General features: G+C 37.3%; 4 protein-coding genes and 1 long non-coding RNA gene across 8 annotated transcripts; 3 read left to right on the top strand and 2 right to left on the bottom strand.

Annotated features, from left to right (window-relative positions):
- Positions 1 to 5949: 5949 nt before the first annotated feature.
- LOC114747452 (calcium uniporter protein 4, mitochondrial-like) lies at positions 5950 to 7960 on the bottom strand. The gene is made up of 2 exons (XM_028935787.1): positions 7320 to 7960; positions 5950 to 6699 (listed from the first exon to the last, which is right to left on the bottom strand). The coding sequence occupies exons 1-2, from the start codon at positions 7920 to 7922 to the stop codon at positions 6217 to 6219; spliced, it is 1086 nt and encodes a 361-aa protein (XP_028791620.1). The 5' UTR covers positions 7923 to 7960; the 3' UTR covers positions 5950 to 6216.
- A 9746-nt stretch (positions 7961 to 17706) lies between these two features.
- Positions 17707 to 20903, bottom strand: LOC114747453 (uncharacterized). Of its 2 annotated transcripts, none has more exons than XM_028935789.1 (6): positions 20501 to 20903; positions 19178 to 19304; positions 18582 to 18721; positions 18404 to 18463; positions 18223 to 18291; positions 17707 to 18144 (listed from the first exon to the last, which is right to left on the bottom strand). In XM_028935789.1, the coding sequence occupies exons 1-6, from the start codon at positions 20699 to 20701 to the stop codon at positions 18073 to 18075; spliced, it is 669 nt and encodes a 222-aa protein (XP_028791622.1). In that variant the 5' UTR covers positions 20702 to 20903; the 3' UTR covers positions 17707 to 18072. The 2 variants fall into 2 exon arrangements, with proteins under 2 accessions (XP_028791622.1, XP_028791621.1); XM_028935788.1 differs by having other exon boundaries at positions 18404 to 18466; positions 20501 to 20901.
- A 10224-nt stretch (positions 20904 to 31127) lies between these two features.
- LOC114747454 (anthocyanidin 3-O-glucosyltransferase 5-like) lies at positions 31128 to 32884 on the top strand. The gene has a single exon (XM_028935790.1). It carries the CDS (start codon positions 31268 to 31270, stop codon positions 32708 to 32710), a length of 1443 nt encoding a protein of 480 aa, XP_028791623.1. The 5' UTR covers positions 31128 to 31267; the 3' UTR covers positions 32711 to 32884.
- Positions 32885 to 33641: 757 nt separating this feature from the next.
- LOC114747456 (uncharacterized) lies at positions 33642 to 50742 on the top strand. The gene is made up of 3 exons (XR_003740384.1): positions 33642 to 33652; positions 40029 to 40038; positions 50341 to 50742. It is a non-coding gene; the product is annotated as an uncharacterized LOC114747456 (long non-coding RNA).
- On the top strand, positions 43183 to 49173 carry LOC114747455 (lysophospholipid acyltransferase LPEAT1-like). Of its 3 annotated transcripts, XM_028935792.1 has the most exons (9): positions 43243 to 43849; positions 44471 to 44587; positions 44712 to 44749; positions 44947 to 45011; positions 45863 to 45931; positions 46981 to 47114; positions 47502 to 47642; positions 48288 to 48351; positions 48746 to 49173. In XM_028935792.1, the coding sequence occupies exons 1-9, from the start codon at positions 43331 to 43333 to the stop codon at positions 48751 to 48753; spliced, it is 1155 nt and encodes a 384-aa protein (XP_028791625.1). In that variant the 5' UTR covers positions 43243 to 43330; the 3' UTR covers positions 48754 to 49173. The 3 variants fall into 3 exon arrangements, with proteins under 3 accessions (XP_028791624.1, XP_028791627.1, XP_028791625.1); XM_028935791.1 differs by lacking the exon at positions 48746 to 49173 and having other exon boundaries at positions 43183 to 43849; positions 48288 to 48407; XM_028935794.1 differs by lacking the exon at positions 48746 to 49173 and having other exon boundaries at positions 43183 to 43849; positions 47502 to 47637; positions 48288 to 48353.
- Positions 50743 to 50881: the final 139 nt, after the last annotated feature.

The following is a 50881-nucleotide window of genomic DNA, read 5'->3' as shown; positions in this document are numbered from 1 at the left end:
ATTTTCCTATTGTCCAAATTAAATGCAAGATCTGGTCAGAAAAAAAAAATTAAATGCAAGACATACGTAAATGGAAAAATTGTGTGTCCATGAGAAGTATTTTTTTTAAATTCCTTTTTTAAAAACAAAAAAAAAGAGGAAAAAAGAGAAAGAACACACGAAGGAGAAGGAGTGTTTTATGGATCCCGTCTTTATAATAACAAGGTGGCCCCCCACCTTGATGAATGCAATATAATATCATATACTTCCTGATCCATTCAACTGTCCTACTCTCCCCCACACCTTTCGCTCTAATCCGTATGCATATTTTATTTTTGTTCCTTCCTTACTAATCAAATCCCGGTCAAGTTCCTGTTCTCTTCCTATGCACCCTTACATCTTCAATTCCTTGGGTGTATTTTCAACAAACACCTTGCATGAATTGTTCTTTTTTCCCCCTCTCTCTCTCTTTTTTAATAATCATTTTATTCCTCTATATTCTGAACTGTGGCTTTTCTTCTATTTATTATTCTTTTGAAGTTCATCAATAAATTCAACAACACACGCACGGGGAATGGGGAAACGTGAGCTGGGGGTTTTTGGTTCCTTGTTTTGGTGGCATCCCATACTGTAAGAAGAAGACCCCGTGGCGAAGTACTAGAAGCTGGCGGGAAGATTTCATTCTCACTTTTGTTACTAAAGGGGGAAAAAACGATAAACAGGGAAACTATTTCCTTTTGGGCAAAATAAGAAAGAGAGAAGCTTAGAAATGAAACAAAATGGATGCGAGGGAGAGGACAGAAACAATTCTTGATGGAGCCGGTCGGGTTAAGGCAAGGAAATGAGAGAACTCATTGACAAGCAAAAGAACCCCAAAAAATGGGCATATCTCTCGGTTTAAGAATGGTGGGGTTTAGGTTTGGTATTTATTAGCCCACAATGCAAGCTACTTTGTTAATTTACGAGCCTTCTTTGACCTTTCCATCCCATTCAAGCTGATCACATACAATTAATGCATATTATTATACATGTTATTATTATATAGAATAAACTGATCAGGCCTCATCACACAGCTAATCCGTATATGTTTTCCCAATGAAGCGTAATAAGGATACAGCTCATTCATTTCATCGGTATGTTCACCAAACGGCCCCTTATATTAATCAGTAATCACAATGGAAACGGTCCTCGCATTTGCGCTCAGGCCCCACGCATGCACACCCATATATTGTAGTACACTTGGACTGGTTTTGTGATTACCGTTGCGTCTTTTCCGCCAATTTAATACTAGTAACTCATAGTACTACTTACCAGTTATATATAGTAGTCCTGTATAAATACGGTTTATTTTTTAGACTCGTTCATGGCTAATTTGTTTCCAGAATGAGTGAGCAAGCCCCCTTTATCATTATATTATATTTTGAATTTGAGCTAAAGTTTCCTGGTAAGCCAGAAATGGAAGAGGGAGAGAGAGGAGATGCAGACACAGCCCAAATCCTAATCCTAAGTTACTTAATAAATGAATAATTGAACGTGTGCTATACCAAATCGTAAACATATACTCTTCCTTCAAACTAATTAATCCTTGATCCCGAATGCACACACGGTGTCATTAGTTTAATGGTTTTTCTTGGGTTGCTTCGAAACAATCATGGATTGGGCAGTTGATCAAATCCTTAAGCCACGTACAGTTCCCTCACGAGCAACTTGATTCCCAACAACAGCAAAACTACTCCTCCAAGAGAAGTTTAGGTGGAAGAATGATACCCAATTTCGCAACAACGAAGATTTTCGTTTTCTCCCAGGGAAAAAAAGAAAGAAAATTAAAAAAATATATATCTTGGATGCTGGGTCCCCCCTCTTATTTGAGAGAGATAGCCAAGTATAAACAGATGGACAAAGTTAGGTGACGAAATCCAAGTATTGCTATCGGATATATTTGTCTTGGTGCCTCAATTATTATATGGAAGGTTGAGACCAAAAATAATGGGGAAAAAACAGGGGGGGGGGGGTTCACCGCATGTCGATCCAGCAATGATTAAAGTGACATGGACATTATTAGATATTCAGAGTCCATTTAATTTAAGTTTTGGTTTTAAATTAGCTTCCCACCATATTAATTATTACCCTTAATTATTTGACCCCCATTTCTCACCCTCTTAACCATTTTAGGTTGCCTAACACTGGTTCCCAGCGTCCAGGTGCAAATCAACCTAACTTCATATGGCCTCTAGTTCCTCCTACCTCTGAGTTGGTGTGTATAAGGTGACTTGCCATACTCGTCACATACGTCCACAGTGCGAAACAGCGACTTTTTCAACAACTCTTAAAAATAATAAGCTTTGGATCGATATTTTTACATCAATATTGCCAATGATCACCGTAAAATATAAAAATATGGATTCAGTTCAACTCATGTTTTGGACTACATATACATGCAGCAAAGGCCGTCTAATTAACCATATAACCAGACCTGTGCATGTTTTCCCCCGTTTTTACTGAGCTATCGTATAAAATGATTAATAACAGTGAGGCGCTGGGGCAAACAAATATTATAATAGGACTGGAAACAGTGTACTCCGAACCGAATTCGCAAAAGGAAAAAGCGAAGACGTTGATAATGCTATGGTATATTATATACACACATGCCAAGCTGGGAGAGATTTGAAAGAAAGGAAAAGGCCATAATTGAATAAAGTTGATGACATGTAGGTTCCAGGGGCAGAGCCTAACGAGGTTGGTTCATAATCATCACCAATATTTAACATACATATATATATATTGGCCAAAACGTGTGTGTGTGTGTGTGTAGTGTGGGTGTGTGTCTTATAAATAGAAAGGGTCACACTACTTATCACAGCTTACCCTAAAGTTCACATTAATACATAGGCCCACTCCTCGGGTGGAGGTGCTTTTGTTTTCTAATGCAAAGGGAAGTAGTGGGAATTAGCAAAGGCCCTCCTTTGAGAGTTTTCTAGGGATTCACGAATCACTCCATCACGTGACGTTGATTTCGATAGTTGTTAAATGGCACTGCTTTTAACTCAGAAGTGAAATTAGGATGCTACGGTGAGGAAGCTCCCACGTTCTCACTGTCTAACCAATTGGAGCAATGGATGAGATGAGACGCTAACATTTGACGGGTATATGTGTGTGTTTGTATGCATTGCAATTACAGTTTGTCTGACCTCTTTGGCTTTCAATTTGTGGTCCAAAATGGAGCCCAAAAACGCTAAACGTCGGACCTACCAAACTGGAACTTTCGAAATCACAGCAATAGCGGCTACTCTCTGGAGCATGACATGCTTCAAATAAGGACTGAGTTCATTAATGTTATACTGTGGGACATATGCTGCGGATTGAGGCATCATCCGAGTGCGAGTCAAGAACGCAGTGGAAGGAGGCTTCAATTGGGTTGGTGCTATGTGTAAGGAAAAAAGGAGGGCAACTGTACAAGCATATGCGTGTCTTCATATAGAAAGCCTAATAATATTAACATTGGAAGTAACGGGGTTGGGTGCTCGGGCTGGTCACCTCTGGGCGTCTTTCTGTACGGGGAATATTTTTCTATACAGAAAGGGTATGCATGCCTGCAGTGAGAACGTAAGCTACATTTGTGCTGGTTTTGGAGTGGTACTAGAAACTACAAAGTTAGATCAGGAGGAGATTAACGTTCTGTTTAGTTCCGTTTAGTATGAGAGAAATAAAGAGAGCAAAAGAGGAGGAGAAATTTTAATGAGATCAATTTAAAAAATTAACGTGCAATTAAAAGCTTTTAATTGAATTTTATTATTCTTTTATCTTCTATTTTCTATCTTCTCTTTATTAAAATTTTGAAACTTCACTTTTGTATTTTTCAAATTGAGCTCATTAAGATATTTCTTCCTCTCCCCTCCCCTCCATTTTCTTCCTACTAAACATAGGGTAGAGGTGACATTGCGGGTCCGTTGACGCGATCACCAGAGTCAGGTGGATTTAATTACGGTGCCTCGTGTAAAATGCGTGATCTTGTCTCCTCACCAGATTTATCTTGTTATGGATAATGGTTCTGTTCACCGTTTAACAGTTGCTGCTTCGTGGTGTATCATTCCTCGCAAATTAAATATTCATACTCAACCAACCTAATTTAACAGTTACTGCATTGGTCGCTGGAAAAAAAAAAAGGTTACCGCATTGGCAACCTGCATGTCGTGGGAAAGGCTAATCATGCATGCAGTTATGCATCAAAATGGACACTTGCAAACGGACTTTTTAAATGGGCTGTCAGAGTTGGATAGAGGTTGTGGGTGGCCATAAACCATTTTTTGGATAAAAATGCCCATAAACTACGGAGTATGGGCCGAGCCCATATATATGAGAACCTAGACCCAAAAAACTCGGGAAAAGAGAATATCAATTATACAATGAAAAATATAATCATATTTATAAAGTATTTTCAACATGTTTTATACAGACTAAAAAAAATCTTAAATTACATTAATTCTTCATTAAAATATAACAAATTTTTAACTTTATCTCTATTTAATATATACTTATTTTAAAAACAATAACCATCTACATTATAATAAATGAAGTACAATATGATACATTCATGATAAAAATTTATTGAAGTAACTTATAAATAAGGCCAAAAATTTTTTAAAAAGCAAATCGTTTATAGTTGAATATATTAAAAGACCGTTTGAAATGGGTTATAAATAACTTTTCTTTTTTTCTTTTTGATGAGAGGTTATAAATAAATTTTTATATAAAAATAAGTTTATAAGTGATTCTAAATAAGGCCTAATATTTGACAAAAAGGTAAAAAGGCCTGTTAGAATGATCTGCATAAATTTTTACCGCTCCGTCAACTTAAACTTGCATTTTGCTCAACCTCTCTGTGATCGATGATGGGTCGGTAGGCCGGAGTTCCAAAACCATAACCCTTTTGATTGTTGCGATTTTTTCGGGGAAGATTTCGTCCCATCGGTGAAAAGGTGGATGTTACAGCGTCATCCGTCTTTTGTTCGACCTCTTGATGAAATAGATTCGAAGGTCCGCTAACCCAATACGACCACCCTTCAAGAACCACGGCCACCAGATTAACTTGACGATCCTACTTTTCTCAGATGCCGTTTGGCGGGAGCATTGGATTTGATTTCAAATGCTTCTCAATTAATGATAAACGATGAATGTTTAGTCAGTACTCGTCCGGACTTGGCTCCCAATTCTGGCTGCTCTGTTTCATCTGACCCTGTGCCCTGCTTTTGCAAATGAATCGCGTCGTTAAGTTTTTAGAAATCCAATCTTTATCCTCTTTCTTCTCCTATAAATAAAGTTTTCTCTCCGTCATTCATCTCAGCCGTTGTAAGGAACGGAGGTAGTACTAAGTTAAACAATCATTCCCCTGCATAAAGTGCATCGTTTAATTTGATATGGAATGATAATTGTTGGCAATGCACCTCTAGATTCTCAGGCTACTATAAACTAACTTTGATAGTTGAAAAAATCTGATCTATTAGATATTTAATCCGACATGTAACAGAAAAATACTTGTATTACAGCCCGGAAGAGAGCTCTGTTATACTCCTCCGGTCCTTAATATAGGACCCAATTCTTATGTTGGTTTTGGTCCTAAATATAAGACCCCTTTCTCATATTTATCAATTTTTTCTAAAATACCCTTATGGATACTCCCTCAACCATAATCAAGTAAAGAGGAAGAAGGGGTATTAAGAAAGATGATTATGGTGTTTTAGGAAAATGTGACACTTTTCCTATAATTAACTAACTTACCTAACTTCCTTAATTTAATCAAATTAGTTAAATAGGTCTTATATTAAGGATCGGAGGAGTATAAAACAAAGGCTGTAATTTGCTTTGAAAAGTTTTCACTGAAATCCCAGGAATTGGCCCCTTTTAAGGGGTATTCCCAGCTGTCAAGGCCTACTATCTGGATCTGGTCCAAGATATTTGGGGGGGGGGGGGGAGTCCAACTATTGGTATGTGGTCCATGTACTGAGGAGTCCATACATCAGGGGATATTCGGTCTCACTCACACCACCTCTCAACCTAGTATTTCCTGTATATACGGAGGTCTTCCACTAAATAACCGGAAAGAAGAACCTTCAGGTAGATGTGAAAAACTTTGATAACTGTTGATCAAAGGCCAGCTCGGTCAAGCACTTGAAAAATTAAACTCAAGTTGTCCAATTAGTCCATTCTGGACGAACATATGAAAGATGTGGCTATGACTCTTCAATGATGCGCGGAGCAAAGAATGTTGCCTCGGGAGGAGGAACAGAATGGAGCTTCTGAAGTAGCGTCATGATTGGGATAGAAGGCCCTGCAGAGCTCATTGTATCTGTGGGCGTCGAATTGGTAAGTCTTCATTAGGCGTTGTTGCTTGGTGGTGAATCGTCGGAAGAAGTAGCCCTGGAAGGAGGGCTCAGTGGAGGTTTTGAGAAAGAAGAGGTAAGCGAGAGCGAAATGGAAGGAGGTGACGAAGAAGCAAATGGGCTCCATGACGTCCCAGCTAAGTTCCCAGAAAGTAAGCCTCATGAAGGCCAGGGTTTGCAGCACCAGCAAGACCAGTCCGCAGTAAAGCTCGCCTCGAACCAAAGCGTTTGCCTTCTCATCTATCATCGCCTTCTGCTTTTCCATCTCCTCCAGTTCCATCCTCCTCGGGTCCTTTGGATGCCCTATTGTTTTCCAGATCAAGCTCTCCATGGTCTTCGCCACCTGTAACCCGCCAAAACCATAATTCAATCAGCTCAAATGAGTCGACATTCTATAAATATTTTTATCAACTCCAAACATGTAGTTTAAGGATGCACCGAATCAGACAGAAAAGGCAAGAAAAATACTACTATATAGGAAGGACGTTCCCTCACGCAAGGAAAGGGAACTTTTGTAACTTGAGAGGCTACCAATCCCTCAAAAACAGGGGAATCAGGCTCCTTCAATCCCGGCCATCAAAAGAATAAATTACTGGGGTTTGGAAATGAGCTCGCGTCGGTCTAATGCTGACGTGAATAATGGCGAACGGATTACCACGTTTTGGCTATGAGGCACGGCCTCAGGTGCTCTCCCTCACCTCCCCTCCAATGGATGCACGTCCACGCGTGTTCAGGAGATATTGTCTGGACGTCGCTGCTCGCTTCTAGTTCTATCTCGCGGCCAGTTTTGTTTGTTTATTTATTTATTAAGAACGTCATTACTTAATCTTATCGAGCAAAGTAATTCCTGAAGTGTGATTGTGTGAAGACCATAAACCAAAAAAAAAAAAAAAACTGAAATATTAATCCGAAATTAGGAACAAGCGGGATCATGTTCATGGCAGAGGGAGCTTAATTACCTACCTGTTCAGGTCGCAGGAAGACCACGTTTCCCCAAACGATGACGTTCCCGGACTCATCCAACATCTTGGCCACCTTGGCGCCCTCTTTAACGTTCTCGCAAGCATCAACGCATAGCTCCATATACTCAGAGTGAGAAATCGAGGTCCTTGGGATCTCCCTCAACTTCGCTTTCAGCTTCTCCACCCGCGATAGCTTAAGAATCTTCCTCGCATCATTGACAGTCATTCCGAATGGCGAATCACCCTTGGCTTTCTCCCTCGCCGGCGGACCGAGACCATCGAGGCGGAGGCGATCTCCCTCGATGCCGATGGCTTTGAGCCTCTCCCTGAGTTTCTCTCCAACGGGAAGTGAGAGACACTCCGGCAGGTCGGAGGGGCCAGAGTAATATACGGCTCTGCGGTTGTGAAGGCGGCCATAGAAGGCTCTGCGAGGGGAATGAGGCGAGGCGAGGTGCTCTCGAAGGAGCTTTGTTCTGAACGCATTGGGGGGGAGGATGGCATGGCGCGGAGAGGGGGGGATAGGAGTGCGTTCTGAAGCTGCCGACTGTGCGATGGTTTTACAACAGTGGAAGAGGCGGTTGGAAAAGGATTTGCGAAACGCCATTGATGAGTGAGAGAGAAAGATGGAAGAGGGAGAAATGGGACCGATTTTTAGTGAGGACTGAGGTAAGGAATGGCCCGAGGTATGGGAAGAAAAGAAGGGAGTATATATAGGTCCAAGGGAAGAGGAAGAGAGAGAAGAAATCTTTTTCATAAAAGCAGGCGTGCTGCAATCGAGTGCAGAGTTCAGAATCTGAGAAATGTTCGTTATGTTGTCAAGTATGGATCTTTTCTTTGCTTTTTTTCCCGAATAAATGAGGAAGGTGCATTGATCTCAGAATGACGGGCACGCATTTGATTTCACAAAACCAAAGGGGTGCGTGTGGAGGCCACAGAACCTTGTTTCATTCCATAGAAGTTAACACTTCGGTCTGTTCATGCGTGTGATGACTTCTTGTTTGGCGCACATCAATCCCTTCCAAATATGCCATCATTCATACACTAACTAGGATCCCACTCCTCCTAGTTAATTCCCCTTCTTTTACCTCTCTCTCTGTGATAGACCAATTCTCACACTATTCAGCTCTGTTCCTCAACATTGTGATTAATTACGTGTATATGTAATATAAATTGCTCCCAATGCATACCATTTATGTCGAGTGTTTAATATTGATCTCAATTCCCGACCAAATTTTGTCTGCACACCCATCTCTCTGTTCATAATTTCCCACTCTAACCATTATGTGTTGATTGCACATTAATTAATTCCTTTTTAATCATCAAATAATGCACGAAATTGCCACTATATGCGGTTGTCCTCATCACTTGTGCTTCGTTTATGACCCACCAGGCTAACTTCACTGCTCAAAGAAAGTGAGTCGGGTCGGAAAGGTGTGAACACGTACACGCATAAAATATTATTGTAAGTAATTTCAATTTGATTCGTTTTTTATATGTATCGTTTGTGTGGGAAAATGCATGGTTGTTGGACAAAATTAAATAAATTATTTTCGGATGCATTTGATTTTCTTGAATATAAATTATATCAGAATTCTCTTGGTGGCCGCTCTCCAGAAGAATAAAATAAAAGATGGAATTCAATTCATGTCCTTCTAATTTACAGAAGGGACAGAATCAAACGAAGCACAAAATATACTATATATGACCCGAGGGCGTAAGGAAAAGCCCAAATGGGTCGACATTGACCGCCAAATATAATTAATATGCCACCCTCCCTTCATTGTTCCTCCTTAATTCATTTTTTCGATCCGTTACTTTCCTTTTTTTTTAATATATTTTACGCACACCAGACACTACGCATAACTAAGATGTTTATCCGGCCTGAACAACCCGATTGTTATTACCTTTTGTCTCATCCAACGGGAACAGTTAAAATTCGTTGGAGGATGAAATATCTGCAACTACTGATGTGAAATACGTTAAATAAACCATCTAATCATCTGGTCCGCAGGGAATATTTTTATGCCAATAGAATATTAAACAGAGGGATTCCTGCACATATGGATCTGATATAGAAAACGATACCACCAGATATGGCCGTTCGTTTCCTAAATTTAAGTAGTTAATTGACTGGCGAAATGCATATATAGATGACAGTCAAAGTAGATTTTTTGTTTTTATTTCCACAAGTAAGTGCAAATTGGTTATCATCGAGATTATATATTATGTACAGAACAACAATACATGCATATCACAATAGAATCGGGTTTGGGGCGCTTCGATCTGTGAAGGGAATAATACCACACACACATATTTGCCGTGTAAATGGATGATTGTAAGCACAAGAGGTTACTTAATTTACATATGAGATGAATGAAAGAGAATGAGAGTAAAAGAGGTAAAGAGGGGGAGTACGTGATGCTACCTGACCTAATTAGGGATTAGGTACAATGAGAGATGAGAAGCAGTGCACGGAAGTCAGAAGAGTGATGAGAGAAATAGGTGTTGTAATGGTCATATATATGACAATCCCGGACGCCTTTTACATGTTATTGTTGTTACACGTAACCAATGTATCTCACAGTACAGTTGCATGCACGCTTGCAATTGCTTTCTCGATCAATATTTGGCCAGCCTTGCACATATATATACCCTCCCCACCTAATTGTATTGATTTTCACATCAGTAAATTATTCAGTTACCGTACGTGCATGTGTGTGTATATTATCTCCTACTACTTCTACGACTGCACCAAAACACGTTACTGGAACCACGTCATTCAAGAAGAACACTGAATGAGGTCATTGAACGAGACCTCCTAATCAACAACATATCTAAGGATTGGGTTGTTGACAGAGCACGATGGCGTCGGGTGATTCATGTAGCCGACCCCACCTAGTGGGATAAGGCTTGTTGTTTGTTTGTTTGTTTGTTTATTGTGTGGTGGAAGTGGATTATATATATCGAGGCGAATCTTGAAGAATCGTGGATGCCTTATGTAGCTCAAAAGAATAAGCGTTGTAAGCGAGAATGAGGAATAATGGTGAAACAATAGCAGATTAAGGCTGCGTGAAATTAGAGCAGCAAGTTGGGGTGGCTAAGGATTCCAACAAAATGGGAGTGGGAATCGTTTAGGCTGGTGGATTCCATATGTCCCTCGCACTGTTACAGCAATTAGAACTATGCATGTATGGTGGATTCCATATGCCTCGTTTTGGTTATCCTTCTCTTCTTCCGTCATCAAATTTTTTAGTCATTTTCCACACTTAAGTATTCCGTCGTCGTCATCCATCCCATTGTTCATTTGTTCTAGCGCAGCTAGGTGGGATCCGTTTTATTTAAATGTCATCTTACTATTTAATTTGCTTCTTCAAATCTTTTATAAAGTTCAGATGGCAATGTATATATGGATCTTAGTAGTAAGGCCACTAATTAAGTCAGAGTAGACTAATATAATGTACACCTCATGCTGCTATACACTGGGTATAGCAATGAGATTAGAGGAGAGACGACAATACGAGGAGGTCCATTTGTCGCCCCACAATTGTTCGGAGCATATGACACTATCAATATTGCGAAGTCCCAATGGAGCCACCAACTAATCCTTATTCCTCTATGATTTAAATAAAGTTTTTGGTCCTCACAGGACATGTTTTTATATATGTGCTTCTTGCTTTTCTATGTGAGTATCCAACTCAGGCTACATATAGCTCATTATCACCTAAAAACCAAAGACCCAGCAGGGTCCCTTCCTCAGAAATTTAGTGCCAAATTATACCTATTTGGTCAATATTTATTATAACATAATAAAAGAGATAAGAACATCTATTTATATATGACCACGTGACCTTAATTAAATTTGAATGGATGTCTATCGCTATTGATTATAACTATTTTTTCACTCGGATCTTCTTATATGATGATATATAAATACATGTACTACCTCTAGTTTTAAATATAAGATTTGATTTGTAGTGTAATTTGCAGTAAAAGGTGTATCTTATATTTGGGATTAGAGGGAACAAGCTAAGAAAAGATTTGAGCTGTTTCTAGAGATACTTGCATTAAATGTAGCTAATTACCAAAAGAAATGGACATGCTTAGTTCGAACAATTGTGAAATTGAATTTACGTAAAGAGAAAATGGGAAAGTTGACAGGTAGGTTGTTATTAGGAGGACAAGAATTTGGGCATAAATAATGAAGAATGAGGAAATGAGTGTCCACTGCTAAGGTAAGCTAAGGCCAGTTAGTGCACTAGGAAAAGGCCCGGATTGGCATGATGATAGAGCAAAGAGCTCTATTAATTAGTATGCATATATGCCACTTTGTTTTCTATAGTTTTTGTCAACTTCATATATATTTCACAGGTGGCTATCACGGGATACTCTGATTTTGAAAATATATACACGCACACACACACCCTCTCTCTCTCTCTCTGAGCATTATTTTTACACAAAAAGATATATAGATGGGGGATCGAATTGGAATGGAAAATGATAGGAGAATTAGGAATAGGAAGGGATGGTATTGCTGATATTTTGAGGCGCTGACCAATGGGATGCCCAGTGCTGAATCTAATGGTATTCCACGCTATCCAAATTCACCTATATCGCAACTTCACTTTCTAGGATGCCATATATATATACTCCTCCGATTCTAAATGTAAGACCCTTATACACACTAGTATAAGAGTCTTACATTTAGGACCGGAGGAGTATATATATTTCCTCATATATAGGCTAGCTTGCTCTTGATCCTATTATATAATCATATATTCTATATTCTATTCATATTCATGTCTGAGAATTTGCTGACATATACATGCAAGTTGACATCTTGCCCTAAACAAGAAAACTCGCCCCAGCATCATATGTTCATATTTATGATTTTGCTATCTACAAACCAAAGTAATGTGCGGTCCTATTACAAGCTAGCTCGATACACATTCCTTAACAAGAATAAAAGTTGACAGACATAAGCAGGCTTGGCATTTAGGTTACGTGTGAAGGCTCAAAAGAGGTGCAAAAACGCAAGCTGTCAGAAAATGAGAGCAAAACGTTAATTTAATTGAAAACGATGTGTGAATTGCGGGGCAGACCTGACCTCTCCAATTTGTGGCCCCTTCCATCTCTACAACGCTGTTCTGTCTTATAGAGTTGCCGATCCAAGTGGGATTAATAATGCAGCACATGAACCTTCATCACCAAATCGTATCGGCATGATCTTGTGGAAACTCTGCTACTTTTTGTGATCCTTATAGAGGCTTACATCCTAATACCCCTCGATATGAAAAACTTTTGCTTCGATGTAGACTAAAAGCAAATTAAAAGTTGTTGATTGCGTGTGAAATTAAACCGTTTCAATCTGTGCGTGTTGTAGTGCCCAAAACTAGTACGAAGTTCCTCCCACTACTTTGTACTTTCCTCATCCTCACTTCTCCATTGAAACATTCCCTACTTCTTCTCACCCACAATGACGCAGCTTTCCAGCAAAAATAAAAGCAAAACGTGTATCAAATAAACCCCATATACTAGACAATATTCATTTCAGACGGCCTTACTAATTATAATTGCTTTAAAATTCAGCTATAAAATTTAAGTTTAAAGGTATCAAATTACCCCTCCTGATATATGACAGAAGAATGAATATTTCAACCGAAATAAAGATATCTTGTGAAGATCAGATGATGATGGAAAAGGGGAATGATATTATGAGTTCGAGAGTCGGCAATAGGCCATCGCACATTCCCACAATCAAAAGATTAATCATGTTTATACTGATACCAAAACTTTCCAGGCAGTGCGGGAGGTGGTGTGAGTCAGATGCTTTGAGAGATGAAGAAATCTCTCTTTTTAAATCTAAATACTCCTCCGGTCCTTAATGTAAGACCCATTTAACTAATTTGATTAGATTAAGGAAGTTAGGTAAGTTAGTTAATTATAAGAAAAGTGACACATTTTTCCTAAAACACCATAATCATCTTTTTTAATACCTCCTCTCCCTCTTCTATTTAATTATGGTTGAGGGAGTGTCTATAGGGGTAATTTAGAGAAAATTGATAAATATGATAAACGGGTCTTATATTTAGGACCAAAACCAACTCAAGAATTGGGTCCTATATTAAGGACCGGAGGAGTAGTAAATACGGGTCTTTTTTTTTTTTTTTTTTGCCCTGAAAATACTGATCTTTCACCTTTCAGCTTTTAAAATCCGATTCCCTCGGACCAAAACCAATTTACTAACTCATACGTTTAGGGTCAGAGGAGCATAACGTGAATATTATCCGTTCTTAATTCTATAAGACGATTCTCGCAAAATATGAGCAAGATCGAAACCAAAGCGGGGCATATATTTGTGGGAGGCCTGACGTAGAGAGTATTCCAGGGTGAAGTGCATGTTCAGCCCAACAAAAAACTCGGAACAATAACTTGGACCTTGGACCCAATTGGAGCCAGGCCCTCTCAAATGCTTGGGCTATGATGCATGCATCCCAATCTAATGGCTCCAAACGTTGCCTTTGTACAGTTTATTATTTCCTTCCAGACGCCTCAAAACAGTAGCTTTTGCTCTTTTATTTGTAAAGCCTCCATATTAGAATATTTATACGATTTCTGGTCTTAATTATAAAACTTTATTTATAATTTATAAATACAATTTTATAATTAGAACCGAAAATAGTGGTCAACAAAGTGACTACACAGCATGCATTTACCCGTAAAAGAAGGGGTGCACTTTTATTGATGGTTTGAATCTGATCCATATAAACTACGATCTTGACTCCTTTTCCCCCCCGAATATGTTGGGTCAAATCCAACTTCCCACTTTTGTTTTTTTTTTAAATTAAAAAAGCAGGCTAGAGCTTGAAAGAAAATCACAAGTCGGGCAATTTCACCTTTTTCATAGAACGTTGCAGTCATATTTTTTCTCACATACGTTCCTGATGACAAAAATGCAAATAACTTTACAAAAGTTTTAAACAGACGCACGGCAGCTGCGGGACTGATGAATTGAATCAGGAACCTTATCAGGTGCAGTCAAGTAGAGAGTGCCGATTGCAGATCCGTGAGTCTTCAACTTACTGGTTTTCAATTTTCAATTTCACTTCACACAACATTGCCTGTTGTATATCATAATTTTGCTACTACTTATTAATAGCAATAACTAATTTAATTATCTTTTTTGGTTCTATAGTATAACTTTCATATCAAGTTGTGCTATTCATCTTAAAATTTGAATTCGACGCAATTCATGAGAAAACATGTGCGCATGGTTTACCTCTGCATCAACTGCATAATCTTGTCTCCTCCAAGTTTTTAGTTTTGTGCACCACGATCATTTCCTTAACTTCTTATACATCCAAGACTTAAGTATATCAATGTCATTTTCGAAGTGGAACATGTCGAATCAGGGGAAAAATTCATTCAATCCATAGACTCAAACGGCGATTAAAAAAGAAAAGAAAACAAAAGAAGATACACCTACGAGCATGCATGTGCATGTTGGCGTGAGTTTTAGTTAGCAGTAGGACATAGGACCCGACACTAGGACGGCCAAACGTAATAAGGCTAGTGATTTGAGGTTGATGGGACATATTGGGAGCAAGAACATGTTTTAATTCACGAACATCAAAAACAGCAAATGTGACCATCATTGACATTCCCACGCAACGAACAGTGTTCAAATGAAGTCAACACTAGTTTTGAAGCTCTCATCTAGCTTTATAATACGAAATCTGGAAAACAACACAAAGGTGAAGAACAAGGCACGCAGTAGAACAGGAAGGAGAGATCATAGAGGAGAGATCTAGAGTGAGATCAGTGGGGGGTGGGGGAATACACGGAAGGCGGTCGACAGTATCGAAGACACGAAGCTGTGCAGACAATGATAAATAACGTCGCAAATCAAAATAGCCGACGACGCCTCCTGTGCATTGGACTAGGAGGTGGCGGCGAGTAGAAGTAGAACCATGCTGGCGGCGGCGGCGGCGGCGGCGTATTATGGTGGCACCCGGCAGGCGGAGGAGGAGGAGGCGGCAATGTCTTGGATTTGTGGTGCGAGCGATGATGAGGGGATGGATAGGCGAGAGCACATAAATTCCACGACATCAACAAAGCCAATACTATTCCAAACAGACTCCTCATTTTCTTTTCTTTTTGAATATGAAGTTTGTGCAGTGCCTCAGTTCTTACTTATAGGGCACAGTCTGGTTGACGTGGTCACACTCAATCACAGCTTTTTTTTTTTTAATGTTTTTTTAAGAATTTAATTTATAATTCTCTCTTTATATCAATCAATTTGATTTGTCGAAAATGTGTTATTTTCCGGTTCAATTCTGCAGAAAATTTATTCTTCACTAAACAACTTCCTCTGTCAAGTAGAAAATATCTCTCATGGCTTGCCTGCGCGCCTCGGGCGTTCCTAAAAAAGACGGTCTTGTCTGTGTTGTCTTGTTTTGACAGTTAAATTTTAGCACACGGGGGAATTCACAAACATTTTTTGATTGGTATACTCATATTATGATGGACCGTTGAGTCAATTAAAGTGATTAAATTTTTTATTTAGATGAAATAGTAATTAATTTGCAAACTATGGGAAAAAAAAAATACTCTCAATCGGATACAATGGAAGAGGGAAATAAAGGAGTCATTAAGAAAGTGAGTGAAAGCATACCAAACCCTCACCCAACTTTTGATTTCCGGATTTGTGGAGGCAGGTTTTGATTTTTGAAATTTTGCAGTCTCGGCCCCTCACCTGCCACATCCATCATCCTCTTCCTCCTCCTCTGACTCATCATTTTTCCTTTAAAAAAATTGGATGCAACGACCCATCCACATTGTTCCATTATCATCCACCATCAATCTGTTCAACACAAGTCAGAATATTTAAAAAAAAGTAGTTCATGGCAAAAGAAGGAAGATGACATGGTCATGCATTCCCGTCGAAGAAAATGACGCCCAGGATTAGCTTTGCCCATGAAACCCACATTGAATGGAATTACGGGGAGAACAAAACGGTAATTGATTTGATGTGATTGGAAGTGACTTGGGCTGCATCGGCGCCGTTTGGCTTTATTGGGTGTAAGTGGGACCAGATGTTATCCACACCACGCCTGCCTGTCGTCATTACGCGTGTTAATAAATGATTAAGAACAACAAATATTGAAATCGAAAATAAGCAAAGGAGAAGGCGAAGAGCGTAGAGGGTAGAATGGAGAAGGGGGGCTCCGCTTCGGAAGCGTCCAAAGCACGAGTGGGCCCCGCTTTGATCCTAAGATCCGATGATATTGACGCTCCCTACAATCATCCTCATCATTCCCCCGATATTTTCCACGCCAACAGCGAGGCATCCCCACCATTTCATTTCTTGCGCTTTGTTTAAACTAACAACATATTAGTAATAATGGCTTCCCCGATTTTCCACCACCCTTTAAATTCTTTTTAATTTAAAAACGAAAAGCTGGCATAGGATCCTTCCTCAGCCAATTGTCTGGCTTATCTTCAACATTTATACCACCTTATTATGAGCCCATTACTTTACACTCCGCTTTCTTCCTTTCATCAGCGCCTCCTGCCTCCTTTTTTCTTTCCAACTATCCTTTCCCTTCTTTCTTTCATTTTTCTTTTCTTTTCTTCTTTTTTTTTTTTTTTGGGTGGGTGGTACGCCGAGGGTCTTGTGTCTCGCCCCCTTTATTTGTCCGTGCTTAATTTTTTTTGGGGGTACTAATCCCGCTCTTAAATACAAGAAAATTGTTGGCCACATTCTTTGGTCCAAATTATAAGCAAAAAGGAGCATTAATTACATAGTTCAAGTAGTGCCCCTCGTTAAATTGGGAATAATAATTTAAAATCATTAAATATAAAGTATAGGTTCAAACACTAATCTTTGACATTGGTGGGAAAAAGTCAATTTGTAAAATACTTAACCTGTTTAATCTTTACATGATAGCTACTTATCTCCCCCATTTTAGGGGTAGTAAGTGTCATAGCCCTTGCGTATTGCTGTTTTCAGTCAGCCATCAAGGAAATATGTCCACGGTTTTCCATTTCAAAAGCATCAAAACTTGTTAGTAGGATATATTGTCCGGTGTGTTGACAAAAGAACCATCACATTAATTCAACAACTAATGGAACGGATATATTATATTAAAAAATTAAAGAATTTTAAAATATTGAATGGTCACTCGTATCTCCCCCCCAACAAAAAAACCCAAAACGAAAAAAAAAAGGGGGGGAAATTGAAGAGATCCACCTTTGCCTCCTTGCACAGTAGGTCCATAATTCGAGAAGGACCTGCTAAAATTTTATAGGAAGAAAAAAACGACTAAGATAAAGGCTGCTTTCGAAAATGTTTGACAAAAAAGAAAGAAAAACTGAATCCAAAATGTCAATTACCACTCCGCATGATAAAGCGATCAGCAATGAAGGAAATCACAGCTAGGACAATGGGATCAGATAGAATATATATACAATGAGGAAACTCACTTCCCAGGTCAGCAATAAGCTAGAAAATGAAAGCCCCTGGAGGCTTCGCCAAACAAGTCACAAGGGTCACATATTTCTACATAACTATTAGCTAGGCTGCCAAAAAAGAAAGAGCCTCTATAACTCATAATTAACCTACTACTTTTGGTATCCATACATACAAACCACTGATAATTATGTTACATCCAACAAGGGCAAGTGGATTTTGAGTACCGTTTCTTGTTAGCATAGATGATATCACAATAAAATCCCTTATTTCACTCATCTCCGTCTCATTTGCACACGGTTTTCAGCCTCTTTGCAGCTTGGACAAATCCCATGATCACCTGCAACTCGTCCATTTGCTTCACAAACAAAAGTTGAATCTCAGTTTACATTATTTCAAGCAATAACTAGCAACGAAGAGATGGAACAGTAACTACCTGAGACATGAAATGCCTTTGAACAACATCGACTAGCTGCTCTTTCGATGGATTTGGAACGGCATCCACCTACAAAAAACATTTTTAGATGCCGGCATATAACCAGATTACATTGCATAAGCCTCTTTCAGAAAGAGACTACTAACAAAAAGACAGGTCTAGGGAGCAGAGAGAAACCTACAAGATTAAAGTGTCGCCAATATCTCCATAATGCAGCCATCTCCAGTTTGCTCAAGTCAACCTTCTGCATAAAATTATTTTTTTTAGAGAAATGTGAACAGAGGAAATATCAATAGTCTAGTTACTAAGTGGATAACAAATTAAATAGTAAAAAGAAACCAGGAAAAAAGTCGATATACCATGGCCCCTTGAGGCGTAGAGATGGACCCCTTAGACTGTGAATCGCCAGAGAGGGACCTGCTCGTATGCTTGTGCGATGATCCCAATGATCTCTGCATCCTGTGCCTCGATTTGTGGGACTTTTGAGTGTCGTCCGATGCTATTAATTCAAACGAAGCACGTAGAAAATCAAACATAATGGTGGGGCCCATTAGAGCGATAAAGAAGTAAGACATCAGACCTTTTAGAAATAGCAAAAGCAAAAGGTGAAGACACAATGGATCCAATTTACCAACCTCAATCACTTTCCCAGCCCAAAGACATGAAGCCAAAGAAAAAAGCTAATCAAAATACGATAGAATTATTGATCAACCACACTACCTTCAGATTAAAGTGCGCAATTAGAACTAGGAGAAAACAAATTAATAAGTTTGTCAGCGTATAGTGAGACAGCCTTCAAATGGATCAAACCAAACCTCTACCATCATTCAGCATGCAAAAAATTTACTAGGAGCTTCAGGACATTTGACGATAAAAAATGTTAATGCCCACAAATTTGTAAAAAGCTATCTGAAAACACGGAGTAAAAAACAGAACGCATCTTGATAAAACTCACCCATATCTGATCCATTCCACCGCATATTTTCAAATTCAAGTTCGTCATCTTCCTCATCACCTGTAGGTGCTTCTATCACGCTAAGAGCATTCCTCTGTAGCTTAACTTCAATACCGTTTGTAAGAACCTATAGCGTTAATAACACTCAAAATATGAGAAAATCATCAAAAGTAAATCTAGCAACGCCAATATAAAACAAAATGAAATAAAATCCACAATAAATAGATTTTAGGAATCAGGCAATGGAAAGATAATTTCAGAAAGCCTGGGTGTATAGCTGTCTGCAACCCAAATCCTTTTTTCTTTTCTTTTCTTTTTTTTCTGGGGGGGTGTTGGGGATAAAATCTGTGGGAAATGGTGAGGATGAAAAATCAATGAGCTTGTTCATGCCCTGAGTACGAAAATTGGAAAAGAGCGTGGAAGCCAGCATAATGTGTTGCAAACTTGCAATATTGAGAAATACTGGCTCCCCATCCAGTCATCCTCCTCAACCGAAAATAAGAATTAAGCATTCACAATGAATTATGCAATTCATTCAACACTCATACACATAATAAGGTACATAAATAGATGGGTAAAAGTTGAAAGTGGGAAAAATTCCCAAGCAAAGATCATCGAAGAAAAATTTCACTGTCGCATTTACTTGCATCTGATCGAATACCTCACTTTATAAACGAAACTAATACCTACTTAAAATTTACAAATGTCAAAGGTCGCTGTTATAATTAAGTTCCCGATAGATCAATTAACTGCATTCGATATGCCAGACCATACAAAAGTCCCAAGAAAGCAACTGATCGTTGTAAAGCAGCAGCTAAAACGCCAGATCCACGGATCAACTCAGATATGCAATGGATATCCACAATTAGTGATTTAGGATTGTAACTCAAAATCTATAAAAATGAATAACTTTATTCAAATCACAACACAAAATACGCAATACTGGAAAAAAATTTATGTGAAAACCATCTGTAAAATGTTTTTATCTAGACTTCTCCCGGTTGGGAATGAAACGAATTAAAACATTTGGCATTGATCCAAATGGTGAATTTCTGAAATGGAGTAGGGGATAGAAGATTGCCGGTAACAAATTTGATCGACCAAATGAAGAGATTGGAATGATAGCAAAGAGGAATTGAATAGAAAGAAGTAACCAGCCAAATAGACTGACATTGCTTAGAAGCATTTCCATTGAACTCCCCAAACACAAATTCCAGGAGAATATAATGAAGGGAAACTACATTGCAACCGAAATTGAACAACAGGTAATCCAAAATACTAAAACTGATTTTCGAAGTAATCCAAATTGGCGCAGAAAGTTACCAGCCAATGCCAACCGCCCAGCCCTACGGCCTTCTTAACCACTCCTTGGAGACCAACAAGCACCGATTTAGTACGGTTATTTCCGGTGACCACCACCTTGGTATGACGAGGAAGCACAGAGAGCTCCTCTTCGCTGCTATCTCCACATCTCTGCAAGTGGGAGAAGCCACCATTGACGGAACTTTCCATAGCTGCGAGCATTTCCGGAATCAAAACAGCGAATTCCGCCAATGAAAAACCAGTAAAAGGCTGAAATTAAAAATCAAATTGGCATTTGGCCAGAAGATCATGCATTACAGATAAAAGGAAAAAAGGGAATTGAGGAGCGGAAGAGATAGGATAGAGGAGAAATTTAGGAAATTCTGCAGAGAGAAAAACACAGACAGTGAGGGGGGGGGGGAGAGAGAGGGAGGGAGAGAGGATGAGAGTGAGTGGGAATGTTAATTGGTGTGCTAGTATGAATCCCGACGAGAGGGAATGATCGAATGGGTGAGAGCCACGTCAAAGATAAGAGGTCCACCTCTTGAATCATGCGCTTCCGGAGAGGTTAGGGGTCGACTACTATGCAACGCATCGGATACTGTTTCTCTCTGCTCTTTACCCTTTGTACCACTCCCTGCGCTTGACCCCTTGACTTTGTGGTAAGGTGACCCCCCAGCCTAACTTCCCTTCCATCCTCCAGTTACTGCATATTTCCCCTTCACGCCATTTCTTTCTAAAAAATTCTAAATTCAATTTCGCCTTTCCGGAGAATATAAACGTTAACCTGATACTTTTTTAATAATTAAATAAATTTATTCATTCAAATCTTGTTTTTCTTTTTTTATTTTTCCCAGCCTTCATATCTTGTTATGTAATACTCCTCCGGTCTTAAATATAAGACCTTCATACGTTCTTTTAGTCTTAAATATAAAACTTTTATACACACTATAAGGGTCTTATATTTAGAACTGGAAGAGTATATACTTCTAAGTTCTGAGCAATAACCTCACTATTGAGGCTTTCTTGTTGTCACTATTTTATCTAAAGATAATGACTCAGATAGCGAATATGATTGATTAAATTACATGCTATTATCCATGGATAAACGACCTTACCTAATGTTTTAGACAGAAGCAACAGGTTTTGTTTCTTCAGCTCAAAAAAAAAAAAAAAAGAGCTTATGTTTCTGTGTCGGCTTCTCCTTGCAACAGTACAATACATGAGTGCTATTTTATTTTTATTCATATATTTATAATTATATTTCTACTATTTCAATCAATTCCATATTTGTACACTATGTATATATAATACACACAGATCCTCATCATATAATAATTTATTTATGTTGATTTATTTAGCTTTTAAATAGTAATTCCTTTCCTTTGTAATATAAGGGTTAAATATAAAATTTTAATAAATCACACTTCATGAATTACAAAAAATAAGTTGTATTAAAACCCAGCTCATTGTAAATTATAGAGTAATAAACAATTCAGATCATTATAGGTTTTGATGCTTTAAAATAAAATTTTGAATGGTGTGTAAAAAACTAAATGAGTACTGAATATCGATAATTACTGATTACATTGATTATCTGCTCCTCCCCCCGCCCCTCAAAAAAAACAAAAACCAAAAAATGTTTTGGTGTTGATATGGGTCGTTAATGCCAGAGAATGGCAGTTTTGTAAATTAGGAGGAAAAGGCATCTAATATCAGGTAACGTAGAATGGAGAACGTAACGGACACCCCGTAATTCAAGGGAGGGTCCCACATGCCCAGAGGGCTGTACCTACCGTCGGTGTTGTCCTCTTTAAACACTGGGCTGAAAAGACTGAAATACCCGTCGTCGCTACTTTAAAACATTTTCCGCATCCTACAAAATTATTCCTCCCGTTCTTATTATAAGAGACAAATAACCGAAATATGTTGATAAAAAAAAACAGTTAAAATTAGTTAATAATAATTAATATATAAAAATTATAATTTTTTCTAAAAATGCCCTCATTAATAAGGAGAGAGAGCATGAAAGAGAATAATTAAATTATTAAAAGAAAGAGAAGTGGGAGGGAGAGAGAGTGTGAGTTGGAGATAATAAATATGGGTAAAATAAAAAATGAATACAAAAAAGTAGAGACAACTTTTAAGTGTCTCTTATATATAAAAATATGACATAAGCATCAAATGTCTCTTATAATAAGAAACAGAGAGAGTATTTGTTTCTTTTCTAGAAAGAGAAAAGAAAAAGGGAAGAGGATTCCTCTCTCTTTGGCTCCGAGGGTTCATCTCCCGCCAGAATTTCCCGCCAGTGCCAAGAAAGAGGAGCCGTCCAAAATAGGGATGAGGCTGATTTGCCACCGTTAGATGTTTGGGCGCGAATTTAGGCAATAATCCTCTTCCGCGACACAGCCTCGAGGAAAGGAGACATGTTCGCATGAGAGTACAATTATTTAAAAAACAAAAAAAATTAGGATGGGTAGGATTTAACCTTTTCCCACTATAGGGGAATCAACGTCAGCGAGACTACGTAAATTGAAGCTGGGGAGGAACCAAAACGTAAGTGCGATGCCTCTCAAATTCGTTACTTTCTTCTCTTCTCTGGTTGGCCGGGTAAGTCGCTCGCTCCTGCCTCCTCTTGTTTCATTGCATTTTCTCTACACCTGTTTTGTTTCCATAGGACCTGTTTGAAACCGTTTATAATTAGTTTATAAGTAGTTTTTTTTAATACAATATAAGTAGCATTTTAATAGTTATTTATAGAATATAAAATAGTAAATCTCCGGCCAAAGTTGCTTATTATTCTGGCCTTCTTCAGCTCTAAACTTGGGTGGCTTTGATCCTATATGTTGCTGCTAGGTTCTTCTGCTGGGATATTTTCGCTTTCGGCTAATATGTTCGGATTAAATAATAATTTTTAATATTCCTGCACATGCACATGGGATTAGGGGAAAGGGAAAGATCTAATGCGTGATAAAAGAGCATATAAAAAGAAAAACTAATGTCCATTCGTGCACTAGCATACCAGACCCAATTGTACGCTGAAGTATTGTAACATCACCACTTACTAACCAGAACTAACCATGATAGAAAAGATTAAAACTAGTAAACATACCCTATCATGGTTATTTAAGAGCAATCACATCATTAAAGGGCTAACCATGATAGAAAAACATTCGACCTTAATTAAGACTATCATGGTTAGAAAAAGAATAGCCTATAGTTGTAATCATGGCAAACATGGTTATAAAACAATATGCCTTTGAATGATAAATTATAATAGCAGTTTAGACTTGACTATCTTAGTCAACACTAGCAACAACTAAACTTGCCAAAATTTCCATTATCACATCGTGGATCCACAATAATTCAATCACATGCAATCTAAGGTCTCAAGCCCACTACCAGCACCCTATTCCAATGTCCAAACAAAATAAACCAAAGATAGAAAGTATAATACGTTTATTTAGTCAAACGACATAAAAATATAAGAAGGTAAAATAAGTTCCAAATAAATGCAGTCCTGATGCGTGGCAATATACGAAAAGATTACATAAAATAAGGTCCAGAAGCTCTACACTGCCAGCTACAGTTATTGAGCCTCAGGAGTCTTCCCCGAAGGTCCCGCTAACGTATTGTTTCCTGAAAATGGTAAAGCAACAGGAGTGAGACAACGTCTCAGTAACTAAATCCCTACCTATCCCACACCCTAGCATGGGCTAGTGAGGTGTCAGGTGGGATACACAGAGTTAATAATAGTTAATAAACATTTATTTAACATTTAAACTCACAATAATCATACAAGACAAATATTTCCACCAGTCTCATGCAATGGATACATTTCAAAAGAAATAACATACTTGTCATTTATTTAAAAGATATAAATATCAATGAATATCTCATGTCATATGCAATTCCTGAACCCAAACCCATCCTTATATCCTCCTTATTTCCGCCGACTGGATCCATGGGCTAAGTTCTTTCCATTTGACTGGCAACTCTAACAAGCTCACCACACGAATGATGTGGACCGGCCAAAGACCACAGAGCACTCGGTGGACCATGGGTCCCCCCCCCTCGAAGAACTAGTGGGGTGTCGCAGTCCCTCGAAGAACTAGTGGGACAATAATAGCAGCCAACCATAGAGCTCCGTATGGAGGCTAATACCACGTGGCAAGTATATGAATCTCAATAACTCCAATTATCTCCTTTCCCCACCAAAAATAGATGCACAGGGTTCAACATGACACATTTATATGCATAATCAACAGAATTTCATAATAGCACATCATAATCATGATCACCAATTTCTTGCAATACAAACTATGTCAATCCTTTTTTAAAATAGCATCCCACAAGACAGTTCATATAAAACGTAATATACTTTTATAGAATTAGTTATCAAGCCGCTCACCAACTTCATACTAGAGCATGCAACAGATAGAAATTTAGTTACCTGGTCTCCTAGCTATCAATCAACTACAACCAGAGTCCAACCTCGAAAATGCCACAATAGAGTTTATATCTACAAACAAAATTAAAATATTATCTCTATAGTATTAGAGTAGGCTACTCACAAAATTCTAGCCTCTAACTCCTTCTCTAAAAGCTTTAATTTTACTCAGAACTCTAGCCTAAAAGACATTTCTCTAAGGTTTGGAATAAGAACATATATATATGTGATTTAGACTCGATTCCTAAATTTCCTTACTTAAATATCCTTTAATTATTATATTATTTTATTAGAATCATCAAATTCATAATGGAAATAGACAAACTATAAATTTATAACTTATATTCCATCTTCGAAAGACTTAGACAAATAGACTTAGTACGACCCAAGTTATTCTCACTACAGAAGTTAAACCCATAATCTAACCGTTGAATTCAATTTCCTATCCATCATGATACTATCCTCCAAATTATAGCTCAATCTAACGGTGAATAAACTTTAAAATGCTAATTTACTATTCAAGACTCTATCTGCTAAATCTAAAAGATATAAGTTAAAAACGTACCTAATAACTTGTAACTCGGAGATCAAAAGGGTGATCCGACCGTTGAAATTAACGATTTTGATGTCCCAAATGGACCGACCAAATTTCAGTCCGATCCAACGGTTAATAAAATTAAAACTAGCACTTTTCTGAGACTACCTCAGATATGTGCGAAAATTATTTACTTACTCCAAGCTCCACTCACTAGCTCCTATATATAGGCTCCTCAAACTCCTTCACTCTAAAGATTAGTCGATGTGGGACTTCTATACTATGGTTTAATTTTCTAGAATATCATCCACACATACACACAATCACATACAAAAACATTATTAAAATAATAATAATAATTATTTGCCTATATCTAACTTCTTCTTTTTTTTTCTTTTTTTTTTACTTAATACTAAAATATATTTATTTATAAATTTAATTAAATACTAGATAAAAATAAGGATGTTACAAGTATGGTCCAAAAACTGACGTAACATCTGGATTTTTTTTGGGCCGAACCTCGCTGGGACTTGACTGCCTGCAAGCCCACGAGCTGAATGATGGACCTCATCCGTTTTCCCTCCTCCTTTACTTTTATTTTTTAAAAGATGATACTAGCTCCTCTTTTTAAAATAAGAACTCATTTAATATTTAATTTGATCTTAGATATAATATTTTAATTTATTTCATCTCTTATATTTATCTATTTATTTCAAAATAATCTTTGTTGTAGTTGTACATATTAAATGTTCCATCAAATAATAGTTATAAGTAATATACTTGATTTAACAATGATATTATTCTAAATATAAATAACTAAGTTAACAAACTTTTTTAATTTACTCAAATTAGTTAATTATCTCTTATATTAAAAATCATTATATTTTATCCTTGTCAGAAGAAATGCCTATATTTAGTATCCGACAGTGCCTCGAACAAAATTACCTCCAATAAGAGGATAATTGTACTTACCAGGAAAAAAAAAAGATCATATATCTATATTTCAACCAGGTTTAAAAGATCATTTATTAAGGGATGGGAAAAAAAATATTAAATACGAGTATCTGTAGACAAAATTTAGAACATCATAAAACTGAGAACCGCGTATTATAAAAAGAAATGAAACTAAAAAAGAAGTCATGTATCGTTCTAGAGATGGAGGGAGTACCGGTTTTTCTTTCTTTCTAACGCGCCCATGATACGACACAAAAGAAGGATAAAACAGGCACACGAACATTGAAAGCCAGAGATCTTCTCTCTTCCTTGACAATGCCAAATCAATTTATAAGTAGCAAGGACACTCAATTTAGCTTCATTCTGGACATGATCATCCTTCTTGTGATGTTCACTGTAAGCTAGTCGGCTTCTTCTGGGTCACAGAGACTGCACACGGTTGAGATATACTATCTTTAAGTCCTAATTATAAGACCTAAACGAGATCTTTTATTTAGGACCGGATGTAGTATATTTTATATATTAGGCAAGCCGTCTTTGTTACTTAAAAATCATCTCTCACGCTTTTTCCTTTTTGCCTTTTTTGGCACCTCTTTGTGTCCGCACCATTTTCTTGAAAGGGAACGAGTATGAGAACGACCAGAATAAAGCCAACCAAGTGGGCATCCACAAAACATAAAATGCTGCTATTTGCTGGCAACCTTTATTGGGCTCTAACATAGTGACGTCCTTGTCTATCATCTGCCTTAACCCTGAGGGTAAACTCCCTCTCTCACCCACGAGTGGAACGCCTATTTTATTTTCTTACACGCCAAAAAAAAACTAAAATAGTTTACTCGAATGCTTATGAGGTAGTGTTTGGCCTCTATAAGTGGTTCGTGCTTTAATGGCCAGATCGATTCAATACCTTTTAATAAGCACGGCTTTAAATCCCAATCTAGTAAATGAAGAAAAAGAAAACCAGTCGGGATAACTTTATTAGTTATTACTGGGATTGGAACTAACTCGAATTCAAATAAAAGTCAGTATAATACCAAACAGTAAGTAGTTTTTTTTTCCCGAATGAAACAGTAAGTAGCTTGTAAAAGCTGAAATAAAATATTTTTGAATTTGTATGATGTACGATAAAACACATAAGATTGTTTCACTACGTTAAACTTTCTGATTTTGGTGAGTTTTACAAGGTTCACGAGAATGATTCCTTTATATTTACACAATATCCGTATTTTTACGGGAGTGTTTGGTAATCTTTAAAAATATTTCTAAGAAACACTTTTCTTCAAAACGAGACAAACTCCTCCACATATTTATTTTGTAAACTCTAAAAGCACTTCTGAAACTATGATTTGGTTTTATCTAAACACCTCTTATGTCTCGATGGATTGCTGGGCATAAAGGGCAGGGATAATGAAGATGCTTAATACGATTCCAAACGAATGGGCAGGGGCTGGCGACCGTATGGCCAGATGGATTAAAAGCAGACATTATATTTGTTATGCACGAACCATGATTGAGGATCTTGATATCTTATATATAGTTGTGTTAGTGATGGAATTAAGAATCCGAATAAAAGCAGGAAAAGAGAAACATGAAGAACAGAACAGGTACCATCTGATCATTATGGACTGCGCAGCGAGATTCCGTACAGAAGGGGGTGCTGACGGGACGCAACTCGCAAGGCGCACCACGCTATTCGATCCAGTGAGTTGAAAAGTTCTTAATCCACCATAATATGCCCTGTTATCTTGTTAGTTTACTGTTTATATATTAGCATCTATTAAAGAATATATAATTTTTTTTCCATTTTTTTCTATCAAGAAACCAACAAATTAAATCAGGGTACAAGACATATCCAAGTGCAGGAGCACGCGTGTCAAAACGGAGACGCTGTTGGAAAGAAAGTAATACTCCTCTGCTGCTATTTATAAAACAGAAAAAAAATTTTTATCATATTTATATGATACTGAGAGAAATTTTTTATATGAATTTACGATTTTATCTTTCATTTATTATTGTATTGATTTTATTTACATAAAATATAATGTATATTAAATATGGATAAAGTTAGAAAGTTATCAAATTTTAAATGAAAATTAATAAAATTTGAATTTTTTTGTTCACATAAAATATGCTGGAAATGTTTTATAAATAGTACCACTTGTTATGAGAGTGAAGCTGTGGTGTTTTTTTGTTTTTTGTTTAGTGATGTGATGGTGATTTCACGTTGACGGGCGATCGCAGTCCGCTGTCAAGCTAGTCAAAATACCCAAATAATGGATGCACTGGTTTCTTTGGCGGCCGGCGCTCAGTCAGATCGATCAATTATTTGTCCGCAAATTATCACGTAGCACAGTATAACATTAATACTCACTTATTATGTAAAAATTAGATAATTAATTTTAAAAAATAAAAAAATAAATTAGTTAATTATAACAAATATGTATTGATTTTCTTAAATAATTTTATTTAGTCATGTATATTGAAATTATTTTTTGATAAGAATTTCGTACAATCAATAAAAATATTTTAACTAAAACATTATAAATTAAAAATAAATTAAATTAAAATTTTATATTTAAAATTACGATCTCGCTCAACTAAGTTTCTCAGTTTTGCATTGAGCACGGCAGGAGGAGGTAATACGTCAAAGGCTGGTATGGCATCGACTTCTTAATGGGTTAACTTTTAAACCAGCCCGCCGCCGGTTATGGAAAAGAATAGTCACTACAATAATCCGATCGTAACGTCAAAGTATCACCGACTTTTTCACAAGGAAATATTAATTTTGATGTTTAATATAAAAACTAATTAATCAATTTGGATATATTAAAAAAGTGTGTTAAATTAGTTATTTGTAATAAAGATGTGTTGTATTTTCTAAAATATTATTACTAATTAAGTGTATTAGTTTTAATATTTGATGAAACATTTAATGTGTGTAAGTACTATAAAGATCACCTCAGGAAAAATGATTAAATATGAGAGACAAAATGAATTAGTGTCTTATATTTAACACTAAATTAAAAGTCAGATTAACTTTTATGTTAGGAAACGGAGATTGTGTGAAATAATGACTAATTAAAAATTGTAGATAATTAAGCAGAAATGAGATAAGGCATGTAGTACGCACCAGCCCACAGAAAAGCTAGGGTTCCTTTTGGTAATCATGTTTGGAGAACTAGAAGGCTGCTTTTCCAGCCACAAGCACATCCCTTTTTTTTTTTTTTAAGACCAGAGATCCGTAAGCACATTAGTCATTTTATCTTTTCCTTTTCGTGTTTGAATCAAGTTTTGGCTTTACCAAAAGCTGATTTTCAACTACCTAAAAACCTAGCTATCTGGTCAAAAAAACTACCTACAAACATATGGATGACTTAGACAATTATGGGGTTGTTTGAATGGAAACTAAACTATAGTTTCAGAAGTAATTTTTACGGTCTACGAGGTAAATATGTAGAAGAGTTTATCTCGATTTACGAAAAAGTGCTTCTGAGAAGCACTTTTCAGGGTATCCAAACACTCCCTATGTCTATGAGTTGGTGAGAATACGCTGTAGACAAAATAATTACATGTTGTGTCCTGTCTTTAAAATGAAAACTAAATAATTAATTTATAAATGTTAAAAAAAGTTAAACAAATTAATTATTTATAATAAATGAGTATTATTTTTTTAAAAATATCTATATTAATCATGTATTCATGTGTGTTGAATTATTTATTGATGGGAACTACTTAACATATGCAATTATCTTAGAGACTACTTAAGGTAGAATAAATAAATATAAAAAATAAAGTAAATTAAGATCTTATTTTTAGAATCAAAATTAAATCTATAATTGGCTCTAATATTAAGCAAGGAAAGTAGTATTATTCAAGTAATTCATATTGCCTTTACAACTAAACTTACTTTTTTAATAATAATTCAAATAACTTCTATTTTTATAAACTTATTTATTTATAAAAGTTAATTCAAACATAAATCAAATTACCAATCCAATTTTAGGTTTCAAAAACGCCCATTCCGTCCAAACTCTCCTGGATGCATGGGCTCAGCTCCTCGCTTATGTGCTGCAAATATCTAAAACGCCAGTTCGAGAGAAAGCTTTAGGACTTGTTTGAGTTGATGATTATAACTTTTATAAACATATTTTATACTACCTCCGGTCCTTAATATAAGACTCCATTTGACTTTTTGTTTGGTCCTAATTATAAGACCCCAATCCATTTTGTCTCTCATATTTATGTATTTTTTCCAAGATAGTCCTTCTAATAATGATAGTTTTAGCCAATAGACTTAATTAGCAAGGATATTTTAGGAATGACAACACTTATTTATTACAAGTAACTAACGTAATTTACTTCCTTAATCTCCTCAAATTAGTCAACTGGGTCTTATAATTAGGACCAGAGGTAGTATAAATCAAGATAAAACTCTTATCATATGTTTATTTCGTATTATGTAAATTATGATTAAAAAGTTGTTTATTAAACTGTTCCGAACGGGAAGTGATGCGGGATCGATTCAATTGGCCATATATTTGCATACAGCATTAGAAAAAGACACATAGGGAATAGGCACAGCTGATCATGGGTAGCAGATTCTGCTTAAGCTAAGCTATAAGAAATTTGCAACTTGTGAAATTTCAGAAGATTATTCGTGCATTTGCCATAAAAGCTGATTACAATAAAGTTGCTTTTATTATAGATAGCTCTGTGAATCCCTGTATATTTATAGCACTAGGATGCAGACGTTAGCACCCACCTCCAAGCAGCTTCACACGCTAGCTCTCGCTTAAAACCCTTGCCGCTGGTTCTTGCAATCTCTCCCTCTCCTGCCTTTGATACTGTTATGGGAACCGAGGCGGTGTCAGCCCGTCACTTGGAAGCCATATGGAAACCGCACGTTGCCGTTCTGCCAAGCCCCGGCTTGGGTCACGTGACACCTCTCTTTGAGCTGGCGCTGCGCCTTGTGACCCACCACGGCTTTCGCGTCAGCTTCCTCAACATCACCACCGAAGCCTCCGCCGCTCAAAACCAACTGCTGCACTCCCCACGCCTCCCTCCCGACCTCCACATCGTTGATCTCCCACCTGCTGACGTGTCCACCCTCGTGTCCCCGGAGACCACCGTCGTCGCCCGTCTCTCTATCATCGCGCAGCAAAGCTTGCTCTGCTTGGAAGCACTCCTAGCAGAACTTACCCCCAAGCCTCGAGCTCTCATCATTGATCTCTTTTGCACCCAAGCTTTTGATGCCTGCAAGCGGCTTTCCATCCCCACCTTCACGTTTTTCACCCCTTCTTCCCACTTGCTTGCTTTCTCCTTGTTTCTTCCCAGGCTTGACCGGGAAGTTGAGGGAGAGTTCGTGGACCTTCCTCAACCCGTTGAGGTCCCCGGTTGCGCACCCATCCGAACCCAAGACTTGTTAGACCAGGTCCGGAATCGCAAGATTGATGAATACAAATGGTATCTCTACCACCTCAGCCGCCTTCCCATGGCCGCTGGCATTTTACTTAACACCTGGGTGGATCTCGAACCCGTCACCCTCACAGCTCTGAGAGAGCACTCATTCTACCGGCAGATACCAACTCCGCCAGTTTACCCGGTTGGACCGATCATCAAAGAAGCCGGAGCCGAGCGTGTGGCTTGGCTTGACAGACAACCTCCTGAGTCGGTGCTGTTGGTGACACTTGGCAGCGGGGGTACTCTGAGTGGGGAACAAGTGATTGAGCTGGCTTGGGGTTTAGAACTGAGTCAGCAACGGTTCATCTGGGTGGTTCGAACGCCGAGCGACGCGAATGCATGTGCCACGTTTTTCAGCGCGGGAAGCGATGCCGACGACCCCAAATCGTATTTGCCGGAGGGTTTTGAGGAGAGGATCGGAGAAAGGGGGTTGGTGGTGCCGTCGTGGTGTCCGCAAGTGGAGATTCTAGGTCATGCATCGACCGGAGGGTTCCTGTCTCACTGCGGGTGGAACTCGACGCTGGAGAGCGTGGCAAACGGAGTGCCGATGATCGCGTGGCCGCTTTACGCGGAGCAGAGGATGAACGCGACGATGCTGGTGGAACAAGTTGGGATGGCAGTCAGAGCAGGCGAGAGTGATGGAGGCGTAATTGGAAGGAAGGAGATAGAGAAAGCGGTGAGGGTGATGTTAGAAGGTGAAGAAGGGAAGGCCGTGAGACGCAAGGCCAAAGAGTTGAAGCAGAGGGCTACTGAAACGTTACGCAATGGCGGATCCTCGTACGAGTCGCTGGTTTCTCTGGCTGACCTGTGGAAGGCCTCATGCGCGGAGTAATACATGCAGAGGCTGGAGGTTGATCATGCTGGTTCCGCTGGTTCCTTCCATCTTTAATTTTAGACTTTACTGAGATACAGGGGTTCATAATAATGCTTCGTGCTTGAATAAACTGAAGACAGATAACAAGAATAATTGCAGGCAGATGACAGAGTGTGCCTCAGCATTTGTATTTCATCATCCAATACTAGTTAAAATCACAATCCTCAAAAGTATTTCTGAAAAAAAAAATCATAAAATGAGATAAATTTTTTGTAAAAATATTTTTAAAATTATAATTTAGTTTCTATTTAAGGGGTGTTTGGACACCTTAATAATCATTTTTCAGAAGTATTTTTCCATAAATCAAGATAAGTTCTTTTATTTATTTACTTCGTATACTATAAAAACACTTCTAAAACTATAGTTTAATTTTATCTAAATACCTCCTTAGATGTTTCCTAAATGGTTAACTGAGAGACATCCAAATCTGCACACACAAGAGGAGCGCGAAGTTTGGCGCGTATAAGATTTAGTTTTCTTTTTACCCTGTCCTCACTTCCTATTTTCTGATCTTGGAGGTTATATACTTCGAGTCCGCATTAGGTGCGGTCAAACGGTGTCGCATCATAGGGAAAGTGAAGTGACCCGCTGAAATGGCTGATGCCCAGCTGCCCCAGTCCCCAATCACCCCCTTCCTTTGGCGGTAATTACTCGTTCTTTTTATTACTCCTCCGATCCTTATTATAAGACCCAATTTGACTTTTTATTTGGTCTTAATTATAAGACCCAATCCATTTTCTCTCTTATATTTATATATTTTTTTCCAAGATAATCCTTCTAATAATGATAGTTTTAGCCAATATATTTAATTAGCAAGGATATTTTAGGAATAACAACACTTATTTATTATAAATAACCAACTTAACTTACTTCCTTAATCTTCTCAAATAAATCAATTGGGTCTTATAATTAGGATCGGAGGAGTATTATTTTTTATTTTAAGGCCACCCAGTTTTTTTTGAATGAAAAGTAGGATTTTATTAAAAAACAGATATTTACAACAGAGGCAAGAAGCAGTAACGCAAAGCAAAAACAAAACAGCCTAAATAAATCAGCCTAAACGCATTCTGGCAAGGACTTCTTTCGCTTGTATAACATGATTGCTTAGAGCTAACACCTCATTCACCAAGCGATAAGGGTTAGTGCTTTCCCTTTCAAAAATACTTCAGTTTCTTGCTTCTCAAAGTTTCCAGCACATTAAACCGAAAGTAATCGCCCAAGGGGGGTTGCTGTGGGAGACGCCTAGATTCAGGTCGAGCCATTTGTTGATGGGTTGGCTTGAGAAATGTGGGTGAATTTGGGGAGGTACTATAAGCTTCCAGCAAGTATTAGCTAATTTGCACCTCCGTAGGACATGATTCAGGTCCTCCTTCTCTCTTCCACAGATGCTGCAAACTTCTAGTTCGTTCATTCACTATCGGAGTCTTACCTCATTACTTAGCAACTTGTTGCTCATAGCCAGCCATAGGAAGGTTCTAACTCTGTGGGGCCCAAGCCATTTCCATACAAGCTTCCAGTGATCACTCTCCTCATCCCAGTCATCTTCCATGATGAGTCTGTAGGCAGACCTGGTAGTGAAACGTAAGCTACTAGTAAGACTCCATCAGGATTTGTATTATGGGCCAACGGGTGAATGGCGGCAATTTGTTCAAGGGCATGCTGAGGCAAAACGCTTGCAAACTCATCCCATTTCCAACTCCCATTACATGCCGCAAAATGAATCAATGGTTTTTCTAGGTTGATTTCATCTAGAGGAGTAAAGGCCAAGTGTTTCAGCGGGCCTAGATCCCTTACCCACATGTCAGACCAAAATCTAATGCTCTTACCATCTCCTATTTTCCAGCTTATGCCTAAGCTTAACTCCTCCCAGAGTGGTGTCAAACTTCTCCATAGGAGGGAGCTGTTTTTACTTTTAAGGTTCGGCTTATGAAAAGGAGTCCATTGATATTTGTGTCTGATGACTTGGACCCAAAATAGGTCTGGCTGCATAGTAATTGTATAAGCCAGTTTTGAGAAGAAACGCTGAATTTTGTCCCATCACATTTTTAAGACCACATCCGCCATTTTTGACATACCATGTTCCACTTGACCAATGGTATGCCTTTACGCTGCTCGATGCTCCCCCAGACGAAGTCTCTGATAGTTGCCGTGATCCTTTGACAAGTAGAGTGGGGCAATCTAGTTGACTGCATTGCATAAATAGGTATAGTTGAGAGGACAGATTGAGTGAGGGTCATTCTTCCGGCCAGTGAGAGCGTTTTTGCTTTCCAGCCTTTGAGCTTTTATTTAATTCGTTCTTCAATATAACCATAAGTCTCTTTGGTAACCCGGCTATGGAGGAGGGGAACTCTAAGATATTTCCCAATATTTTTAGCCTTTTTGTATCCCAATCTGTTATATATGTCTATACCATCCGATCTGCTCACATTCTTGGAGAAAAAGACTCTGGTTTTGGCCTCACTAACCTTCTGGCCTGAGGAGTTACAAAAATCAGCGAGCATTCTGTTGATAAGCGCTACTTGGCCTGTTGCTATAGAGCTAAAGAGTATTAAGTCATCAGCAAAGAAAAGATGGGACGGGGGGGCCTCTCCTACCCATTTTGATCAGTTGCCAGTTTTTCCTCTCAACTTCAAATTTAATAGCTTGTGATAACCGTTCCATACACAAAACAGAGATATAGGGGGATAGCGGATCATCCTGCCTAATACCACGTTGAGGGCTGAAAGACGGAGTTGGCTTCCCATTCCAGAGAACTTGCACAGTTGAGGACGTTATGCATCTCATAATAATACTGATTAAGTTAGCTGGCAGCCTTGCTTCAAAGAGCGTCTCCCTTAGAAAGTCCTAGTTGACTCTGTTGAAGGCCTTTTCTAAGTCCGCCTTGATGGCTATCCATCCCATCTTCCCAGTTTTCCGTCTCATGGAGTGGATGGCCTCTTGCCTTGGCCACCTAGTTTTTTATTTAAACATCATAATAGTTAAAAAAAATAATATTTTTTCAAAATTATATTTAGAACAAAATTAGGCCTTCTAAAATATTTCTAAAAAAAATGAACAATACAGTTTGATTCTTCATGATTCTTATATGGGTCAAGATGCATGTTAAAATATTTTCTAAGTTGCATCTAGTATTATTTTAAAGCATTTTCTAAGTAACATCTATTTTTTTGAAATTTTTTTAATGTAGCATTCGGTATTCCTAACTAATTTGTGATTTATTTAACACCCTAAAATATTTTTTCAAATGTATTAAAAATATAAGGAGGCTAAATTTTTTATTGTTATTTAGGACAATACTTACGTCAAGTTTTTAATATTCATTATATGAAGTTTTCTAATTACATATTGTATTATTAAAATATTAGCATTTAATTATAAATTCATATAAAACAAAAAAGGACACATGGCTGTATAAGATTGGAGAAATTGAGATAATAAATATGAAAAACTTGATATAAGATTTTTTCTTTTATTTAATGCACTTGGACATTTGATTTTACTTGAAATATTTTGTTTGATTTTGGTTATGATAGACTACTAAAAGATATTTTAGGGTGTTAAATAAACTGTAAATTAATTTAAAATACTGCTACTTAACAAATGTTTCAGTATGCATCTCAACTTGTGTAAGAACTATAGGCTAGTTAGCATTTTTTGTAAGATATTGTAGAAGGTTTAAGTTTAACATAGTATGTGTGTGTGTGTTAATTTTAAAAAATAATTGTTATGTTTGAATTTTTTTTTAAATTATAAAGATATTTAAATAAAAAAAGTGAGTATAAAAAAAAAAAGAAGTGACTACAGCCTCAATTTTCATGCGTGTGGAGAGAGAAATCCTTTCAGCATTTCACTGTGTCTCTGATACGAGACCTTTTGGCCGCTGAGCACCAGGTGCTCGTCGATTCAATGAGCATCTCATGCTGACTCACAAAGCGAGTCTAGATATTTTAGATATTTCAGTTAATTCGTCAAAACAGGCAAACAATCAACACAAGCTATCCAACCTCAACACTGTTTTATTTGCTGAGATCGCCCTAGCTATGTACATGATTCAGCGCTGAGCAGGGCATGATCGAGCCCCTCTCCATTTCTTTTCTTTTCTTTTCTTTTTAATAATTTTTTTATTTTATTCAGATTAGGTTGTATCTAATTTCTTAAAATATTTTATAGAAGCACTCACACTTTAAATTAATTAATTTTTAGTACATTTAGTATTTTAAAATATTTTTACAGTAAGACCCAATATCTCATATTAATTAATATTTAGTGTATCTAATATCCTAAAATATTTTTCAGTAACACCCAATATTCTAATTAATTAATGTTTAGTACATTTAGCATCCTAGAGTTATTTTCAGTACCACCTGATATCATGAATTATTTTTTTAGTACATTCAACACCCTAAAGTATTTTTATAGTAGGACCCAATATCCAAAGTTAATTTTTAGTGCATCAAGCATCCTGAACTACTATTTTTCAGTAACACCCAACATCCGAAATTAATTATATTTATTACATCCAATATCCTGAAATACTTTTCCTGTAATACCTAATATTATAAATTAATTTTTAATATATCCAGTACATTAAAGTACTTTTCTAATAACACTCACTAATTGAAAAAAAATACTCTAATATACTAAAAATTAATTAGTTTGGGATACTAAGTCTTATTAAAAAATATTCTAAAGTGCTAAATACAAGTTAAGAAAAATGCCAAGTAAATACTTTCAACATTCCAAACCCCAAAATAGTGCTCCTGAATACACAAATACCATTACCGGGATTTGCAAATGTTGATAATTTACCCATACGCCCTTCTCTTTTTTTCACTACTTCCCTCTTCCTCTTCTCTTTATCGAAGCCCTCTTCCTTGCTACTGTCATCCAAGCATTCTTCTCTCTCCAGAACAACAATCTAATATCACCGTTGATCACGAGACCAAATCAATTCTGCATAAGCTCTCTTGCTCCTTTAATCATTGTCATGGCCCTCATTCTCGTTCTGCGACTGCCACTGACGGTGGTCATGAGCTCCAACGACAATAACTGAGGGAGTGGATAGTACTCTGCATATGTGTGTGCAGCTCAAAGTCTCCAGGAGATGATGAAAATTACTCTACTGCCATTTGTGTTGGGTTTACATCCTCGAAGGACTACCTCAAGGAAGGGTTTCATATGACAAGAAGATTTTTGTTTTGGTGCCTTGCATGGAGATTGCCAAGAGTGAGAATTCCTCACAAGTTACTGATTGAGATAACAAGAAGAAGGCGGATCAATGTCTTTTTTTTTTTTTTGGCTGATATGTGTTTGGCTTCTTCTTTATTTTTATACTGTCAATGAAAATCTGGCTTGTAGTCGATTGTTACACTAAAGTTGTCCTAGTTATATTCAATAAACCTGTGCACCCCACTTTCTTTGCTGCACTTGCTCAATTTATTTCAATGTGGGGACTTAAAATTTTCATTTCATTTGACATTTATATCATTTTTACTTATTTTGGTAACATGTGATTTGCCTAACTTTGCCAATTAATTTGTCATGTAATGAATTTTACATATTAAATGTTATCCATATATATAAAAGTGTTGTTAATCAGTATTAAAGAGTTATCAACAAGCCTAACAAGAGAGCAACATGTAATTTACTCAAGTTTGTCAATTGGCTTGCCCTATAATGAATTCCAAGATTCCAATTGTGATATTTGAAGTTTATAACAGATGATTAATTAAAGTAGGGCAGAGCAACGGGCGGGTTGGGCTGCCCGGCTCCTAACCTGTGGCCCGCCTGTTTAAATTTAAACGGGTACGGGTTAGCCCGTACCCATAGATACCCATTTAAACCCGTTGTTGAATGGGTTGGTTTAACTGGGCGGGCTGATGCGGGTAACGGGGAACTCGTTTAAGAATGGAAAGACATGAAAATATTATCTCATATTCTCATTCATACTAAACTTTTTGCAGCTTAAAGACGTAAAAATGGAAATACCTTTCCTAAAACAGAACCAATGTTCAGTGTTTACTAGCAATGCAGCAATCACATATAAATATCAGCAAATACAAGTATTAAGCTAATGAAAGTAATCTCAAATCTTACACATAAATGTCGACCCAAAAGGCAAGAGCTCAAAACTAAAAAAGAGTGAAATAAATGGAAGATTTGAAGCTGAAATGAGAGACGACGACATGAGATTGAGAGGTGGGAGATGCCGTCGACAAGGCTAAGAGGCAAGGGAGATTGATAGGACTAAGAGGCCGACGGACCGTGCTACGAAGGTGACGAGAGAGGAGAGCTCACTGCTCAGATGTCGATGAGATGGAGCGTGTGAGACCCAGAGGCAAGAAGGCGAGAGCCGCCGTGGAACACTGGTGCTGAGACTGAGTGAGCGACGTGTCCCTTGTGCACCTAATCGCCTTCGTCGTATGCGTGAGAGATTGAGAGATCGAGAGGTGAGTGGCAGCGCGAGGGCTCAAGTTTGAGATTCAATCTGAGGGAGAGGAGTCTAAGGGGAAACTAGGAGTGGGGTAGGAGAGCTCGTGAGAGAGAGGGGAGAGGCGTCCTAAGTCTCTCTCAATCAATTCACAAGTCAGATCCCTCTTTTTTTTAAAAAAAAAATAAAAGTCTAAACGGGCGGGTACGGGCAGCCCGTGCCTTTGCCCGTAGCCCACCCATTTAATACTTAAACCCGCCCATTTATATTTTTTTTGGGCGGGCTTAAATGGGCCCAGTTTTCATGGGTTGCGGGCGGGTAGCCGGGCTATGGGTTGCTTGCTCAGCCCTAAATTAAAGGAATCATGAGGCAAAACTTTAACAAATAAAAAGTGAAAAAATTTAACAAACTATTTAATTAAAACTGAATTGCGTAATTGGAGTTAAATTGCTATGGACGTTGATAACCTTTTAATATCGATTGACAATACTTTTATATAAATAGATTACACTTAATCTATGAAATTCGTTAAAGACAAGCCAATTGACAAATCTTAAGTTGTCAACTGGTCAGGGCTGTTGACAACTCTTTGATATCGATTAATAATACCTTTATATAAATAGACTATGCTTGATCTATGAAATTCGTTAAAGGCAAACCAATTGGCAAACTTGGGCAAATCATATATCGCCAATTGGTTGGGGCTATTCACAACTTTTTGATATCAATTAATAATATCTTTATATAAATGAACTATACTTGACCTATGAAATTTATTACAAGGCAAAGCAATTGACAAATTTGGGCAAATCACCTGTTGCCAAAGTAAGTAAAAATGTTATAAAGGCTAAACAAAGTTAAAATTTTAAGTTTGCAAATTGCACATCGAAATAAACTTAGCAAGTGTAAAATGTATACAAAGATCGTAGGATGCACAAGTTCATTGATATATAACATATTGGCAGTAACAACAAAAAGGTAACTATTGACAACTTTAATATAACAATTGACAAGAAGCCAAATTCCAACGGACAGTATAAAAATAGAGAAGAAGCCAATCACACATCAGCAAAAAAAAAAAAAAACATTAATTCGCCTTTCTTCTTGTTGTTCTCAATCAGTAACCTGCGAGAAATTTCCTCACTCCTGGTAATCTCCATGTAAGCTACTGGAATAATAAGCTTCTTGCCATATGAATCCCTTCCCTGAAGTAGTCCTTTGTGGAGGCAGGCCAAACATACATGGCATCAGAGTAATCTTCATCATCTCCTGAAGACTTTGAGCTACACACAGGTGTAGAGGAATCTCCACCCTCTAAGTTATTGTCGTCGGAGCTCATGGCCACCGTGAACCATAAAGCGGGAAAGAGAGCAATGACAACAATGATCAAAGGAGCAAAACAGTTTATGGAGTGTTGATTTGGTCTCAAACAGCACAATCCCTTGAACAACGGTGATATTAGATCGTTGCTTTTGAGACAGAAGAGTGCTTGGATGACAGTACAGCAAGGAAGAGGGCTTCAGTAGGGAGAAGAAGGAAAAAGTAAAAGAAGAGAAGGACATGTGGGTAAATCAGCAACATTTGCAAATCCCAAATTGGTATTCTTGATCTGGTTTGGTATTTGCGTATCTGAGAGCATATTTGGGGTTTAGAAATTTTCAGGGTATTTATTTGGCATTTTTCCTACAAGTTAACCCAAATACAAAAAAAAAAAAAAAAATGAAAAAATTTGAGAAAAAAAGGGAGGAGGAGGTGGTTTCTCATCATATGCGGATTCCTATGTGCATATATATGTGCGCGCGCGCATGTAACTCCGCATGTTTCTCAAATTATGCGAGCAATAGCATGCAAGAATCCAGAGGATTTTTACTATGTGCAAAGAGACTTTTTTTAAGGGGAAAAAAGTACTAAAATGGCAATATGACATTGTTGTGGAGCTAATTTCAGTGCTTATTATTTTGATGAAAACTAGTTTCGGTGCTTATTATTTTGATAAACACCGTAAGCTTATCAAATTTAGATTTTTCATATCTCATTTAGATGATCCGGATTTGAGTTCTTTTTTATTTTGATTTGTTCAAAATAGTTATTTTAATATGTGTAGAATTTAAAATAAAGATAATCTATTAACTATCATTTTTTCAAAAAATAGTTTTTTATTTAAAAATAATTAATTAAAAAATTAAATTTAAACCATTCAAATCAGATATAGATGGTTTAGTCAAAGCAGGAACCAATTTCAATACTCATCGCATTGGTCACATCATCCCAACTATATAAATTTAATATGGACGACTGAGATTTAAATTTTTAAATTTTGTTTTTTTGAAAAATATTTTTTTAACAGGTATATAATTTAAAATAAATATAATTTCTTAATTATCAGGTTTTCATGAAATGAATTTTTATTTAAAAATTATAGGGAAAATTAATCTTTTAGTCATTCAACTTTTAACTCATTATAACTCAGTATCTCAATTATGACTCGGTGCGACTCAGTTCCTGAAATTTTGACTCACATATAACTCAGTCTACCTGTCTTTTTTAATTTTTATATTACTATCCTTTCCCTTCACAACTCAGTTCTATGCGGCAACATGCTCTTCCAACTCAGCTCCACTTGGTTTTTTTTTTTAACAAAATTTACACACACAAAATAAAAGGCTGGAGGGGGCCGACGAAGGGGAAAAAAAGTTGCTGGGAGATTTACATCATCAGACCCAAGCTTGCTGGCGTCTGTCTTTGTGGTCTCTGAAAAACAAGACAATCACATTTGATAATATCCTTATATGCATCAGATGGGAACTGGTGCTTTAAATTGATTCCTTATTATCAATTTCTTTGACATCAGTGCTTGGTAGCTCAATCGATGAACTAATGGGAAGGCCTGAGTTCTACTGTAACTTAGGATAATTGAAAGAAGATGCCAAGGGGAAGAAGAATTGATGTATCATCGAAACCAATGCCGGAATGGAAGCAATGGTTGCATATTCGGCTAAACAAATTGAGAAGCCACTGTCGAAAATATGAGGTACACCTTGAATTGGATGAATCCGCCTTCTTCTTCCGCAGCTTGGGTCAGTCCACCTTCATCACTGTGTGAAGTTGTGAATCTTTAGGCTCATCTATAGGGATGTTGTCTTGTTTTTCAGAGACCAAAAAGACAGACGCCAGAAAACTTGAGTCTAATAATGTAAATTTCTCTGCAACTTTCTTTTTTCCCCTTCTCGATCCTCTCTAGCACTTTAGTTTTTTTTTTTAGTTTAAATTTTGTTAAAAAGAAAAAACTAGGTGGAGCTGAGCTGAAAGAGTATGTTGCCACGCACAGTCGTGGAGGGGAAGGATCGTAATATGAAAATTGAAAAGATAAGGGACTGAATTATATGCAAGTTAAAAGTTTTAAGACTAAGACACACCGAGTTATAGTTGAGGGACTAAATTACAAATGAGTTAAAAGTTGAATGACTAAAAGATTAATTTTTTTAAAATTATAAGTTGAAAATTTTAAATTTGAACTATTAATAGCATAATGGAAACTAGTTCCATAGAATACACCACAAGAGGTTTACAACCCAACCCTCCCTCTCTTTTCAGCCAATAATAGTATTTACCTGCCAACGCAAGACTGAAGGATTAACAATATGCCGCCTCTCATTTCTTTTTTTGTTTTTAGAATGAACATTCTCGTTGCAACGGCGCCACAAACAGTTGAATTAGCCGGTCCTTTATTTATAAATCCCCGCCCACCGCATCAAAATTTCAAATTATTGTCGCAACTGAATTTCAGTTTTCTTAATAAAAATATTAGTTATTTTTATACTTTACTATTTTTTATTAATGAAAATAATTATACGGAGCATTAGAAATTATAGTATTTGCTAACATATAAGCATATTTTAATAAAAAATTTATAATTCTAATTTTGTCTTGAAAAAGATGGGAGTTATTCATGAAATATGATAATTAAACGCCGAGGGATAGCCTTAACGATCACGACGAGTGCACGCGCTTTTCTCAGATCTGCTGCATCTGCATTGGCACTATTCTTCTTCCGTTTTCTCCATTCACTTCTGAAGCAAATCACGTTTCTGATTTTCACTCAACATCCCAATATGAAGAACTTGCTGTTATAATCAAAGGCTTCAGCTATGGAGACTGAACTCAAAGACCTGAATTCGAATCCGCCTGAACTCGACAGTTCAGCAGATCCGGACCCCGTCCACGATGAGGCTTCGGCTAAGGACGACCGTCCCCTCCTCAAGCCGGACCCAACTTCCCACGTCTCTTCTGGCCACCTCGAAGACCTTGAGAAGAAATTCGCTGCCTTTGTTAGATATGATGCTTATGGAATCATGGGACGCGGAGAGTTGCCGACGAGGGAGAAGCTCCTGCTTGGGCTGGCATTGGTCACGCTGGTTCCAATTAGGGTGGCCATGTGCTTCGCCTTGTTATTCACCTATTACTTGATATGTAGGATTTGCACGCTATTCTACCCCCCGAATCGAGAGGAAGAACAGGAACATTATGCGAACATGGCTGGGCTTAGGAGGGCTCTGATTATTCAGAGTGGGAGAAGCATCTCCAGGCTCATTCTTTTTGTTCTTGGGTTTTATTGGATAAGCGAGACATACCGGTTTCCGAATACTGATGACAAGCCTGCCACTGAGGTACTCCATTTCCATCAGTTCTGCTTTCAGATTAATCATCATCACGCTTGTCCTACTTAGTTTCGGGAATATCATGGAAACTTCACTCGTTACTTGCTGTTTCATCTTTTTCTGGACACATGCTTCCCATACCAATATCCTATACGTAATCTAAGGTTGGAACGATTTCGGTTATGCTCTGAGCGTAATCTGTCTAGGAGGACCTGCGCCACCATGACGATGGGGCGGCGCTGAACAATCATTTACTCATCCAGACACATCAGCAGAGGTGTCGAGGCCTCTAATCGATGCAATAAATAAATTATGCTTATATTTCATTGTTCCTTCTTACTTGACGCTTGAGCCGTGGCAATAGGATGAAGATTTTTTTTTCCCCTCCTTTTGTTTTCGAGACTTTCTGGGTTATAGGATCCTCGTTTTGCTGCTATTTTACTTATTGAGAGACATGGACTCCGTGTACTTCCTTCCTTCCTAGAGGGACAAATGGAATGTGTTTCAGCAATTTTAGCATCATTGGCCTCTGATCTTGTTATGTCTTTTACCATTTTTGCAAGATTTTCTGTTTCAATGTGTGTGTGTGTTATTTTGATCTAATTCATCCTTTTCTTTCAATGTGAGAAGGCAGGCAAAGATCAACCTAAAGAGATGGAAGCACCCGGTGTGATAATATCCAATCATGTGTCGTACTTGGATATTTTATATCACATGTCTTCCTCCTTCCCAAGTTTTGTTGCTAAGGTTTGCGATGTTCGTAACAATTTATGCTTTTGATTTATACTTTTCGTGTTTTTATTGACATTTTGAATTATTTCTGACATTTATTTTAAACTTCTGATTTCAATTGTGGATTTCATTGCTGAAGAGATCAGTGGCTAGACTTCCTCTAATTGGTCTTATCAGGTTTGTTGGCTTTCTTAATGTGTTCCCTTTTGCTCTTTTGATGTGGTTGATCAGCTCTTTTTCACTTTGTGATGAATTTATGATTTATCAATTGAGAATGCTCTATTCTATCTCTGAAATAATGTGCACTCATTTTTCTTTATCAGTGAAATAATTTGATAACCGGTGCTTACATATTATGTCATGTTTTATGGCAGCAAGTGCCTTGGGTGTGTTTATGTTCAGCGGGAGTCCAAGTCTTCAGACTTCAAGGGTGTTTCAGGTCAGGTGCATAAAGGGAAATACCTCATCTTTCCACTCTCTTGTTGTGTGAATTTCTTGTCTTTTTGTTCAATGGCATGCTAATTGCCTGAGGCCTTTTGCATCTTGAAGTGATAAATAAATTGTTGAAGTAATCAACTCTTTATTAGTTTTTTACAAATACATTGTCATTCATCAAGGAACCTTCTTGATTTTCTCTTGATTGAATGATAACAGAAACATACACAAGCTATATTCTGGAATTACGGTAGAGTTGAAATGAATGGCTAGACTTTTCTTCTTTTAGTTGTGAGCATGCTTTCTTGAGAACCTAACTTACAACTGCCAGTAGGATAAGCTCAATAACTGTTGAGTTCAAACATACATTGAATCTGGAAGTAGTTTGGGCTTCATGAGGTAAATAGAAAAGAACTTGGAATTGGCTTGAGTATAGATTATGGAAAAGGGAACTATGCTCAAATTCCTTCCTTTAAAGATTATCTATCGGGAAACATTGGCTTGGTATTAATAGGATTAAATGCAATTCTCAAAGTAGAAGCAAATTTTAGTTGTTGCCTGTGCCTTTCTCAAGCTTTAACTTGGGCATTTTTCTATTGAGCATCATATAATGTCAACGAAACTAGACTTTCTCAAGCCCTTGCGATTTGTTGTATCTAGTATTTAGAGGTGCTAAAGCTGGCGTTTTCATCATGGACATGCGCGCATATTAGTCCATCAAACTAGGGTCCTAGTACGTTGTTCAATATGATATGTTATGTTTTGGAGCTTTGTGTGTTGTGCATTGTTGCTGGATTTGATTTTTCTCCAATCTTTATCCTGGGATGAATGGGCCTGTAAATTTTTCCCCGGCAGGTGTTGTCACAGAAAGAATTCAAGAAGCTCACCGTAACAAGTCTGCCCCAATTATGATGCTATTTCCAGGTTATTACCCTTTAAATTATTTCTTCTTGTTAGTTACATTTACCTTTTGCTTATCACCGTGAGGTTATCTTTCTTGGTAGTTTTGAATATGGAAGAATGGTATGTGTGTGTGTGTCTATATATATATATAGCTTATCAGTTTTTATGATATTATGAAATGGTTTCTTTGTGATGTCCGATTTTGTTTCAATAAAACTGATGGACCTTAAGGCTATTAAATTTATGTGACAGTTCATATCTGTACTAAATATATGCCTTTAGAAGTTTTGGTCTCTTTCCAAAATTTCCCTGTTTCAATTTTATAGAATAAAAATAAAATACTAACTCAACAAATCTCTCACCACAGAACGACATGTGATTTTAAACCTACAAAGTACAAATGGAAATTAAAAATAAAAAACTTCGGCACACTTTTATGCACCTGTCTTTGGCATTAGTATAAAATGATAGATGTTGCTCCTCTCATAATTGATTTTCTGCCTTTTCTGTAATATGTAGTTGATGATACTGGTTGTTTCATGTCTGGCAGTTTATCCTATGACCGACGTATTTATTGAATCAGGATGCCAGTCTCAATATGATTATATCACCTAACTTGAGTTGGACTGTTGTAGCTTGAAGACCGAGTAGTCTACCACTTGTGGCTCAAGTTCAATAACCAGCTACTAATGAGCATAGTTACAGTACAAGTAACAGGGACCAGTCAGGGAAATGTCTAGAAAATAAAAGCCCATACATGGATTTGATGTGACTAATTTTGAACTGGAAGACCCCAAGAGCAGGCGTCGAAATTATTTTGAAGACAGAAAGCTTGTCATTTCTTAAAATAACACTGGTTGACCATATGATTATGAATTTATGATATAATTAACCTATAATATTTTAAATCAGCTCCTATATCAAAATCTAAACCAGAAATTTCGTTCTTGAAACTTATGCCTTCTTGGTTGTTCTGCTGCATGTGCTGTCTTATTTCCTTTCACCATCGAAGGTGATATCGATTATATCTGGTATAGTTTATAGATCTAAACTTGTTGGATGTTATGCAGAAGGTACAACCACAAATGGGGACTTTCTCCTTCCATTCAAGACTGGCAGTTTTTTGGCAAGTGTACCTGTGCTTCCTGTAATTTTAAGATACCCTTACCAGAGATTCAGTCCTGCCTGGGATTCCATATCCGGGGTGAGTAGTTATCAAGTATTCAATGATCAAAATTTTCCCACTTTTCTATGATTTCTATCAATAGGAGTTAACATAGTATCCAGCATCTAGGGTTCTCATTTTTGGTAAGAATGTCAGGTTTTGACCCTAGAATCGTGGCCTGAATCTGAGAAGTTAGTCTGTACCCTGCTCTGATTTGAAGTTTGATCTTGGGTTTGAAATATTTGAGGGAGTCAATGGTTGGCTAGTTGCTTTGTACATGCTTAGAAAAGTCATAGTTCATTTGCCCTGTTGGATTACAGAGCAACTTTCCTGCATCAAACCTAGCAACTTTACTCGAATCTCCTTGATAATTAGATCGAGGTCTTTCTTTTTCTGCAGAAACTTTAACTTATATTCTTAGTGCAGGTGCGCCATGTAATTTTACTTCTCTGTCAGTTTGTGAATTATATGGAAGTGACAAGGTTACCTGTTTACTACCCCTCACAGCAAGAGAAGGATGACCCCAAACTATATGCTAATAATGTTAGACGGTTGATGGCTGGTGAGGTATGCAACTCTTGTTGACTGATATATGATATGAAAAATTTTGAAAGCTAATCATACTATATCTTGTATAAATTCCAGCATAACATTTATTTCTTTGGGTTGTATCTCACTGATTGCATAATAAGGATTCCTAACCAGTTTAGACACTACGTTGGTTGGATTTGACTTTTGGATGTGGTATATCCGGAATAGAAGTCTACAAGGAGTGGGACTAGACTGATAGAAGATGAGGAGGGAAAAAATTAAGGATATATGGAAATTGAATCAAGTATCGCCTTTATTCTGTCACTGATATATATTTTGCATGGATATGCTTTTGTTCTAAAATTATTTAGAGATTATATGGTGATTCGGTTTATCTTGTTAGTCATTCCTTTTATTTTTCACATGATCTTTAGCTAATGCAAAAGGTGTGTGGGGATACTCTTCACAATTTTTTCTTGAGTGTCAAGTGCTGGTTTGTGATATGAAAATCTTACTGCTCACACTTTGCAATATTATGTAAAATTTTATTCCCATTATTTTCCGTGGAGCTACTTGTGCATTCTAACTCAAAAGGGAATATTTACGTCTTGTCTCCAGTGTTATTGCGTAGCTAATTGTTGGTACTTACTAGATCTACTTTATTAAATTTTCTGCTTGCAGGGTAACTTGATACTTTCAGATATTGGGCTAGCAGAAAAGCGGATATATCATTCTTCTCTGAATGGTAATAGCTTGCCTAGTGTTTTGCATCAGAAAGACGATTGATTGTTTGATGGCCCCGGTCTGAAATAACATATATTCTGTCTTAGTTTCAAATTTGGTAGTTGTTCTCGAATGGACAGCTTCTGCGCGGGGTGTCAATACCTCTTAATACATTCACCTAAACTTCAAAATGGCACTCGCGTAATTTTCTTGTAAATAGTGTGAGCACCGAAGTGTCTTAATTGCTTTTTTTTTTTATGTTTTAAGTAACCTTTAATATATGGGTTATAGTCGAAGCACCCAATTTAAGAGTCATGTGAGTGGTTGTCAGCTTTTTCATTGTGATAAAATGATGTCGTCTGTTTTAGAAAGGCCATGAAGCATACTGCTGAATCTTCTCTTTCGTTCTCCTGCAGGTTTATAATGCAATTGCTAATACGGATTGGGGGTCTGTATATTCCTTGTATGGTTCTACCTCTACAGGAAAAAAAAATGAAGAAATTAAAGAAAATATAGAAAAGCCTGTGCAGCACAAGCATTCATATAATATTTGTCTGATTATAGGTACTTACTCTGGGCTTTGTTGCAATTTTCAAAGCAGAGGCCTTTTATTTATTTATAAAAGTTTTACGGGCGATCATGAAATCCTCTGCAGTGAGCTGGTTCAGAATACCATTGCTGATTCTGTTTATTTGATGTAATGCTTGCGGAAAACAAGGTTAGGTTGTAAGTTGTAACGTGCTAAAGAAATTAATCTTGGACAGGTGCTGACTAGCTAGCAGCTTTCAACATTTTGTGGAGGACCCATATAACCCGACATGTACTTTTTTCCCTCCCGGCCGAAGCATTAAGGTTCTGAATTTGGATTAAGTGATTAACATTGTTTCTCCCTTACCCCTCACTGAATTTACTTACCACTCAATGACCTTCTACTTATTCGCAAGTGTCGATAGGCCTCTGCCCTTCAAAATTCATCATCTTTGTTGCCAAATTCCCTTTCGCCCCACTGAAAAGTGGTTACCTATGATGAACCTATCAGTCTTCTAAGGACTTGTTTGGCATAGCTGTTATCATATCTTGTCGATCACAATTAATAAACTATTTATAAATTAGTCCAAGGCGAGAGGTATCTACACCTAACTTCAACAGGTTCCGGATCTTGAGGGACGCCAGAACTTGACATCGGAACTTTCAATTTCCGGACAGGGTAATTCCAAGAATTCCTGAATTATGATTGTTGGATTGAACGCACGGTATGAAAATCTCAATGAGAATTTTCCGAACCTCAACAAAATTTTATATTTATAGAATACATGTGGTAATTGCTACTCTTTCCCATTTTTTTTATAAGAGATGATTATTGGAATAATGTTAAATTAGTTTAAAAGTAAATATATAAAATATAATTTATTTTTAAAAAATACCTTTACCTATAAAAAATGTGGATGGGAGAGAAGTGAAAAAAGAGAAAAAATATGATCAATGAGAAAAAAAAAGAAAAAAGAACACGTTATTAATCGAAATTAAATATAAAAAAATACATTAAATGTCGACACATTTTTAATATATCTCTTATAAAAAAATACCTGTAAGCCCAAACAAAAACACCCAAAGTCTTGGGGGGGGGGCATTTAATCTGTTCAGTCTTTTTTAGATTTTAATTTTTATAATTTTTTTCCCAATTAAGCGTATTATCTATTTTTTCATACATGCTTATTATTTCATCTAGTTTAGTTAGTTGAAAGGACATCTCTTCCACATTTTACTACCTTTAACTAATAGTAACAGATTTTTTAAACAAAGTAATTTGGTTAATTAGATCTTATATCAAAAAAGAAGTTAGTAAAATTTATAACAAGGAAATAAATTTAAACTAGACGCGGCATATTACAACAAGAAATACAGCTGACAGAGGTGAAGCTTTATAAATCTAGTTTCTTCACCTCCGAAAGGACCGAACCGATAATTCTCAATTGGATGTACAGCAGATGGAGCCATAACAGTTAAAAAGTATAAAAACTTCAAGCGACGTTGTTTTCAAGGGGAAATGCAAAAGCTACTTATAAAAGATTTCCAATGTTCAAGACTGAGTCAGAAGTAGGAAGACAGGTCCTGATCAAACATTCGCATTTCTTACCTTCTCAGATTAGCTTGTTATCCTTCTTTAATGGACTTCCTCAATTCCCATGACGATAAGCACCCTCTCAGGGGTGACTGTAGAAACAGTGAAGACGTTGACAAGTGCTTTTGCCGCATTGAGATTGAGGACAGGCAGTTGACGGCACTTCGCAGCCTTCTTTTTTCACTGTCACGACTCTGAAAATTAGGATCATGCTTCACAGCAGAAATTCTGAGTGCTTCTGGAAGAATGCAGTTGCAAACTGAACCTGCCACAAGTTCAATGACGATGATATTAATGGTGTACTTATGGCGAAGCCCATCATTGCCATTAAATCTAATGAATGACATGACCTACGAGTGCGCAGACTTGAATGTGCGTTTTTAATTTACACCTCACACGCCATATATAACCAATTTTCCTCCCCTTATGA

The sequence above is a fragment of the Neltuma alba genome, unplaced genomic scaffold (genome assembly GCF_004799145.2).
Source record: "Neltuma alba isolate B1F8T4 unplaced genomic scaffold, ASM479914v2 tig00005327_pilon, whole genome shotgun sequence".
Classification (NCBI taxonomy): domain Eukaryota; kingdom Viridiplantae; phylum Streptophyta; class Magnoliopsida; order Fabales; family Fabaceae; genus Neltuma; species Neltuma alba.
Note: the sequence above shows the minus strand (reverse complement) of the source record. Positions and strands in the feature narration are given on the sequence as shown.

Bases quoted from the DNA above. Each gene is read 5' to 3' on its own strand.
- LOC114747452 (XM_028935787.1), bottom strand. From the start codon at position 7,922: ATGGCGTTTCGCAAATCCTTTTCCAACCGCCTCTTCCACTGTTGTAAA. The intron at 6,700-7,319 runs GTAGGTAATTAA...GGCGGGTTACAG, and splicing joins TCTTCCTGCGACCTGAACAG to GTGGCGAAGACCATGGAGAG.
- LOC114747453 (XM_028935788.1), bottom strand. From the start codon at position 20,701: ATGCTCGCAGCTATGGAAAGTTCCGTCAATGGTGGCTTCTCCCACTTG. The intron at 18,467-18,581 runs GTATATCGACTT...AATTTTATGCAG, and splicing joins CTACGCCTCAAGGGGCCATG to AAGGTTGACTTGAGCAAACT. The intron at 18,292-18,403 runs GTAGGTTTCTCT...TGTTTTTTGTAG, and splicing joins ATTGGCGACACTTTAATCTT to GTGGATGCCGTTCCAAATCC.
- LOC114747454 (XM_028935790.1), top strand. From the start codon at position 31,268: ATGGGAACCGAGGCGGTGTCAGCCCGTCACTTGGAAGCCATATGGAAA.
- LOC114747455 (XM_028935791.1), top strand. From the start codon at position 43,331: ATGGAGACTGAACTCAAAGACCTGAATTCGAATCCGCCTGAACTCGAC. The intron at 44,588-44,711 runs GTTTGCGATGTT...TCATTGCTGAAG, and splicing joins TCCCAAGTTTTGTTGCTAAG to AGATCAGTGGCTAGACTTCC. The intron at 44,750-44,946 runs GTTTGTTGGCTT...GTTTTATGGCAG, and splicing joins CCTCTAATTGGTCTTATCAG to CAAGTGCCTTGGGTGTGTTT.